Source organism: Stegastes partitus, unplaced genomic scaffold (assembly GCF_000690725.1).
Source record: "Stegastes partitus isolate 25-593 unplaced genomic scaffold, Stegastes_partitus-1.0.2 Scaffold100, whole genome shotgun sequence".
NCBI lineage: Eukaryota > Metazoa > Chordata > Actinopteri > Pomacentridae > Stegastes > Stegastes partitus.
Window position 1 is genome coordinate 349,462 of NW_007577831.1, and position 71,150 is coordinate 420,611.

Below are 71,150 nucleotides of genomic sequence, written 5' to 3' on the forward strand. Positions count from 1 at the left end.
GTAGGAAGAATAGCCGCCTGGAGCAGAGCGGATGAAACTTTGGAGGTACTGCCAAGACCAGAGACAAAAAGAGATGAGTGGAACCCGGCAACATGTGGTACGATGTTTATGAGACAGAAACAGACAGTTGATGTGTACCTTTTGAAAGCGCTCACTTGGAGGAAAAACACCCAAACAGAGTGACAGCAAGATCCAACCACGGAAGTAGCTGTTGCGATATTTATTATCCTGAAGCTGCTTACAGATTTGACAGTAAATCTCATCCCTGCATAGACAACACTGTATTAGCAAAGGCTCAGAAAGAGATATCTATATCAGAGCTACGTGATTAGAAAACCAAGCTTCATTAACCTGAGGTCACGTCTGACAATGGCATATCCCACAATGATGTGGAGTTTTTCAAGAGATGTCAGGGGCCTGTCCAGGGTGGGTCCCTCTCCAACCATAACATCAGCATTTTCCTGCACAGTCTGCAGGGTGGGAGGCTTGGAAACTTCAGACAGATCATCAGACTGTAAGGAAAAACAACACAATTTTCCCATCAGTGTGTTATAAAGGAAACAGCAACACAAGACTGACGTGTTGTTTAGGATTCAACCTCACCTCCTCCATGATGATCGAGGGCTTCCTCTGGTTTGAAATGGATCTTGGAATTCCATTTTCTGGAACAGAGGATGTTTTTCTATTTCTGGTCAGAAGGTCGGTGAATGTGGATCCCTTCCTTGCTCGAGGGTTATCTTCTGGCACAGTGTATGCTTTAGGGTTTTGAACTGTCTCACTGGGCATGACAGAAGTTTTCCTGTTTCTTGCCAGAATGTCTGTGAAAATGGAGGTCTTTCGGCCTTGTGCTGGCTCCTCAGGTACGATAGAAGGCGCCCTGTCTTTTTTACTCCTGAGCATCCTCTAAAACAATCAACAGGACATTTGAGGATATATGATGAGTTCATGTCAATCTGCAAAAGGAGAAAATATTCCAAACCTTCCTCCTGTGGGGATATTTACCTGATCCAGGCCCACCATGTTGCTGAAACGCCTGTCCTTTCTGGAGATCAGTTCCTGCGGCATAAATCGTTCCTGTCTGGAAGGTGCCTGAACATTGACGTGTCTCTTTGGCTCAGGGAGGTCTCCCATGAACCTCAGAATGATCCACCACACTGTCAATGACGCCTGGTGAAAACACAACAGAGTTGAATTGTAATTGAATTTAATAAACAGGACTAAAACAACTCACGTTAAGAAGTGAGGTGGTCTAAAAGAAGCACCAGAACATCTCCTTCATCCTCGTGGTAGAGCAGGGGCGATAGAAGCCTCTGACGGATATAGGTGGAGCTGGCTGCACCCTGGAAGTACATGGAGGCAAACTTGGAGAAGGAGTACTCATCCAGGTCATCGTAGTCTTCGTCGGGAAGATCTTCCTCCATGGGCAGATCATCGATGTCTATCTCCTCAAAAATTCTCTTTTTCCCCTCAAGATTCTAAAAACATATGCAGACATGTGATTTATCTAGTCTACTGATATCTGTTAAACCTGCAACATGTGCAAAATGTTTGGTTGCTGAACCTCAAATCCCACAGGTGCTTGCCCCTCCTGCCCTCCAACAATTTGGGGCAGGAAGCCAAACATATCGTCGACCATCTCCTCGGCTGTGATGGACTCAGACTGTGCTTGGGCTTCCTGTTCTCTCTTCTGCCTCAACACTTCCTCCAAGTGTTTCTGTCTCTGTAAAAGGAGCCGCTGTTCTTCTTCCTTCTCTTTAGCAGAGAGGTACATCTGCAAGAACACAGCACAAAGGAAGATCAATAATCAGAGAAAAAAAAAAACTTGTCCTGAAACCATTTTTAATATTTTATCACCACACAACCCAAAAATAACAAATGCGTGGGGCAATGACAGGTAAAATATGAAGTTCATTATGTCTTCTCCTGCTGAATCCAGATTGTTCTTGGAGGTCTTGCTCACAGACGCTACGGCAGCGGTTACATACTGTCCTCTACCACAGCAATAACCAATCAGTGGTAGGTTCTTAGATTTAACTTCAAAAATATATGTATTATTTCATTTTAAGTATAGATTGATATAGATAGATATAGATATAGACATATAAAATAGTATTCTAAAATATAAAATATCCATCTTTAATGTTAAAAATTAGTGTGGCACTTATTCTTTAGTGAATTTACTGTTGGGCAACTGTTAGGCAGACCACACTGTACAGTACACATCTTCTGATAGTTAGCTAAGAGAGATGGGTAAACAGTTAAAATAATGAGCTGAAATGAAGGGATAAACACATCAAACAGCTAACAAAATGTAATAAACAACTGACTGAAACAGCTGACTCAATGTTGCTGATAAACAATAGATATAAAAACAATAATTAAATTAGTTAGCTTAAAGTTATGGATTTAAAAAAATAATGTCTGTACAGTCAGAAAAGCTAGCTAAAAGCTAAAAGTAATTGATAAATACCAACTATTTTATGTATCATATAAAATATAATAATATATAATTATAATATAATAATCAAAAAGCTAAAAGTTAGCAATAACAGATGAAATATTTATTGGACAAATATATCAATAGTCATGGATAAAGAGTTCATATATCTACAGGAACCTTACTGGGAGCCACATTTAAAAGACTTTAACTTCCCCTTACAACTTGTCAATCTTCAAGCTGAACTTACATCTCTTTTCATCTTTTTGAGAGCCTTCCTTGCCAACACCCCCCTGGTTTGGGCCTGCAGCAGGATCACGGCGTCTCTCTTGCGCTTCCAGTCCTTCCTGGCCAGGTATCCTCTGACTTGGGTCTGCAGCACGAGAGCTGCCTCCCTCTTCTTTTTGTACTGGAAGTGGAGCTGACGAGAGCGAACTTGTGCCTGCAGCCTTGCAAAGCCCAGCTGGACCTACAATTACAACATGACTGAAGGTTTAATGCTGGTCAGGCCTGTGTTCTCACTTGAGTAAATACGGATTTATGAAAAAGCAACCCACCACTTTGTACAACTTCCTGCCTTTGTGCCCTCTCCAGCATTTCTGAATCATGAGCGCGGCGGCCTTTTTCCTCAGGAATTCTCTCCTTTAGAGATCATGAATCATAATGACATTAAGAAGACATTCACATGAAGGAATAGAGGTTGCTTTTGGAGAAGTGTGCAGGATCATACCTGTATTTGTAGCCTCTCATGACTTTCTGGATCATGAGTGCCTTCTGGTTTAGTTCTTTTATTCGCTCCAGCTCAAGCATCGTGTCGTGGAAGTCCTGATTGAAAACAGTAGCAAATAGAATTTTATTATTTTGGCCGACAAAAACAATCCAAGCTTTTACAGTGTGTTCAGCATATTAACCAGCATTTAAAATCACACACATTCAGACACGTGTGTTTATTGTCATTAATAGCATCTTTCACATATATCTATCAAAAACAACAGACTGTGCACACAAATGTGATGCAGCACCTTGAGGAATATCTTTGTCTTGCCAGTCTTCCAGTCGTCTTCTTTTCCAGAAAGCACTCTTTCACAAATGCTTTCACAGCATTTCTCTTTGCTTTCCTGTTGAGATAAAACAGTCACCATAAAAGCAAGGCAAGACATGTTGAGAAATGGTGAAAATTGTCTTTTTTTTTTATCACTCACAATGCTGGGATCACAAACGGAACTCTTCAGGAGGGCTCGGTAGCGACTTAGAAACTCATCAAAAGTGTAGCGAACAGGATATCCGGCTTTCCTGATACGGATGGTCTCCATCATACCGGAGTAGCGGAGCTGGCGCAAGCAAAGCTCCCTGTCAAACAGCTGAGAGAAAGCGGCATCCGTTATGATTTACTCACAGCAGATAGTTTTGATACAGAATCAGTTTTTTCTAGTCGAGTGAATGTGCTCACCATGGGCTTCTTGAAGTCGTTGGGTTTAATGCAGCGTATGAAATAAGGCTGGCACGCAGTCAGTGTTTTCATCAGGGAATCCAGAGACTGACGGAACTGGCCGACCAGAGTTGGTGAATGCTTTTTAGTGTCGGACGCTTGCTGTCAGATACAAACAAAGGTCACACGGTGTAAGTGAGTACATGCAATAATGGTGTTTACATTCAACTGACAGTGTGCGAACTACACCATCACTTTTAGGGGACCTCACTTCTTTCCTTTTGTTGTGAGTAGAAATGAAAGTTACAATCTTACATACGCACCTGATTTAGCTTGTACTTATCGTTTTTAATATTACTAAGAACATGAATAAAACAAAGAAAAAATACATGAAATGTTGCCACTGCTGCCTACTTTCAGCACCAGAGAGGGTTTTCTCTTTCGTTTTGGCATAAAGAAAGCTTTTTTTTCTTTTAATGTTTGAATGCAAGGAAGTGAAGCTTATGATATTATGCTGCTACTCTTCAACGGTGATGGCAAGAACAGCATGCACATCTGCATTTTTATTAAAATGAATAGGCAGCATCCCACTCCAGAAAGTTGGAGCGGGCATAAGGTGATGCAAATGTGATGCGACCATTTTAGCATTTATGTTTTAATAGCAGTTTTGACCACAACATTAAGTTATCATGTTTTCAGGGTAGCTCATGTCTTTTTGAGAGGGGCTGAGGAGGCTCTGGCTCCCCTGCAGCCTGTTGAAGCTGCAGGTCTTGAGAAGCTGCACTGACCCGGAGGCTGTTCTTGGGCGTGGTGGTAATGATCATCTTGGGGTTGACAGTGCTCTTGATCGTATTAGAGCTGGTGGACAGCTCATTTTGAAACGCCTGCTTGAGGAGTTTGTTGGTGGAGGTCTCCACCAGCTGGATCAGGTCCAAGCTGAGGGTGTCGCGGTTTTTCTCAAGGAAACCTAAAACAAAAATAAAAGCAATGATAACATGACATATAAATCAGAAGAGTGATGTGGTGTTTTTAAAAGATTTAAAGCTCCAGTCAGTAATTAAACCTCTAAAAACTAACCTCTGCGGATTAAAGATTTTAGATTTTGAAGTTTTTTTTACATTAATTCTTAGGCATCAAATTAAAAAAGTTGCACAGAGGTCCTTAAAGTCAGAAATGTCCTCGTGGACATATGAGAATTCAAATATGAAATTCCAGCCTACTCTCCAGCCATGCTCTCTAGCACACCAGTTCATCTTTGACTCTGCTCAAACTCTGTAAAAAATACGCTACACAAAGTTCTGTTATTGGATTACTTTAACCACACGTTTGAACTGGAAGCAGATTCTGAAGAGGAATGATAGAGAAAGCCCCACCCTGCCAGCTGACAGGTTTGGTTCTTTAGGTTCGTTATGTTTGAAACTCAAGAAGTTTCAAGGTGGGAATACTCAGCTGTTGTGTCAGCCCATTTCATTCATTATGTGTCTTCTAGCATATAAAACACAATATGAACGAGCTAATGAGGTAAAAAAATGTGATTTTCACTGGAGGGCGTCTTTAACGGTACCTTGCGAGTCATAGTAGACCACACCAGCAAAATGCTGGATTCCAAATTGTGTCTCATAGTTGTTCTTCGGGGGAATGTAGATGTCTCCTTTCCCATGAAGCTGATTCATCTTTTGGAGCATGGTGGTATCTGTGCCCTTAAAATGAGTCATATACCACAATTACAACCTGCCTTGTTTTGTTACAACTGAAAATTACGAGGTACTAGGAGGACGGACACCTTGGGGAAGTTGCTCTCCTCATCAATGAGTGACAGCATGTTCAGAGGTTTGATGGCCAACACATCCAGGGTGCGCTGGTTGTCTTGGTAGTCAATGTGCTTCCAAACGATGCCTTCACGGGCGTACTCATCCTGCTCAAGCTTGAAAACGTGCTTGACGAAGAACTGTTGCAGCTGCTCGTTGGCAAAGTTGATGCACAGCTGCTCAAAGCTGCAGAAGGAGAAAGAGAATTGGATGATGGATGGATTTTAGTCTGAAAACAGTGGCAACAGAGCTCTAACGTCATTTGAACTGATGGAAATATCCACCTGTTTTTGGTGAAGTTCTCAAAGCCAAAGATGTCAAGAAGGCCTATTGACTGTCGAACCACATTCTCCTCTTCAGGTGGCTTGTAAATGGCAGCGTTAATTTTGCCCACCACCCAAATGAAAAGTTTTCCATATATAGCCTGGATGAATAACACAGAGAAGAGAATAGCAATAAAACCACTTAGTATTTAACATATCAACAAGCTACAGGCTGCTAAACTAACATTCTAATGTGGGCATTGAATCCTGCTGCTGCAACATGAAGCTCAAAGCTGATCTGAAGAACTGATGGATGTCGTGTTAAAGTTGACAATGTAGAGTTTAGACTGATGTTTCAAGACATTTCAACATGTCACAGCAGGAAAAGCAATGGCGTTAGATCAAAAACAGCTCTGTCCTGTTCAGTACTCTTACTGATGTATTGTACTTGAGTATTTCCTCTTTACTTCCTACTCCACTACATTTATCTGGCAGCTTTATGAAGCTTTCAAATAATGAAGACTATAACAAGTTTTTGAAATACAACATATTGTTACGAATTAAACCACAAGTTTAGAACCTTCATGGCTTCTTATAAAAATGCAATGTGTAGTTGATAACAGCTCCACCGGATAGTGACTTTTGCCTGTTTCTTTAGTTTAATTTCAATAAATGTTCCAATTGTTCAGTTGAAAAAAGGTGAAAAACTAAAAACTAATTTGTGTATTGGATCGTCCTTTTTTCTCTTCTTCTTTCCTCTGCCATTAATGGTGATTTATCTGCTAGCTCCACCTACAGCAGCTTCATCAGTAACATGCTGCTGACACTCTGATGCTTCACTCCTGATAATGTAATGATGTTGTATACAATGATGTATCAGTCAGAGGGACTAAACCAGGACTTTTACTTTAATACTTCAAATACATTTTGCTGCTAATATTTATTTTTACTTTCATTTAGGACTTTTACTTGTAATGGAGTATTTTTACACTTCTGGTACACATTGCAACATCCTCTACTTAACAAAAGGGTCAGACTACATTTTCCAGCACTGCAGTATACACAGCACCAGGACCCTGAAAATAAATTAGCAATATTGAAAGAATCTATTATTTAGGTTAAATCAAAATGCCTTTTCTCTTATTCTTTTGTCATTCATTTGTTTTCCTGCCTCACAGGACATCTTAGTGCAGTGTTTATTATCTGTTAATATGAACTGCGTTATGTGTCTTTGTTAAATTTGCATGCCACGTGTGACTTGTTTTACTTTGACAAAGGCATCCCTGCCATCCACAGCCTGATCAGAGTTCAGGCCTTTGATCACACTTTCCCTGGCGGTCATGAAGGAGCGCTGAGTCAGACTCTTGTCCAGCGCTTTGGGATCCACCTGAGGTAACAAGACAAGACAGTCAGACAAGGTCATTCGACTCTCTGTTTGAATTTGCAGAGCAGAAACTACACGTGCCTCCAAAAGCTGGCAAGCCATGTCTAAATGGGAGGATTTGCTGATCTCACAGCCCTCCAGGTTGTTTACGATGGTGCCTGAAATGTACAAAATGAAGATCAGTACTTCAGAATCACAACAATATTAGAATAAAAATATAATGCTTTATATTACTGCTCTGCACCCTCAAATTCCACATTGCCCAGGTGAAGAATGGCTGCAAGCAGTTTGCAGATTTCCCAGGAGTCATTCTCTGTGAACATGAGGATCTTCAGAGCTGATCGGAAGTGAGCAAACTCGTTCACATCATCACGCCCTTCACAGCTGGTGCAGTTACCCTGGTGACATGGTTACATGGTTTAAAGCTACATATGAAGCCTTATCCTCTCATCTGTGATTCACACTTCATGTATTTATATGCATGTGTGCATCAGTAAAGACAGTTTTTAATTCAGATTTCACAGTACCATGGTCAGATACTTGTACTCAGCAGCGCTTCCAAGGGAGAGAATCTTTTTCTGCTCTGCTGGCATCCCCATCAGCATGTAGTAAAAGATGTGGTAGTTTCTCTCCTGAGGCGCCTGCACATGAACGCACATGTTCTTTAACACGGGGAAGTTTGACTCGTAGCACATTAATACAATCAGAAGTTTTCAGATTTCCCCACCTGACGGCAAACTCTGGACTTCTCCAGCAGGTACTGCTCCACACGGGCCGCTTCAATGGCCCCGCCTTTGGTGAAGTAGATGTCTATGTACTTTCCGAATCGACTGGAGTTGTCATTGCGAACGGTTTTGGCATTACCAAAGGCTGGGAGGAAAATGTCATCAAAGCAGATCAGTTGAAAAAGCGGGTAGAGAGTTAACTATTAAAACTGCCTTATGGCTTTATCTGGCTGTTCACCTTCTAAGATGGGGTTTGCCTCAAGAGTCTGCTGCTCTATCGAGGAGTGCTGACCGCTCACCGCAGCCAGGAACTGCAGCATCAGTTTGGTGCTCTCGGTTTTTCCTGCTCCTGATTCACCACTGATGAAGAAAACAGAGACATTAGCATGTGTGGCTGAGATGTACTCAATAATGTCCTTTGTTTGGCATTAAAAAACACATTCCTTTAATGTTTTCTTTACTTAAAATCTTGCAACAATAACAATAGAATTTGACAAGAATCAATTTTAAGTCTGGTTCTCTTCACAATCAACATGAATATCCTCAGTTATTTATTTATTTAAGTTAATAATTGCCAATTTTTAAATGCTTCAGTAGAAGGCAACTGGGTTACTTGAAAACATTTTACCTCTCATCCAAGAGGCTTTCTCAGTTCAAACTGACTGGTGGTCAGTTAGGTCATTTATTTATTCTCATCCCAAATAGTCATTAAAGCTGTCTGGGGATGGACTTTAAGACTGCATCATTAGCACCTGATAAGTGGTGTTGTAGAAACCTTCCTCTGTTTAGAGATGGCTGTTCCAGTTTAACACCATGGCTTCCTACCTCCTATAAAGCCATCTGTCTTCTCTGGTAAGAATGTGGACATCGTATCTGTGTTAAACAGTCATCTCTAAAGTGTGTGTGTGTGTGGGTGGGGTGATTCAGGTGATCTGTGGTGAGAGTAAACACCAGTCAATTAAACCTGAGGAAGTCTCTTAGAAAAGAGATTAAATGTCTTCAAGATGTCTCGCTGCCTTCTCCTGAAGCACTTCAGACTACCATGAACTGAACTATGAAGTTTGGGCAGTGGTACGGTTTTTCTGTGTTTCTATTCACTAAACTGAACCAACTGGCCGCCTGTTGTTGCCTTTATTTGCTGTACAGACATGAGTACAAGCCTTTCATCCAACTCCCTGACAGAAAACAAATAACTGTGTCCTTTCACTTTTAGCAATTTTAATCATGTCACTACTACATGCCACACTTGTTGCTTGTAACATAATAAGGACACTTCTGTTAAAGATTTTGGTTTTTCATTTGTATATAAAAAAAGCTTAAATCAATCAGTCAATCATTGGAACTTGTGTAAATGAAATGAAAGAATCTGGAACCAGTCTCCTGTGAGTCGCCTAAAGCAGACCTGATGACACAGCACTGGTTCTTTTTGTTGCGCCGCATGTTGAAGAAGCAGCTGTCTGCGATGGCGAAGACGTGCGGCGGCATTTCTCCCAGCCGTCGGTCTGTGTACATGTGCACATGCTCGATGGTGTAGATTGGCAGCAGCTGGTAAGGGTTCACTGCAACCAGAATGGAGCCTGTGTAGGTCTGAAAACAGAGAAGGACGTTAATCAGCGCACAGTGGGACGCTTCATGTGTGTGTGCATGAGCATAAACACGTTATTATGGTGGAAGCACGGCAGCGAGCCAGTGACCCAAATGACCCCATGTTTAGTCAAGGCAGCAGCACACAAGATGCACAATTCACTGGATTTAAACATTTAACGGATTAGCTGTGAAAAGCTGTTCTAAATACTGAAGCTGATAATATGATTGCCAAGCGCAAGACAAGAGAAAATCAGTGTGTAAATGTTGCCCCCGGCACTTAACAGTAGCATTTTTATACAACAAAAATGGCCTGATTCATAACTGAACACACACTGTTCAGCTTTGATGCAGTGACGCAGAAACAGTGGGACATTTTCTGTCAACAGAGGCTCATTCGTCTCTATGGAGACAAACAGCACCGTGATAAACGACGGGGCAAAGTCTGAGACAGAGCTGGTCACGGCAAGAGAAGACGTGTAAGCATTTTCACAGCAGGTTATGGACATCGTAAAACTGGGTGGTTCTGCAGTGAATCCAGGAAACGAAAACCTACATAGATGAGGCCCTCTTTGTGCCGCACCAGGAGGTTCCTGAGGAGTCCAGCCTCGTTCAGATCGCCGAGTCTTATCATGTCATCCACACCCTTCACAGAGGTGGGGTGCATGGGTCGGATGCTGCCCTCGCTCTTCTTGTTGATCTTGTGCTCCTGTGTGGACATTATGAAATAATTAGGTATAAATATCAAAGACTGACACAGATTTTCCAGATCTGATAGAGGTAAAGTGTTGCATGCATCCTCTTTTGTACCTTTCCTTCATCATCGATCAGCTGAAGCTGCCCGGTGTCGGTTACTTTCACCTCGGCCCCGAGCGGGACCCCGGCACCAGAGTCCACCCATACAAAGTCACCCTAATGGGGGAAACCAGAAGTTGTAGTAAGACAAAAAGCTGTGTCTGGCTTGTCAAAATGTGTGTAAATATTATGCAGATACTCTGTCATACCTTACTTAAATGCAGCATGGTGGAAATGTGTATTTAGACTGCAAAGAAATTTTAGAAACTGATTATTTACCTCAAATTCAGCACAGTAAAAAGAATCATACTTCATACTACCATAATAGTTCCAATTTGTCTGGAGACCTTGATATTTTTTATAGTTTTGACATAATTTAGGTAAGTTATACATATTTACCCTATATGTATAGGTACACAAGCTTGAAAGGCAGTTGAAATTGAAATTTGCTACATGACAAAGCAAATTTTTACTAAGTCACTACTTTAAACACGTTTTTCATTTCGACAGCTCTGCTTACACTCATCATCTCAGAGTTTTTCCTATATATGTGGATCTTCTGTCACTTTCCAAAGTGGTTTTAGCCAGCACCAAAGTAAAATCATCAGCGGCAAAATGATAGAAACAGGGAAAAAAGCAGCAAAAAAGATTTTTAACCAGTTTAGGTATTTGGAGTTTCATTTACACAAGTGAAACAAGTTTTTGTTTATCAAATGGTCAGAAATCACAGGGAAATGTTTAGATTTCAGTGAAACAAAGTAAGATTCTTTGTCTTTATTTTACTCCTGTAATGCATGGGCACCTCTCAAAGGCCCAATCTGAGCCAGGAAGAAACCTGTATCTCACCATATAAGCACGACGTCCACCTTCAAGAAAATTCCACTGATCAGCTTATACAGAATGTCACGAATGTCGCAATTACAACAAAATGTTGGAAGCATGTTTAAAAGTTTCCTTTTCTGCCAAACGCTTTAGTACAATTACCACAATTAGGATGTTGTTTTGTGTGTGTTGCATCAGCTCTTACCTGAGAACAGCCGTTTGTGGAGTGGAAGCTCCTGCTACTGCTGAAGGAGCATTTCCCTGACTGACCTGTGAAGCAGGAAGGTTTCCCAGCATAGCTCATTTTATGGCCCTTTGACTTTGCTCCTGCAGAGGTAGAGCCACCCACAGTCACTAACCACCAGACTTGAGTCATTTACTTACCGATGACACCACAGCGCATCAGTTTCAGTTGTGTTTAAATACATTAACTACTACACATGTGCTCTTCTATATAATGCAAATCTTAAAACGGTGTCTGAAAATTCAGCTTTACAGTACTTGACTGGCATCCCTTGTAAAAGAGACTTCTAATCTCAATGTGACTTCCTGGTTAAATAAAGGTTAAAATAAATAAATAAATACAATAAAACTATAACCACAACTACTGTAAATAACAATAGAATAATAATACCAAGACAACATTTCCATCTATTAAACATTTAACAATATTACCAGCTAAATTTTCAGTCATCATATTTAATCTTTTAGTCCTTCTCAACCTAAAAGGTTGGAAACTAACAGTTCCTTTCTCTTTGAAATACCAAACAAAGCTGAATGGTAGACAAAACTGGTTTCAGTTGGCAAAACAACCGTCAGCAGGATGGTGTCAGACACTGTGCTAAAAGTAGAAGTCACTTCGTTAAATACCTGTAAGTCATATTTCCTGATCCATAAACCAGTTGTCATGGGTCGAGTACTGCCAACGTGTTGTGATGTACTTAGAGGCAATTATGTTGTAAAAAGGAGATAGTACAGAGGAACGGCTGAACTCACTCTGGAGATGTGGATTAAAACAGTTCATACCACCTATAAGACGCACATATAGGACAAAGCTAATACAGATCAGACTGAGCCACATAAATAGAACGACCTCCAGAAGCAAAACCTTCATCAGGGGAGAAATGTAAGAGTGCAGATCGGTTTGAAATACTGTCAAATTAATCTACACCTGAGGGTGATATCAGGGTTTAACAATGAGTATCATGTTATACTGTAGCTTCCTCATATTTAATAACAAGGAAATATGTTTACGATGTGAAGGTGCTGCAAAACACGCTCCATGATAAAACTGGTCAGACTGAAGCAATGACATTGTAATCTCGCTATCTGCCCACGAGTGTGGTTTGTGTTTCCATTGAGCTTGGCACCAGAATCAAAAAATAAGGAATAACAACATTAAAAACAGGCAAGTTATTTAGCAGAGCTGCAATCATGAAGCAATCAGTTGTCAGTTATGAAATTTATCATCAACTATTTTGATGATTAGATTATTGGCTTGAGCAAGTTGGAAAAAATAGTAAACATTTCCTGATTCTATCTTTTCATATTTCAATATTTTTTTTCTCTTTCCTCTTCTGGGACAGTAAACTGAATATCTTTGGGTTGTGGACAAAACAAGACATTTGATGACATCACCTTGAGCTTTGGAAAACACTGATTCACATTTTTCACCATTTTCCAACATTTTGTAGACCAAACATCTAATCAGTTATTAAGGAATATAAATGACAGATAAATCAACATTGGAAACAACTGGTTGTTGCAGCTCTACACCTCCGGCTGGACTGTTTGCTGCATGCATTTCCTGTCTCTCTCGCTATAAATGGCACAAAATGCCCCAAAACAAATGTTACACAAAAGACAACTAGCAGAATGAAAAATAAAAGCAAACATAACAGCATACCTCGTATTGTTTAAGTATCTTTACTATAATTACACAGACAAAAACAATGTACAATGGCTGGATGCTTCAGGCTCACTTCATCGTAATCGTTACACTCTGCAGCGTGAAGCGGCACGTCACACAGCACAACATGTTTCATAGAGTACAAAACTTGAAAAGAACCAGGTCAATGGAAAACCAAAAGCACATTTACAGTGATTTACATAAATTCAATCCGCCATTGTGATCACATGAGGATAGTTGCTGTCTTCTTTTCGAGCACTGTACCTTCTGCCGAAACCAAATCAAAGTATTACCACCGTCATGACATCCAGTTGTTCTGTAAGCAGATACTGATGACAGCATGAAATAATAAGTTGACTTGGCGTTCTCATTTTCAATTAGAAGGACAATATTTATCCTTTAAGAGCATTTTTTTCCTATATTAAATGAAAAGATTTTGAAACATTTAGGCTTGCTTGTTTACTCCAACCCACAGACGTATTTTATTCTTTAGACTTTTAAACTTGTGGTTCATAATAGGTAACCGTTTACCCATAGTTGATGAAAAAAAAAAAAAAAACTAAAAAAACACAGGTGCAGGATGTCAAAAAGGAGAAGCAGCTAAACTGATCTGACACTTTCCTTGAAGTGATATTTTTAAGTATTTCGACAGCATGTGGAACAGCTTGTCCCTGTCGGTTTCATGTACACTGACAAAATGAAGGCACAGACTGATGAAAAGAGCACGACTGAGATTCGTCTGTATACACACAGTTTGCTAAAGGACTTGATTTACTTTCTGGTTCTTCACCTGAACTGAAATTCTTCTCTTTTATAGGACACACTGGGTGTCAGATTCACTGCACCTGCATTTAGTGCCGAACATCACAGATACACAATGTACCAGCTTCCAAATGTCTTAAACAAAAAAGGCAGAAACTAAAAGTTAGTAAAAATGGTTTCAGGGGGTTTTCAAATATTAAAAAAAGGGGGGTAAATAGCGGCCGTCCAGTCGGCCACTCTAATGCAACCTACAATGCTCCACGCTCAATATGTGCGCTGTGTCTTGAATGAGAACCTGCTCCTGATGGGCTTTTCTGCTTCGTGAAATCCTCCTGACGTTTCTCTCCGTCCGCTCTCAGGCAGATGGGGAGGGTGCCTGCGATTGTATGCAGCAAATCATAGCACCAAAAATCTGAGCAGCTCCTTCAGCCCTCGTTCAGAGAGTTAGGGGGGCAGTGGTGGTTGTCGACGGATGAGAAGGTCGTGCTCACGCCCGTTCTTTACGCTTCAGTTTGGAGGATTTCTTGACAGCGCCGTTCTTGTTGAGCAGCTTCAGCACTTTCTCCTTGTGTTCGAGCACTTTCATCATGGTGTCTCTGGCCTCGGTCACCTGGTCCATCACCAGCTTACAGCGCTGCATGTTACCCTGAGGACAGAAGCATACATTACGTCAGCTGTGGAGGAAAAACTTATTGGTAAAGTGAAATTAAGGTGGGAACAGAAATCCACATTACAATGTACTAAGCCTGCTGAGCATCAAAGCCACAAAAAATAATTTAGAAAGGCAAAGTTTGCGTAAACTGACAGCCAACAAATGCAAAACAGTGCACCAAAACTTGGCAAATATGCCTTAGAGGTTGTTTACAGTGGCTTTGTACCATCCTCTCAAAAACGTTTGCTTTATTTATGATTATTTAGTATTGTTTACTTCCTACGGTGAAGAGGCCCATTGTTTTTTAACATATTTTAGTATACAACAAAAACCAACATAACTATTATAATTTTAAAAAGTCCCAACGAAGAGGAACCAGTGACTATCTTTGATAGTTACAGGGTTGAGAAACAGGAAATGTGGGAAAACACTGTGGGGAAAATACATGCGGGTCTTGGGAGTGGGAATTGAACCACAGACTCGTTGCTTAAAGGTGTTTGTTATGCAGTCAAACCACTCCGCTACAAGATTGCCCCTGCATGCTTTTTTTTCCTCCTAAAGATATTTTGCTTGAGAGTTTAGGTCTTGAATGCTCTGTGAATCCTTCCTGTTTGTGCATTCATGAGTTGCAGTGAAGGTTCCACAACAGAGCTTCACCTTCATGGGAAGCAAAAACATAGTTCGGTCTCCATATGAAAAAATCTGTGCATGACTGACTGCTTTTTATTACTTAAAACAATCTTAAAGACTATTTTCTATTACTTGACAAACCGCTGGTTGAACATATGTTGTTTTTTTTGTTAACTAACTATTGTCTATGTGAAATTTGGTATGTGTCTTGTATGAATCATGATACAGCCTAAATATTTGCATGACGAAGCATTATGACATTATCGTGTGATCATAAACCTCAACGATAAATGCAAACAGCTATTATATATGGCTGTCATAAAGTGATTGTTGCACTGAATGGCCAATAAAAATGTGATGGCTTCAGAATACAAGAGAACTCCTCATAAATGTTGAATTCCTCTGAGTTGAATGTAGATGTGTACTATCAATGTCTAATCAGGGCTGTAAAACCTGGGTCAAAATGATTTATTATCCTACACAGAAGTGAAATAAGTACCCCAAAAGGCTATGAATTTGTGTCTTTTACCAGGTGAAACATTGTATTTTAAGTTGGAGTAGCGCCTGAACATTTCATATTGAAATTCCTATGCTGTGGGAAATTACTGACACGAACTGAAAGTCTGAACAGAGAGTAGTTATTGGGCTTAAACCTGCAAAACTACTGGTGTGGTTCTTTGCCATTTGTAAATAAAGCCCAGACAGTGTTCCTCCAGTAGGAATCCACAATTGCTTTTAAATATACCAAGGAAGGCAGCAAGTACAACAAGAGATCAAATGAACGCCATTCTTGCAAACAAACACAGCTGTTTGCTGCTGCCAGCTGAGTGGACAGTAGCGCAACTTTTCCAGGCACCACTTACTCTATGACAACATTCACAGAGTGGATGTGATATAGAATATATCGGTTTACCGGCTACACCAGAAGTACAGGTAGAAGAAGACATAAACGTTTTCATGTTGTGTCAGTTTTTGCACCCGGCACAGCACCATGAACAATATGGGCACCACTGCTGGCTGATACCGGCAAAAATAAAAGCTGACAAAGCAGTCATTTCCAGTATACTGGTAGTGTATTTTTAAAAAAATGAAACACTTTATGACCCAGTTCTGGGTAGAAGGGCTATGCTGACCTCGTGTAAAAAATACAAATAGAAGACTGACCTATTTTTATGTTCGCAGAGAGGATATCTGTGGCTCACAAGCACCACTTACACGCTGCTCTGACGCCTGCTGCAGACAGCTTCATTGATTAAAGTGGAAGCACAGTGTTGCAGCAGCCGCTCTGAACTGTCTACATACGTTACATGGTCAATGTAGCCATGACTTTAGTCTGCAAGTAACCATGGTAACCTGCAGGAACCACATTCTAACTAAATAAGCTAAATTTACTAGACTCTAGAGCACCTTGAATTATCTGACTCATTTTAATTTTAAACAAAAAGGTTTGATAAATATTACTAGCTAATGTCAAAGTAAAATCAACTACAAGCTGTTAGGCTATCATTTATTATCTGTTTTCTATTTTATGTAAATGAATCTGTGTTGTTCTGAAATTATTCAGTGTTAGTGGAGTAACTTTGTTATAGTGTAATTAAAGAAGAGCTACCTAGGGGTCAAAAAGTTTAAGGTTTGAGGTCAACTAGAGTAGATATGTCTATCTCTAAAAGGGTTTTGTCTTTGAAAAGATGACCTCAGGTTTCTTACATGGTATGGACATGATGCCATAAGGTTTAAACTTACAATCTATTTACAACGAGCCAATAGGAAAAGAGTTTGTTGACTATAAATGCTGTTGCCTTGTATGACTTCCTTTGGGGAGAAAGGATTGAGGTCCCTCCCCCCATGTCGAGTAGGTTTTTCTCCATTATAATGATGTAATTTAATTCTCATTATTGTTGACAGTAATAAACAAACCAACAGTGTGTGTGTTATCTTATTCAAGGGTAGAATCCTGGGAGTAAAATATCCATTCATGTTAGGCCACTAACTATTCTGATATTAATTCTTTTTACTCTGCAAAGTTATTCAACTATTACTTCATTAGAGGGCAGTCCATCAATAGCAGCAACCTGCAGTAAAAAAAAAGTATAGCCCATGTCATACCTTGCTTTCTAAACGTAATGTATTTGGTAAATGTATGTTTCCATGTCATGTTTGGACTTGCAGTGATGATATCTGTTCATTTCCACATCTGAGCAGGTACACTTATATTTCCATGTCCCAGCCTGCAGTGACAGCCTCACCTGTATAAGCTCGTTGATTCGGTGAAGGTCATCATCAGCACCTGCCCTCTTCTTTGGAATCAGGCCCTCTTGGAGGGTAGAGAGGCGGCTGTACACATCATGCTCCAAACTCGACTACAGAACAAGTAACAGAGAAAAAAAACATGTTTATAAAAGATCAGTCAAGGTGTGAAACAGAAAAAAAAACATTGCAGAAAAATGATCTTATCTCAGCAGGGCATAACTGTGTGACTACAGTGAATATGAAGGAGTATGTTGTTGAATCCACATTATTAAATGGTGCTTTTTTTGACCAAATTAAGTTTATATGATTGTAAATGTCAATGGACTGTCATGGTAAATGTCACATCGCAGTTTTTTTTTTAACGCATTTTCATGAATTTCAGTTCATTATGTCCTCCACACATATAATTTTTTATTAAAATTTTTTCCTACTGCTCAGCTGGAAGCTAATATAATGACTATATTGTACTGATATTGCAGCATAATGCTTAACACTTCAGAAGGAAAAACAGAATTGATCAGCCCAGTATAAATGAAAATTCTGAGTAAACTTCTGAATAAACATATTTATCTGTGTGCCGGTCTGGGTTCATCACTCACCAACTGCCTGAGCTGTGCAGCACACAGGTGAATTTTCCAGCCTTGTGCTCTGCATGCCACTCCTCTCTGATTGGCCATATCCTGTAATGTGCCCTTCTTCTCCTCTGAGAGAGAAACACAACTGTTAGGAAAAAAAAAACAAGTGCTATAAAATCTGAGTGCCTGTGTGAAATGAAACGATACTCACCTTTGACCCGGATGTCGCTGTACCTCTGGAAGTGGTGGTAAGCAGCCTTCCAGGGGTTACGGTAGTGCCGCAAAAGGGTAACAGGTGGCCGAGGCCTGACCGGCACATAACGTACTCCTTCTTCATCTTCAAGACAAAAACAAGCATTAAATAAGGGATAGTGCTGTTGACACGCATTAGCTGTATTCCAGCTTTCAAACTTTTTCTTCAGTAGGCATACAATTAGGACACACTATTCTGTCATAATAATGCACCTTAAACTTTGACTGTACCAGCAATGTAATGCGATTGAGTCATTATCTGTCTGTGCACTCTGGGCTACTCAGGCTTGTTTATAATTGCTCGAGACACTGTGACAAATGTGACGTTGTGGGTCAGAATGGCCAGAAAAGCATGCTGACTTGAATACTACAAAATCTGATAGGATGTACTCTGACATCCACATATTTCTGGCATACTACATTCAACATATAATATAATGGGGCACACAAAATCTTTCTCTCGCATACTATGTAGCATGGTAGTATGGATGTTGAAACACAGCCATTATTCCCATTGCAACAGTGGTTGACATTACACACCAACATATTCCCGGGGTGGAGATTCACGCCTCTCTGCCCTGCCGGTGATTGGCCTGCCCGGAGCTTTCTCTTCATCTGTGCTGTTTGTCTCGACCATCTCACTCTCCTCAGTAGAAATAACATGCTGCTGCTTGCGGGGCTTCTTTCTTGGGGAGGCGCCAGGGATCAGATCTCCTGTAGCAGAAGTGTTGAGGGTGGAGGCCTGGGTGGTGAGGGCAGGCGCTGCTGACATGTTCGCATTGGGATCTAACGGGGGTGCACAGCAGATGTTTATATTTTCATACATTCGTGAATTTATCAGATCACTGATAACACATGGAGGACAAACATGCTCCTCACCTGGTTGGGAAGTTTCCATTGCCTCCACTTCCTGCTTGATTTTCACATCTGGGCAGGTGGAGCTGGCAGCACAAGCTGCAGTGCTGCTGGCTGCAGGCTGGGTGGGGGAGGCCACGGTGTTGGCCATCGAAGCAGGAACAGGGGGAGTCACTGCCATGGCTGCAGGCAGGGATGAGAGAACGGTGGACGGCTGGGAGGGAGGCACCGGCCCCGGCGTGGCAAGCATGGTGGGGATGGCTTGGGCGAGGTGCTGGGTGTTTGAGGATACGGTCTGCTGCTCTCCTCCCTGAGAAGACAGTGCTTCTACTGTCGCCATGACAGGAGGAGCCACTGCCATGTGCACCTCAGCTTTGGGTTTCACACTGAGAGAGAAATAAAGATGTGAACTTGCAGACTCCTATCAGAACAGGTCATAAACATGGATGTGACTGATGTTACAGGAGCTCACCCTGCAGGTCGGGGAGATCCTGCTCCTCTTACAGCACTCTCAATTCTGCCACTGCTGGGTTCACTGGGCTGAGCGGGAATCAGGTTCTTACGAACACACCTGAAACACAAACACAGAGTACGTTTATTAAAAGAAGACATTTCACCATCCTGTTAAAACTTTCAGAACTTTAGATCAGACTTTATTTAGATGATCTAATGTTGACTGCTGCTACAGAGTGACCAGGTGTCACTGGAAAAACTTAGTTTTGAAAGTAAGTGATACGTTGTGGTTCAGCCGTCTCTCTAATTTTAGGACTGGGTCTAGCTTGAAAAATTAGGTCACGATAAGGCTACCACAGTCTGTAGCAATTCAGCAAATAAGCAGGGGAAATGTGACACATTTTTATGTTCAATTGCTAATTTTAAAAGGCACCATAGAAAGACAATTTACATCAAGCGAGGCTGCATGTATGGTGGCACTGGTGGTCGTCATGTCTGTCAAGTCCCTTCAATCTTTTTTTGTCATTTCAATACAGAATAACCAGGTTAAAATGACTCATTGTGCTACTAAAAGTAGCCTTTTATGTATATTTATGATTCAATTAGGCTAACAAGGCTAACAGGTAGGGTGCAGTCAGTGTACTGTAGCCACTAAAGTGAATTTAGAGATAACATACAGACTTTTTCAACCTTCAATCAATCAATAGATTAAAGAGTAGGTGGTACGTCATAGATTTTCTTTGGTTCACTACAGCCATAGATGTTTTTGTATCCGCTAACATGACTAATTTGTTATGTTTTGTTTGCTAAAGGAGGAGCTAAGTGAAATTCTACTTTCTACTAGCTCTTAGAGTTTTGTTGACAACCCTCGCTGCTCTATTTCTGATTCCAGCTGCTGTTCGGCCACAGCATGCGAGTAAGTTTCCCCAGATCAGAATCACTACAGTAATTTATATACTATCCATACTCACCCTTCATTAGCTGGCTTCTTGCGGAGGATGCTGGGTCTCGGGGAGGAGACCAGTGTGGGAGCTCCTCCGACTCCTCCCGGGGTATGTGCCTGCACCATGGTGGCTACTGGCTGTGTTGTGCTGAATGTGCTGCTGATGGGGCTTGCTACAAAGCCGTCAGCCAAAACAACCCCTGCATTGAATAAAACATGCGTTACAAACAGCCTACATCTATGTAAAGCTCTCATCATCATCATGTTTTTAATGAGGATATGCAAGTTTGGTAACTACCGGGTTTTGCTTCAGACTGTGGTTGTTGCTGCTGCTGCTGCTGCTGAGTGACATTCGGTGCCTGCTGTATCCCTTGTGTGGTGATCGACGCAGACGTGTGCAGGCCCTGAACTCCTATCGGGGCCGGCTGAATGCCCTGCGCAGCGATTGGTGCTGGCTGGATCCCTTGGGTGCTGATCTGTGCAGAGGGCAGACCGATCCGATCCACCGCCATTAGCTGCATGTGGTTTAGATGGACAGTGGTAGCCACGCCCACTCCGGCCTGAGTGGGCAGTGCTGAACTGGGAGCTTGAGGAGTAACTTAAAGAGGAAATAAAAGTAGACTTGTCACAATCCAAGCTTGGCAAGTCAGCATTACACTAAAGTGGCTGCCAGCAAAACAAAACTGATTGATGCTTACCAGGATACTGGCGGATGGTGGACACAGAGCTGCTGATGGGGGTGTAGGTGTGTGTCAGGGGGTACGACGAGGAGTAGGCCGGCAGGAAATACTGGAACTGCACTGGCACAGAAGGCCTAAAAAGGAAAACACAAGCTGAATCCTCGTTTAAGAAAGTATCTGTACTACTGAGGCAAAAAAAAAAAAAAAAACCTTCAGTAATGGAAGTTGTTTTGGATCATTTCTGCATAATTACAAGATATCGATCATCATTATTCACCAGATCAACCTATTTGGAAATTACCCTCTGCATTTTTTCCCACAGCAAATGAAATTTACTTGCAAAAACATGATCAATATTGTCTAATAAAATGACTTATTATTCATTTATTATTAAAGGCACACTAGCAAGATAACACAGCAGATGTCGATGTCGGTCCAAGTGTTACTCAGTCTACAACTGCAAATGACTCTTAAACTACCGTAAGGATTGCCTTAAGGAAGAGTCATAATAAAATTGGTGACTCCCGGACTTTTCATCTTCTTGTATCACCAGGTCACTGATTTAAGCACTAAATTAAGGAAGGGAACCCCCACAAATATGCAAAAGAGCTGCAGGAGTTTAACCAACATATGAGTGGTGGCGGTGAACTTTTAGCTGGCCTTAAAAACTATTTTGTAAGCCACAGTATCTTTCAAATGTAGGGTGCTGACAGAAGCCCTGTTCACACCTCTCAATAACATGTCCTGGGTGATCTGCTCACAAGCAAGAAGCTCTAAATACGTCAGATCTGACCTGGCATTAGAATGTGTCTCCACATGCATCTCAAGTGACTACTTGTTATCTGATCTCACTTCTCTGCTCGACATACCTATAAACATGTACAGCACATAAAAGAACCTGCCAGGGGTAGGCGACAAACAGAACACCAGTAGGTCATCTCATGTTTGTGCAAACCAGGAATCACATTTATTGAGACCATACTATTATTATAAGATTCGGTAATTAATCTTACACATCTTAGTCACAGTAACAGCTGTATTTTGACAGACACTTCAATATGGTATGTAACAGATATGATATGTGAGCAAGGCAAAAATGGAAAAATAGCCTACATAAAATGATTAATTTTTGACGGTGCAATACTCAGTGTGTGTGCACCTCTGCTGACACACAAACTGAGGCTTTGAAACTGCGCAGTTTTCATTATGGACCAATGTGTGTGCAATAATGAAGAAAGCCTGAAACAATAAAAACCACTCCCCTCAAAGTTAAAACTAACTTTAAAGCCTGTAATAGGCTGTATGCATCTTGTAATGTACAACAACACATTCCTCACCTCATCTGATGCTCCACATCCATTATCTAGCTATACACCTCTTAATCCTCACTAGGGTCATGGGGGGCTGGAGCCTATCCCAGCTGACTTAGGGCGAAGGCAGGGGACACCCTGGACAGGTCACCAGTCTATCACAGGGCTACACTTAGAGACAGACAACCAAGCACACTCACATTCACACCTACGGACAATTTACAATCACCAATTAACCTCAACATGTTTTTGGACTGTGTGGGAGGAAGCCGGAGAACCCGGAGAGAACCCACGCTGCACGGGGAGAACATGCAAACTCCACACAGAAGATCCCGGTGCCCCACCGGGACGCGAACTGGTGACCTTCTTGCTGCAAGACAACAGTGCTAACCAACTGCACCACCTTGCAGCCCTCCTGATGCTCCACATTAGATTAAAATAACAGTTTTGCCTAAAAATGGACCCAGGATGAACCCAAACTTTGCCACAGCTATTGTTTTCACTGTCGCTGCTGACATGAACACAAATGAGGTTTCAGGAGGTTTTTCTGTAAATAAAACATCCAGTGTGTTGGTTTAACACACAGAATGAATTCTTTCCAGACACCGAACCGGAAATACAAAAAATCCTAGCTCAGACTTTGCCACAGAGGTTGTCAGTTGAGCAGGTAGTCCTTCAGCTAAAAGAATGTGCCCGGATGAAGACTGGATCTCTGAATGTGGTCCAAGTGACCAAATTTGAGTGTGTGCTGGAAGCATTCACATCTGTACTTAAAGCTGTGCACTTTTTGTCTAAGTGTCTAAGCTCCCAAGAAGAATGCTAATGAGATGTGAACGGGGACTGAGCACAAGTACTGACGGATTTTTTTCCCCATTCAGAAGTTTTTTAAACAAAAAGTTAAAAAGTAAATAAGCATTTGAAGAAAGGCTCAATTTCATAGCCGTTTGCTGCAGGTGCTACATTTAATTCTTCTTACTTTAAAAATTAGAAAAATATGTAACTTTCCCAAACATTTCCATACAACTGTATCAATAAGTCACATGAAATTCCCCATCTCTGTGTGCTCACCTGTTGTCACTTCTAGCTTCCATGGTGACGGGGTTGGGAGACGACCGGTGGCCTGGGATGGGGATGAGGTTGGCTCGCTCTCCTGGGTAGTCAGGCTGCACACGGGATGAAGAGTGTGCGATGGGCTGAGGGACCACTTTAGCTGTGAACAACACCACGGGACGGTTAAGAGAAATGAGCATCAAATGACCAAGGTTAAGAAAACACATGCAGCACAAACCAGTTTTGAAACAAGAGAGACAAAAGCATCGACTCACCAACAGGGATAGCAGAGGTGGTCACTGCTGTAGCATGAGAGGAATGTGAGGCCATCGTCATAGTGACAATGGTGCTACTGGTCATTTGGGTGTGTGGCGCAGCGCCTGGCCATAAAAGAACGACGATTAGCAATGTTTGCGTGAACTGCTAATAATGCCTTTTTTTTTTTTTTTTTTGCTGCGATCATTATAAAGCTTTGTGAAGAGCTAATACAGTATAAATACAACCAATAATCCGTACCTATTGTCGTTGTTGATGGCACAGTGTTAGTGGCAACAATTGGTGCCACAGTTGCAGCAGCTACTGGTGTCACAGTACTGAAGATGGGCTTCTGTAAGGTGCAATAAAACAAGCATTTAAGTCATTGCACAAAATTGCCGTACAACCTTTTTGCAGGGCGACATCATGAAGCAGTAACCTGTGCCATAGTGTGTGGAGGTTGAGGCTTTTGAACCCCAATCGCAGGGTGTGACGGCAGTGTGATCCGTGTGGTGGTGTCACGTGATGTTTGAGGCCTCTGAATACTAACGGTGGCTGGAGGAGGGTGAATGGTTAGCCCTGGACGTCTGAAACAGTCAAAAATTCTCATTAATGACCGCATTAATGCTTCATAAAATTCACAAGATCAATTAAAACTAAGCGTTCATCTTTGTCTTGAAAGTGTACATGAGTAAGGCTGCAACGTATGATTAATTCCATTTGTTTAATATTTTTTTGATTAACTGATTCGCTGTTAAGTCTAAGACATGTCAGAAATTGAAGAAAAACATTGATTTCTGTTTCTCAAAGGCCAAGATGCCATTCTAAAGTGTCTTGTTTTATCCACAACCTAAACTTATTCAGTTTACTATCACAGAGGAGGAAAGAAACCAGAAAACATTCAAATTTAAGAAGATGGAATCAGAGGATTTAAGCATTTCTTTCTTGAGAAATGACTCAAACTAATGAACTGATTCTCAGAATAGTTGGTGAACCATTTATTAGTTGACAGAGAACCGATTAATTTATGCAGCTCAACACACATGATTTTCAAGCCTTTCTAAATCATTCAAAAGAAACAATATGAGTGAATACAAATATCTACATTGCTACTTACCCATGTGCCACTTCTGCAGAGTGTGTGGCTGTTGGACTGATAACTGGGGACTGAGTTCTAGTTGCTGAGATGGGGGCCACCACGGTCGGAAGCACAGCTGTAGAGGTTGTCACAGCAGGGCGGGACTGCAGACGGAAGGACACAACACTGTTACACAACCACCTCTAAATGTCCAACACAGTGTTCGACTTCTTCACATAAAGTACATCAGAGCACCTGAATAGTCTGGTGGATGATGTGCTGCACTGTGGGCTGACCGGGGCCTGCACTTGCTCCAGTGGCTGGTCGCAAGACGGTTTTGGAGCTGGACATAACAGCTGCTGCAGCAGCCCCTACAGGGAAAAGAACACACTGATCAACATGGGCTCCAACAAGTGTGTGGAAAATGGACTGCTGCTCCAAGGAAAATCAAACACTAGTCTGGCATTCTTTTCTTGTTACTTCATGCATACCTCGGGGTAGATGAGAGGTGAAGGTCTGAGGAGGAACTGCAGGGGTCCCGATCTGCAGCGCAGGGGCACTGCCCCTAATGATCTGAATGTTAGCTGGCATCAGGTGATGTAAGTTGCTGGAGTGACCCTGAAATACCATAAAAAGCAGCCCTCTTTAGTAACCAGCAGGAAAAAGAAAAATGACATACACTTAAGGCCAATCATGCTTTCCGCCTCCACAAGGGACCATGTGAGTAAATTTCGTCATCTACCAAAGTCAGCAAGGTTCCGCATGGACCCCTTTGCAGACGTCCGTGGATAGCCATAAATTTGTGACCAAGTCAAAGATATGTACCGCAAGTGTGCCGACTGTGCTTGTGCCAAGAAAACAAATGATGGTTAAAACAAATACTTGTCATGAGGAAAGGCTGTGTGAGGAGATTCTCCACCATAAACACCTTCCTATTTCATCACTGAGAGGAACTTAATTGAAGTAGTCGCTGTTGGACATCAGAGGAGTTTTGATTTTTACATGCTTTCAATCAACTGAGCCCAAACACTGTGTGAAGTTCTAAACTATCCAGAAACCCTCTGCTATGTCTATACACTGTGCTCGGCACAGCTCAGAAATCATCACATTGAGCATATATGGATATGGAAAACATGAATTGGCCTGAACAGCCAATGTACATTGCTCTCACCTGCTGACCACTGATGGTTGCCACAGGGATAGACGGGGTCGTAGCAATACTGCTCTCTATGGTGACAGTAATGTGACTAGGCACCTTGGGGGGTATGGGAATATGAGCCTGGTTGGAAGCTGGTGCAGGAGCAATAAGACGACTTGGCATAGGTGACTTAAGCACAGCCTGGGGGGAAAAAAAAACATTTCTGTTTTTTTGCCCTAGAGTGTGTTAAAATAACACTAGGAAAAAAAAAAAACACTGTACGTACAAACCAACAAACTGCTATATGAAACATGTTGGATTTGTACATACATTACCTAATCTAACAGCACATAGTGAGGTGGTTATTCAGCAAAATAATTAGCTGTCAAACACCATCAAAGTAGAAAACCTCTGAAAAAAAACTGCTATGGATTAAAGTTAAAGATACACTTTATTGATCCCACAGTGGGGAAAGTTCACTGTCACTTTATATTCATTATAGACTGAACAAGAGGGCACATCCTGAAAAACAAAAACTATTCTTCCTGATTATCTAAGTATAGTTGAGTAAAGTTGGAATCTCTCTTCCTTTTCTGGTTTTTAAAAAAAAAAAAAAACAAAACATTAGGCCACCTCATCTTTGGAACACAGTAACAGCTAAATTGACTGCTTCATGCATCAGGCATGAAGAGACTGACTGAGCCAGAGAAGAAGAAAAAGTGCAACTTTCAACCACACCGGCTTGAGCAGCAAGTAACTGTGCCGACACCAAAACAGGCTAAAGATCATCAAGCACTCACCTTTGCAACCAATTTTAACTTACACACTCTAAAAATGGTCGTACATGTGACTATTTTAGATGCAGTCTGACGCCCTGTATTTTGTGAAGCTAGATTTTCAATTTTAAGGTCTATTCTTCCAATTAAAATTAAAGAAGTAAACAAAGCTTTTATTTGATCTCAAACTAATCTGACCCTGGCTGCTGCCAAATTTTCTAAGAATTCAGTGTTGGACCACTTGACACTAAACAAGTCCAAAAAAATTAAGCCTTGTAATATTAAACATGTTGCTAAACAAAACTTTCCAAATTTTAGGATTATCAATGCAGACTTTAGCACTGGCTCCTCCCAACAACAGGTCCAGATGAGCATTCAATATGTTATCCAAAACGTCCCATCCATATTTTAACACCACCTGGTAGAATAAATCTACCTTAGTAGAGAACCAGTTGTTGTTCTATAAACAGAACAAAGCTCTACATGTTTCCAACATGTGTACAAGTAGATTTTGTTCACTTTACTCTGGAGATGTTAAAGAAACTCCATTTGTTTTGAATTATATACACAAAGCTTTTATAGTTACAGATGTTGTCACCTTCATCTGCCCTTCAGTGAGGACTGCAGGCTGGCCCTGTGGGAGGTGGACAGAGGGGGTCGGTACAGTCACAGGTGTACCAGGCGGGATGGGCACAGTCTGGGGAGCAGCTTGTGGCTGGCCATGTGTCTGTACTTGTGGGTAAGGTCTGACCACCATGGTCTCCTGCTTGTCATCTCTGAATGCCAAGGTCCCCCCACCTCCAGCAGGTGGATGATCCTGCTGACCATGATCAGCATCACGATTGCTGTCCCCATCTGGACCCACTAAGGAAAAATAATTTAATTAAACATTATTTTTCAGATGTCTTCTGTGCTATAAATGAAGCGTCCTTCACATGAAACAGTTACCTGGAGCATTAGACGGCTGGTTGACAGGCACCAGGTTCCCAGCAGCAGGGATCTGAGGTGCTCCACCGCTGGAAGCAGGCAGTCCATGTCGGGGGAATTGCTGGGAGCTCATTTTTATCTATTTATGACCTAAAAAAGCATGAAAAATAGCACGTTAATTTCAGACATGCTGAGGATATCACAAAGGGTTTAAGTAAGTTAATAACTATAATCTTTTGATTAATCATGTGAAACAATAAAAACCCACCAGGTAACAGGCAGTGCAGGGACATTAAAAGTAGAGCTGCAATGATTATTGAAGTTATTAATGGATTAATAGACAACTATTTTCACAAATGAGTATTCATTTTGAGCAATCTAAGTAACAAAAAACTACCTAAACTCTTTGAATATAGCTTCCTAAAAGTGAGTATTTTCTGTTTTCTATGACTCCTCTTTGGGTTATGGTCGAAATAAGACATTTAAAAGCGTCCTCTTGGGCTTTAGGAAACACTGATCGCCATTTTTCACAATTTTCTGACATTTCGTCGAGAGAGAATAATATTTCTCGTTAGTTGCAGCTCTGTTTATCAGGCTAAAGGAGAACAGCGGGATACTAACGTTATCAGTTAGCACAGGAGCTGGGAGCATCTCAGCAACGTTAAACAGGTGGTTTTAAGAAAAACGCATATGACCGATTACACGAGTGTGAAACAAGGGGAGAATATTTCATGGACCTTTGTTTGAAGCTATATGCTCAATATCATATGACAAAACTGCTCGACAACAACTGCACCATTGCTTACCGAATATCAAGTGAAGCTGCACGTACAGAAAACATCTCTTTGACAGTCTTCATCAAAAATACGAAACACGATATCAGTACAGTCAGATAACTTTTCATTTAACCAGTGGTTTCCGTTCGGTAACCTTAAAACTAAAAGGCTACCTTGTTAGCCAGCTATCGCAGTTAGCAGCATGCTAACGTTAGATTCGCTAACCCTGATCCCGCCTGCTTTTCATTACAACTGCTCAACTTTATAAAGCGCACAACGGCGCAAATTTAGCACGGCTAAGCAAACAACCCCGTTTCTGTATGTGTGTAAACGTTACCTTATCGCTGAGTTACTATGCAACGGTCGTTTTGTGGATTTTTTCCATTCGTCTTTTCTTTTTTTCCAACATGTAAGCCGGAAGAATGCTCAGGAAGAACCGGACCTCCTCGCTTTGTTCCACCAATCAGAGAAGAGATTGCGAGATCGCTGACCAATCAGAGCTCCGGAAATGTTTTGACCAACCTCTAGCTGCAGTAGGGAGGGACGAGTCTCCGAGGGGTCCGAACGACCCGCAACACCACGGTCACGTGGTCGACGGAGACAGCCGAGTTAGCCTTCGAGCTAACCCGGTCGCATGTGAAGTTTAAACCACACACCATTTTAAAATTTTGTCATATCTTGTATGATCACTATCACGCTGTAGTAGGAGAATCATTTAGATATTTAACTTTTGGGAAGAATAGAGTGAAACTATATAGTAGATATCACCACGAAAATTGCCCAGTTTATTGCCTACAACAATACAAAGCTGTTTTGTTTGACAAGTTTTCTGAAATCCGATGTTTAAATATAAGCATGATATAATTAATTACTTAATGTTGGTGTTGTAAATGTCCTCTCAGACATGCTTTGAGCCTACAATATTACTTTAGATTCAATCAATAGTTTGTCAAATTGTTTATCACTCTTCACAGATTCCCTATGCTCTCCTACAGCCCACTGCTGCCTTTGGGTGTCTCTGCTGGTCATGTGATCATCACCCTGCAGGTCCGAGCTGTCTGAGTTTCCCGCTTTCCATACTGAAATCGGAGCAGCTTCAGCTCCACCTTCGCTGGTGTTATTGCAGTACCTTCATTGAGACACTAGAGAGCAGCAGACAATCATAGAAATGCTGTGGGACTTTGCGCTCAGGCCTACAGGTGAAGTATGTGTGCAAGAAAAGGCTATTTTTAGAAGTGTAGACATAAAAAACACAAAGTGACAGCTCCTACAGGCCACTGCTTTGTAATAGTCAATCAATTCCCTTTACAAAAAGACATCTGAGCAGTTTAAAGATGAGTTTGCGCCCTGAGGGTTTTTCTATTTTAATGTGGGAAGTTTGTGATGAATGCTGGAGAAAAACACAGCAAGTAAACCACAAATGAGAAATATCTTCAGGCTTTTAAAACAAGCGACCTATACAGAAAGGGACATGATTTATGTCAATGCCTCAAGATGACTGATGATTATTGGCTTTCGTTGTTTCAGTGCCATCAGCAGAGGTGCAACAACTAATCAATTGATTAACTGATTGCTGATAAGCTGATTGGCAATTAATGTGTTGGGTTTTTTTGTTGTTGATTTTTTTTAGTAGACAGTAAATGTTCTCTGATTCCAGCTTCCTAAATTTGGAAAATTTCAGTTTTTTTTTCCTCCTCTATGACAGGTTGTAGACAAACAAGACATTTAGGGACATCATCCTTGGTTTAGAGAAACACTGATCGACATTTTTCATAATTTTTAGACATTTTATAGACCAAACAACTAAATGATTAATCGAGAAAACAATCAACAGGTTGATCGACCTTGAAAATATTCTCAAGTTGCAACTGTAGCTTAGTCTCTTTGACTGTATGCCAGTTAATTCATCACTTCAGTTGACTGAAATATCTCAACAACTACTGAATTGATGTTGCCATGTTGTTTAGAAAATGAATCCTTCCTCTCGCTACACCACGAGGTGTGATTTTGAGAGAAATTCCTCTATAAAATCCCTCAGGATGAACTGCAAGCACTTTGGTGATCCTTAGACCTCAATTAGCACTATTATAAGGCCAAAAAATAATTTGTTCAACAGTGTTTGCGTGTCACCAGTGGTAGAAACTAACAAAGTAGATGTACTCAAGTGCTTTACTTAGGTATGATTTTGTGGTATTTGTATTTATTTATTTTTTCATATTTTCATTTTATGCTAATTTACTTACATATAACTACACTTCATAGGGGATGTTGTACTTTCCACTCTCCTACATTCATCTGACAGCTTTTTAAGACGCTGATTTTACACAGTGGGTAATTGGCAAGATTTTAAAATACAATACATTGTGGAAGATAAAACCATTTGTTTCCAGCCTCTTTGGCTTCTTGCAAAAAGCAATGTAACATCAGACTCAAATTTCAAATCTCTTTCCTCAAAGCTTCTCACATGCATTCATTTTAGTAAATGCTCTAATAAACAAAACAGGATTTTACTGTAATACTTTAACTACAGTTTTTTGCTGTGTACTTTTACATAAGTGGGATTTTTCAAGCAGGACCTTTGCTTGTTATCAGGTATTTTTTACTTTGCTGCATTGGTACTCTTACTTAAGGATCTGAACGCTTCTTCTTTTACCACCTCATTCCTCGGCCTATGTGTTTAATGCTATTATGCAAACATGCTATGCTAGGCTGATACATCTAACATAGTAAATATTAAACCTGCTGAACAGCCACATGTTAGCATGCTAAGCTCGACCTAACAGAAACTCTGGCGTGGCTGCAGACTTTGAGTCTTATTTTTAAATTACAGATACTTAAACCATCATTAGAGGATCACATGAATGCTCTTTTATTTTAAGTCTTAAAAGGGAACAAAATTGTCCTTGATTAGCAGCTACTGTGTGTTTTCAGTGGTGGGTTATTAGAAACGTCAGATTCTGCACCACCTGTGAAAATATCAATAAAAATCCCTGAATATCTTAATTTCATTCATCTCTCAGCACCTGAGCTCACACCACTTACTGCACAGTCCTTCAGGATGAGTTTAGGACGTCATCATTGACATGCACCTGGGCTATATAACCTTATATAAACCATTCCTGCGTGCTGAGGCATGCCCACTAAATTCCCCAGCTGTACTCACTCACTCACATACACCTGTTGGTATGTCGCTTCAACTGGGAACTTGTGAAACCCTCATGACAAGCATTCTTTGGATATTATTGCTGACTAGTAAAGAAAAGGATGTGGGTTGTCGTTAAATGCGGACTGTGAGGAATTTATTTTTGTTGTGAAGTAAAGATAAAGGGAAACGCTAACAAGAGGTTTTGCTTATGCTGATTTATCGGTTCTCGTCCCCTCAATCTAAATTCTTTAGCTTGTGTTCTAATGATTTCTGTAGTTTCACACACTGTTTTTGCCTCCTACTTATTTGTCTACACTGTTAATTACTCATAGGTATCCCAGACTTCAAATAACTGACATTTCACAGTTAGGTTGCTGGAAGAGTGTCTGATTTTTGCCACTGACTCAGGTGTCTTTGTCTTCATTAAGCCTGGAGATCGTTGTTCACAAGCACGTCTCAGACAGTAGCTGTTTTGAGTCATCTGCTCGTTGCTCTGCCGCCATGAATCAGTCTTTGTGGACTGTGCAGCCCAGTTGATTCATTAGAAACCACTGGCAGATCTGCATCAGAAACAGCCAAACAGCCACACCGAGGTCCTGCCCTCATTTACCCCCCATATATGGTTGTTTCAGTTTCTCCCCCCAGAAACCCCAGCAGTGCAAGGATTTAATAGTTGATGGATAGAAAATTCACATTTTTGATTTAAAAAAAGGCTCAAGCACCACATTTCAAAATTTGTACATTTCTCAGTTTTCTATGCTGGACAAACAAAACATGATATTTGATGTTAACTGCCAATTTTTATTTATTTATTTATTTTTTCACACTAGTTTATTAACTAGTCTTAAAGAAAATCACTTCAAGTTTCACTAATGCAACATTTATTTCCCACCGTTTAAAGGGTTTTATGAACTTAAACGCTCATGTTCAGAATGACGGATATGAGATGGCTCAATCATTATTTTATGAGCCTCTCCGAGCACAGAAACACCCTCAAAACCACATCAAGACGCTGTTGCTGCCTTTATGGGTCATATCGAGTCTTTAGAGAGTCGTCTCAAGACTTAGATTGAATTACTTGCAAAAAGTATACAGCTATAGAGCCTGAAGGTGATTGGCTTTGAGAAACATAGTTTAGTTTCAGTCATTGTGCTGTGCTAAGCTAACTGACTCTATGACAGCTACGGTCTACAAATAGAGGATCATGTGAACACAAGGGCCAGCTGACGAAAAGAAAAAAACCTTTTTTAAAGTTTTGTTCATTATCATGGTCACTGTGATTCTACTTTAAAACGCTTGTATTTGAGGCCACAGCTCAAGTCTGATACTGTTAACACCAGACTGTTTCTGATAGTTTGATTAGTTCTGTTTTTGGCAGCCATTGAGTTGTATTTATTTTGTTACTGGATACTGAAAATTGAACAAGTAATTTTGTGTTGAAGATTTAAATAATTAACAGTTGCCAATAAAAAATATAATTCTAATAGACCGCCACATGATGAAGCTCTTACAGGTCCCAGTTGTCTGACAGAATTCCCTATACTTAGGCATACTTTAGTAAACACAAAAAGAATCGGGCCAAGGATGTGGCATACAGTTTGAACATAATGACATTCATATGGCGCAAAAAATGAGCCTTCAGTTTCCTTTTCCGGCACATGTGTAATGGATGATTGTACTGCAGATGCACTCTGAAATGTATTGCCACATGTAGACGTCCGCATGTGGATGGCAAATTTTACACCAAGCAGGTCGAAGCAAAAAACCATGAATTCATGCCTTCCACATTCATGTGCCCACAGTGGGACATTTGGTATAAATTTTCTCATCCACCCAAGTCTGTGAGGATCCACAGGAACTCCTCCATGACTGTCTGTGAGCAGCCCAAAATCTGTGATGTGAGACTGTCTACACTGCAATGCGTCAAATGCACCAGGAAAACAACGGATAAGCAGAGGCTGTGCAAACATATTCTCTGTCGTCAGCATCTTTATAATTCATCAGTAGAAATACAGCAATTGAAGTAGTTACTGCAGGACTTTGGAGGTGCTCTGACTTGTAGTTTGTGGTAAGCTCTAAAATCTCCAGAAATCCAGTGCTATGTCCACCCACCATGCTCGATACACCACATGAAAAATCACACTGACATGGTGCTATTTCTTGTAAAAAAGTGCAAAGTCACAGTCTCATGGAAGCATCCACAGGAGCCCCAGGGGGTTTCTATGTTTAATATGAGGAGCAATGTGATCTTCTGTGTCCAGACCAACACGTACCTACTGAAGCATGAACAGAATTGCTGCTATCTGCTATCAAATTCTGCATTGGTCGTGAAAACTACGTGACTGAATTGTCTTTCAGAGAACAAATGCGCATATTGTCCAAAATGTTGAACTACTCCTTTAATTAACAAAGACTAACAAGCCACAAATATGACCTAATGACATTCACTGCACAATGTATTATTTTAAAAGACTTAAGAGAATGTGAGATGGTTAGGAGACACGTGGTACTTAGTTGGCAGGAGAGCAGGGCAGGTGCTGCTTCTTGACCGCAGACACCTCCTTTAGGTTTCCAGCTTCACAATGTCGCAATTGACACGGACCTAAAAATCTGCTGCAAGCGGCCTCCTTATGAGAGATTTGCATGGCTTCAGTAACAGCCCTAAAATTAGAAGACGGTGCCCTGATTTATGTGGAAAAGTTAAGGGGGCGGGGGCGCATTCCACGACTGCTGTAGGCAGGAAGTTTTGGAATCTCCATGGAAATTAAGGCAAAACACAGAGCGGCACAGTTATTTTTCCAAATATTTCACACAGGCTTTTTAGTACAAAATGTGCTTAAGGGGCTGTAAAAGGAGACACATGATTTGTTATCAAATGTCCCCTTTGTCTCTGGCAGACACATCGATTGTATCTCAACGGCACGTTACTTTAAGACTGTATATAAAGCATGAAAAATGTGGGCAAAATACAAAGATTGCACATTATTGCACTCCAGAGCATGTAAAACAAACTTCACTGACATCTGTTCTTGATCCACGATGACGGATGCTGTGGTCAAGTGAGAACCATTCACAGTTGCCGGGAGTCCAAGTGGTGAAATCATGGTGATAAATGTAACAGCCCCGACAACACTCACAGTATTTCATGCATTAGTCCAGATGTGTGTGGAATTCACACACGTACATTGAATTTTTGTTCTTCCTGGCTGGATGACGGTGAGTTTAGGAGTCTCCCAGGAATGGCTCGCCCTCTGTGAAGCTGTTTAAACTTGGCACTAACGGGAGTCATCCTAACCTTTCCCCTATCAGAGCCCCCTCACGTCACTCACTGTCAGGCTGGGGGGCTCGTGTCTTAAACATGTACACTGACATAAGAGGCTTGGATGAAGTATCTGACATGCGATCTGTGTGAGCACACATAGGACCAAAATAATGGGAAATCACAGACCCTGTGGTGCCACATGTGTCCCCAGCTGAAAACGGTCTTCGACAGATGGAGATTTATTATTGCAGCTTTTTTGAGCTGAGAAAAGTGGCACTGGGCTACAACAAGTAAAGGCAGCGGGAAGAAAATGTGTGGCATCTGTGGAATGACATTCCAAGCTGACTGTGGGGAGCGAGGCAGGCAAAAATATTTACATTAAAAGTCAAAGTTTACAGAGGAATTTCTGTGTATAAAGACACCTTGGAAATGTACTTGAAAGAAAAATAAATAAACAACTTTAAAGGAAATACAGCTACAGAAACATGGCATTTGATTTGATTTAATTTGAACTTCAGATGTAGTTTTCTTTCAGTTTAAATTTGTATTTGCATTCTTGGCTCATAGTCTAGAATCTCTGCTATCAGTCAGACAGGTCTAGTACTCATTCTCCAGGATAGAAACTTAATTTCCTGAATTTTTCTGTATCAATTTGTGGCTTCTCTGCATTGATTTATCATAAAAATGTCTTTATTTATGTAACAGAAAATAGAAAATTCAGGCAGCAGGTGACTGTTCAGATTGTAATGGAATATATCTCTGCGTCTAATGACATTTATCACAGTATATTCAATGGTTGTATAAGCTCTTATTTCATATTTTAGGAGTAAAAAAAAAAAAGACCCAGCATGTGTCAAGGCATTGTTGCATCTGTTAGTTATGTTATAGGGGAGATGAACGCATGTGTTTGAAATATGGAGAAAATCTACTAAAATCTGTGCCTGGGAGCTGAACATGCTGTATTGTGAATCTGAGCTGGTTTGGAATTTTGCATCATGTGAGACGAGATCTTTGGGTGATTACAAAACAGACCAAAATGATCCAGAATGTCTTCATTTTCTTAGGATTCAATGTACAGAGCACAAAGTACAGCTTGCATCATGTGATCGTATCGTGAAAGATTTTTTTTTGCCCGATAGCTAATGGAAAACAGAATATAAGGGCCATACTGTGTCAGTGGAGTCCCTATGGGCTGAGGGTAAATGTCATGAAGACATTGCGATCATGAGAACCACACGAAGAGTTACTCAGGATGTTCAGCTCCCTTTGAAGTAAAATTATAGATGGAATTTATTACACTCTCCTCAAACGTTGTCACGAATGGTGCTGAACTTCTAATGTATGTTCTCCACTGCCAATAATTTTGAAAGAAATTTAATAGGCTAACTCATAAACTCCAACTTCATACAGCCATGTTGCTTTCAGTTATCATGCAAAGAATGTTAATGTAGAGTATCTTTCGAGGTTAAATTTAATTTATAGTTAAACACTTCTTGAGCCTGTGTTGCCTATTTATACCTTCCACAGACACAAAGCATTATTATCATTGACTCAGACGTGTTTCTGATCATCTGATGAATGTAAATCCAATATTTGCTTTTATAGCTGTGGTTATTGAACATTGTGCAACATTAACATACATTATTTAAAGGCCACAAAGCCTGCCACGACTGGAATGTCCTTTAACACACATATTATAAGAGATGGTTTACATCATCAGCTGTAAATAATATAAAAGACTGTGCCAGATCAGGACTGAATATATCATTTGGAACTGAAAGGCTGCAGATCTGACCTGGCGCCCAAATACACAACGGCCCAATAAAAACAAACAGAATGTGAATCTGTATCAGGTGTGGCTCACAACTCAAAGGTGGTTTTTATAGTGATGCAGCTTAAAAATTCTTGCTGTCAGGAAACTGATTTATCAGTACCATTCACACGTGCAGTGAACACCTCCAAAGATATGATTTCCTTGAAGACTCCATGGAGTCTTGGATAGACATCATGGATATCTTACTCTTTTCACTGCAGATGGTGAGAGTGAGGAGGCCTCTGAGGAGTGGAAAACATCTTCTTAGCAACAGTTCCACTGGCTTTCGATATGCCTAGCGTAGATAACTCATTTTAAAAGGTAATAGGCTGTAAGAACTTGGATAGTGCAGGAGCTACTTCTTTCCAGAAATATTCCCGTAGTGGGGAATCCCACATCATACGAGACCTGCACCGCCTGCTGTTAGCTAACATTTGGTGCCGGAAAGCTAATGCAACTTGGGTTTTTTTCACCACAAACAGCTGCTTTTTACAGCTGGAAATGAGGTTGATAAGAGAAGTGGTTGCTGCCGGACAGAATGTGAAACCAAAATAAAAAGCAAAGTATTCTGAAGACACGCTCTGCTGTTTGTTAAGTATAATCCAAACAGTCACGTCTTTCGCTAAACTACTGCTGAAGACACAGTCAGTTTCTGGAGCAACAGTTTGGAAGATACTGGTCATGCAGATATAAACCAGTGAAGTGGGTTTTACTTTGAAAAGGGTTTATGGAGCTTCTCTGGAAATGTTGACACATTTTCTCCAAATAAAAATGGGCTACCATCGGAATTTACCGCGTCCACCATGAATGAAAGATGAGCACAACCTCCATTCTCAGTGAAGGACAGAAATACAGAATTTCAAACAACCTCATAAGTCAGCAGTAATATTAATAGATTACAGATGGACTATGAATTTTAAAAATTACAAATAACACATTGTACCTTTGAAAAATGATTGTTAGCACATGTTCTCTTGCTACAGCTTTGATAAGTACCTTGTAACGGCTAACATGAGCAAACTTTGGCCAACTGTATAGCTAACATTTCTGAGTTAAATCATTTATTTTGTGACTCTTCATGACTTTTTTTTCCTGTTACACCATGTTATCCTGTAGTTTATCCCAAACATAGCCTTGCTTTAAACATAAAAAGCATCACAAGTTAACTTTGACGGAAACTATGTCAATTACAATGAATGATATATTGGAGTTAACAGGGTCAATGAGTAGTGTGCCGTCGTAGTAATGAGTAGTATTGACGTGGACTATAAGCTTTGAAATAATGGGCTCCTGAGAACAGATGTGGAAAAGGCCTCCCACTCATTCCACAGAGAAACAAGACTGTCAGCTGAAAGTCACACAGACGTGATTTGTGGATGTTTTGTGTCTCTGTAAATGTTGTAGATGTTTTGCATCAACTTTTATGGGTAGTTTTGTTTTGTTTTATGTCGTTGGGTTATTTTGCATCTCATTTTGGTCCTTTGGCTTCAGTCTTTGGCCATTCTATGTGTCTTAGTTGTCACTTTCCAACCTAATGGTTGTTTTTTTTATTCCATTCTGTTCCTTATTTTTGATTGATTTGTATTTCTTTGTGTTTGTCTTATTTTATTTTGGTCATTTTGTGTCATGTTATGTCATTCTGCCCTGTAGCTATTTGGCGTGTCTTTGAAGCCACTTTATGTCATAATTGGGTTACATCATGTATTTTTCTGGAATATATTTGGAGAGTTCATTTGCAAAAACAGATAACTCAATTGTTGTAGATTTTCAGAAAACTTATTTTGTTGTCGTTTGCTTGAGATAATATCAATCAAACTGAAGTTGAGTGGATTTGACTCAGTAGAAATGACATGACAAAAATAGGGATTACTTAAGTTTGATTGATTTTGTCACAGGTAAACGATGGAAAAGTGGGTTTTCTGAAGGTTTGTGAAGATGGAGCTATCTGTTCTTGTAAATGAACTCTTCATATAATATTTCTGGGATACGACCAGGGGCCCTGGGCTTGTACCTGGTAGGCTGTAGTAATCTGTCAATGGATACTGAATGAATGGAGGATGTCTTTTTTTGTAATCCATTTCCAATGCGTAGCAATACAGTTTTACTTCAATGAAAGAGTTTGGCAAATGAAAACAGAAAGCCTCTCATCAGACATATATTAAGAATTTATTCTATTATTGTGAAATGTTAAGGCATACATACAAATGTTTCCTTATAAAAGTTCACAGCAACATCAAATTGGGTCAACCAGCTGAAGCAAGGTGCCTTAACAGGACCTTTTGTATTTGTCATCAGTTATAACTTAAAAGTAGAGTATATCTTTGGCACCAAGAAAACAATACAATTACACATATATAAATGAAAAAAATACAAAATATATTAACTTCTCTCACTTCAAATTGCCATTCTTGTAAACACATTCCAAAATAAATGAAGGGCAGTAACGCCAATGAACACACTGCATTCACCAGCAAATGCACTGTGACAGGGAAATATGATGAACAAGCTTGAGGGGGAATACCAGTTAAATGTGGTTTCACACATTGTTTATACACTTTAGACAATTATCCTGTTCATAATGTTGTCAACAAGGAAACCCAATAAATCCGACATTTGAAAACTGGATGGGAGCTTCTTCAGAAATCCCCTGATGGTGAATTTTTGCGGCCTTTCCCTCTAAAGAGCAGAACAAATCTGAACTGTGGCACATTCCAGTTAAATACAAAGCACTTTTTTTGAAAACAGGAGTATACATTCAGCAGTGTTCAGTGATCCTACATTATGCAGGGAGAAATAAATAGAAAATTCCATGTTAAGTGTATAGCCTGCTCGGAAATGTGAGATACTTGAGCGATGGAGAAAACACAGCTGAATATAACACAGTGATGAGGACAACAAGTAGCAAATGCAGGCCAATTATAGTTGACCATTTCTGCGCTCATGGTAGAACCAGCTACCACGGCTCAGAAGAAATAACCAGCCCCAGAAAAGGAATCATGTGGAGAATGCCTGCCATTTTAACAAGGGCGAGGGGTCAGACTTTAGATAGCCTTTTTCTTTAACGGGAGCATTCCCTCAGCAAGGAATGTGAGAAGATTAGCTCCGGTGTGTCATCGGAGGGGAGCGAAATGTTGCGCAGTCGCCATGTGAGGCCCCGAACATTAACCCGGGATCTGGAAAATTAGACCCCGGTGAAACGCTGTCAATCCTCGCAGGCTTTTTTAAGAGGCGTTCTGCGGGCTCCACATTCAAAGGAAGTTTCCAAATCCTTTGCTGAGCTGTGAGCAGGGCCCCCAAATATATTTTAAAAGAGAGAAGCAACTGTTAATTTAGGTTCGAGGCATCCTGTTAAACAGAATAATCCCCAAACATGGTATGAAAACATGGAGGACGTTTATTTTGAGTAATTTATAAATAGTTTTAGAGGGCATGGTCATAGGGATGCTACTGGAAATTTAGGATGAACCAAACAAACACAGTCACGTAATCCAGAGAAGTGAGTCATTTGTATATAATTTAAAAAGTGGAGCACACCAAGATGAGTGATCCTCACCTCCCAAACAGACATCACAATATGAGCAGCATTTACAAATATAAATACAATACAGAACTACAAAAATAACATGCACAACATATGCACAATCAGCAGCCCAGTTCCTATCATGATGCAGAATACTGTCCAGGTACCTTAGAGAATTCCCACTGTCTGTTTGTGAACTGTGCAGAAACAGCAGAAGGAAAGCTCAGCTCTCCTTAACAAACTGTGCCACACTCTGGACTCAGACTTGGAGGAAGGCCTTTAACACCTCGGCCAACAGCTTCTGTCATCCGTCAGTCTATGAGCTGCATTCAAATGAGGATTTCGACCACCTCTGTGTCCGAGCTGTTGATGCTCTTGAGCGTCTTAAGCTGCGCCCTTGACTCCTCCGAGGTGTCTACAGTCAAGATAAAATTAGAGAAAAACAAGGTTGGTATGTTGAAGCAAATACAATCGCAACTGTTTTCAAAACCTGAGTATGACTTTGTTGAAATTTAACCAACAAAGTTTTAACTCATTAGTCTGTCCTAGCTCTGTTTAGACTTCAACCCTCTGAACCCCAAAATCCAAAAGTGGGTATGCAAGGCCTGTTATCTTTTTTTTTTTTTTCTTAGAGAGGCAGACACTGTAAAAACATAAAAAATAATCAGATTTCCAACTTTATAACAGTCCCTCAAAGAATCACATGCCTTAACTTGTGATATTTCATCAAAATCCCATCTTGGCAATCTTGTTTCATTCAAAAAAATGTGCTAAAAATTAACCACTTGCAGCAAATTCTGTAAAAAACAGAAAAGTCTGTGCTTCTTGGCAAACCACGAAGGCAACAATGACTCAGCTATGACCAACAGTGACATGACAAAAGTTCAGGGACTTTTTGGCTGAACTGCAGACTTTATTTTCACAGAGCAAAGAGGAGATGGCGAGAGAGAGGAAAAAAAAAATACTTGATCAATAAAATAGCTGTGACACGGCTCAAAAATGGCATGCAGAGGAGCAAACTGTCAGCAGGTTGTTGGAAGATACAGTCAGCACAGTGAAATATCTTTCTAGAGTTAATGTGGTTGCAAAAATGTAAATAGTGAAATATCTATAGTATGAAGAGCAACAATTTTTCCAGTGTGTGGAAAAATGTTACGCAAGTTGATTCTAGGCTTTTAAAATAAATAATCAAATCTTTTTTGATGATTTATGGCATAATAACAGATGACATATCTACCTTCTCTCTACTTCTAGCCATGATTCTGCTGTTTTCATTGAGGAGCAGGACTTTATATTGCAGTGAAAGATGAACCCACAGTAAGTAAAAATGTTGTTTGGGGGTCAGAGAGTTAAATAGAGTCTGAACATAAGCAGCAGTCAGTTGTGTTGTGGTGATTGGGTGCCAAATGCTTCACAAAACAATAAACCCACCAGTGGAAGCTGCTGAGGTCAGCTCAGACGTCTTTTCTATGTCAGCCTCTGCTTCGGGCTCCTGCGGGACCTCGTCACTCTGAGTGCTGGAGTCTCTGCTCGGCCTCTTGGCTGAGACGAAGGGCCGAGGCTGCAGCGCAGCAGCACCTGTCTGGTCATCTGAGAGGCTCTTTGCTACAGACGCAGACAAAGAGAGGAGGCTGCTTAATTACCCACTTACATCCATATTTACACGCTCCTGAACATCTGCCCTGTCGAGTTCTTCCCATGACTATTCTGGATCGGGCTATTCTGGAGTGAGAGATGATATGCATTCCAGTTTAAAAACATGTTGTCTATTTGAGTGAGGTCGTCTCCTACTCCCTATTTTATTTAGGATGCATACATTCTGTCTGGCGACACTGACCAGTCTGCCAGTTGTCGCTTCATAGCATGTGATTCAAGATTCCTCGGCCTGGCATGAGGGGGAAAAAAAAAACTCACCTTTACTGTCGGTGCTGCTGGTCACGGTGTTGATGGAGGGGACGGATCGGGCTGGACGAAGGCTCTGCTTCTCCAGTTTGCCCTGCTCCCATCTAGAGCGCTGCTGAAGGACTTTGATCACAGCGTCCTTCTCCAGGAGCTGAGCGTGAAGCGCCCGAATCCTAAATACAGAAGACACATTATGAATTCACAGAACTTCCAACCGACAGACATTGAAACAGTAACAAGGACACAGAAAGACAAGCACCTGTTCTCCATCTCCTGGTGTCTATGATTGGACAAAGGCAGATCTTCATTGAAACTGCTGTTGGGTGAATGTCTTGGTGAATGATTGATGATGGTTGTATCCCTGAAAGTAAAACAGGCGGTTGTTAAAATCCTTGAACTTCACTGCATTTGTATCCATCTGATGCTTTTATCTGTGCTTCCATCATACCTCTGTGCTGCAGCAGTGGCGGCTGCATCCATTGCAAACTGCCTCATGGTGCTCTCCTCCAGGTACTTCTGCTCCCACCTGGTGATGTCGGCCTCCAGGGCCAGAATACGCTCCTCTTTCTCCCTCAGCTGCGTGGACGAGCTCAGTTCTGAGGCTGTGCTGTCAGATGTCTGGTTCTAGGAGAATATGAGACACAATAGAGTGATTAAAAACCAAGGAAACAAACAAATGATTTTACTCTGTTCTATAGACTCAATGATGTGGGTTAAACCTGTGTCTGTCTGAATGGATCAACTTGTATTTATGACTCTCCTCTGGACTAGGCTGGACTAATAGAGGTTAGTTTTTGCAAGAATAGGATCTTTGATGAGGGTTTTCATTCAGGAATCTGTGTTGTGAGTCATAAGAGGTTGACAAATAAACTAAACTGTACTGCTGAATTACAGCACCAGGTCTGCTCGGGGTTCTTCATTTACAGATGATGTCACACAGTATTATTGGTAAGACTGTAGACTAACATTTAAATTACCAAATTTTGATGGTGTGATTGTGTAGTGTAGTAGTTTGTGTAGTGAAATATAAATCAAATAAAATGTAAATATCAAACTTCACATGTAATTTCATATCTGTTTATGCAGAGTGTAAATTTACAACTTATAGATATATCTGTCATATTTAATGCTTAATGTAGACAGTTTTTTTTTTTTAAATTTCAATAGAAACAGTATAGAAACAGAATCTTTCTTATTTACATGTTGTTAGTGCTCTGACATAAATGACTCGCTTGATTTATCATGTTTCCACTGGGTTGTCACCTCTGACAGATGTTTGTTCTGATACTTTCATACTTTTATGTTGTAATTTTAAGATAATTCATGTTCCTGTATTTCTGACATGGTATTGGACGTGTGGCACTTGGATATCTCCCACTCTTGGATCCATCATCCAAGAGATTTAAAATCCTGTTCAAACAATTATTCAAAGACAATTGCATGCCTGGATTAATTTGAATACATCTGTTTGCCTCATTTTTTTGTCCACTTTCATTCTGACACAGTTAGTTGTTAGTCTGTTTGCACAATAAGAGGCTGTGAGTTAAGCACATTCCCTCTTTGTATTCTGAATGTTTTAAATTATGCATTTACGTCATCAGTAAATGCAGGGCCCCAGGCAGATCTGGGGTACCTTTACCAGCTGTGTTCATTCCTTAAGATTATCTTTTATTTTTGTCAGCTTGCAACTCCAGACAACTTCCAGCAGTACCATACAAATGGGTCCACTAGGTTTTAATGGATTTCACTGGATCAACAACATACGTGGAAACTGGTATTGGATTTGTTCGTGAGGATCAGATAACAAGGTTGATATCATTCCTCAGCCAGCTGCCAACTCATTTAGCATAAAGAGTTTTACCTTCAGCCAGAACCAAACTATCTGTTCCCCCCCGTCTTTACGCTAAGCTAAACTAACATCTGTTAAATGTAAGTTCACGTGTAGGATAGATTCATGAGTCCTGTCAATCTTTTCACGTCACTTTCTGCAAGAACACAAACATGCACATTCGCTAAGCCATCCCTTTCAGGCGCAGTTACAAAAAGAAACTCTAAATGATTTCTTCTCCTCACCTGTTGCGCTCTGAGGCTTTTCAGTTCCTGCTCCAGCCGAGTACGCAGTCGCAGCTCCAGCGCTTCCCTCTTCTCGCAGGCTGCCTGCAGCTGAGCCAGCGCGCTCTGCAGCCGCTCCACCTTCTTTACATAGGCCCTCTTCCTCTGCAGCTCTTCCTCCAGCTGCCGGTTGCGGGTTTGAGCCGAGGCCAGAGCCTGTTCCAGCAGCTCGCGTCTCCGCTGGCCCTCCTCGCCGGACACTCGCAGATGTTGAATCTGCCTCTCCAGACGTTCACGCTCCCGCTGCTGCTCCTCATCTGAGACACAGAAAGGAATAAAGAAACTAGGTAAGAGAGACATACGAGGCTGAGAAGGTGTTATTTTCTTTTCAGAATAATAGCCTTCTTGGCGAGGTCAAAGAAATGTTCAACAGTGGCCACTGCTGGGGTCAGTCAAGTGACTACACAAGCAATCAGCCATGGAGCTGCACTTTGAATGGAATGTGACCCAACAAGAGACATTTATACACGCAGCTATCAAGGCATGTGGTTCAACAACAGACCATCTGACACCTCGTCTTCTACACTGAAAATAAATCAGAGCTACAACCAGTTTGATTTACCTCTAAACTCACAATCCGCATGAAAATGAAATATTTCTCATTTAGCAAATAATGGCTGGTCCATGTTTTAAAGAGCACTTTTAGAAAGCTGGTGTGCCACTTCAGAAAGGGGGCTGATTACACAACACGAGTGCATGCCTGCTGAGGGAATGCAGACTTCCTCTTATCCACTTATGCACACAAGCATAGCTTTGTACTGGCAAAAGCTCTGGAATGCTTCTAAGGACGTGAAGTAAACAAACAGCTCAAAATATATTTCAAGTGGTTCCTGCAAGAAAAAATATATAAACTACATCCCACTATTGTATTTTCACTTGTGGCCTTGCCAAGATAAGTGTTTCAGAAAGACAGTATGTCGAATCTGCAGGCTCAAGGCAATCACATGCCCGTATTAGCTACTCAGACACTGCAACTGTCATTCCAGCTGATCCTTACTGTCAGATGACATGAAAATCGATTTTCTCTGTAGCTCATCCCTGCACAGAACTGCAAAGGAGGAAAGAAATATTCTCAACTGGCCGATCGCCGTGAAGCCAACGGGGTAAAGAAATGCCCAAACAAGGAGAGGGAGCTTGCCAGAGGTCATGCTGAGTTAGGCCGGGACGCCCTGGAGTCCCAGACTTATTAGTTCCCCTCGAGGAGGGAAGTCAGCAGTGATGCAAAACTGAGCAGAGGATGAGGGGGTGGAGCAGGGGGGAGCATTCCTAATGGTGGAACAGCCTGAAATACCTAAAAAAAAATTCCTGGAATCCAGGCCACATTTACTGCAGCTATGAAATATGGCTGGCGTCGAGGTGCCGAGAGTGACTCTTAACATTAGAGATCAAGCCATTTGTGTCCCGACATGCAGCTTGTGTAACGCACCACATCTCTGAAGGAGGAAACCAATCCCTGCTCAGCTATGTTCCTGCTATTGTTAACACGGGGAAGTGTGATTTGACGAATCAGATCAGCTTTCTTCTGTCATGAGCCGCAAACCCAGAGGAGTTTCTGGAACTGATGCAGATACTTACTTTGTTCAAGAAGTTTCGCAAAGACGTGCTCCTTCTGGTTTGTACACTCAGCCTCCTTGGCTGCTCGGTGTTTGTTCGCTGTGTCAAGTTGATCTACACAGAAGACAACACAACGGTTACACACACTTGGAGGTTTTATTTGAGTACCTGACGGGACACAATAAGCATCAAATTGAGCATAAACACTTTCTCACATTCTGGTGAATTTATGGTCATTTTTTGCATCAAATTGTAGTATAAATGTCTTTACTTATGCAAATGAAAATCCACAATTCGTCAACCAGGTGACAATTCAAAGTAGAATGGTGTATAGTATATAATGATCTAATTCTATTTTTCTATATTTGACTCAGTGGCTATATGACCTCAGAATTTACATTTTGAGAGTAAAAAAAATCCCAGAGCTGAAGAAAAGAAGACCTGTGCCTGTCTTGGGCAGTTTTGCATCTATGAGTACTGTTAAAGCAGTTTTTCTCAATAAAAATCTTCTGCTTCTGTCATGTTTTTATTCGGGAGGACAAATGCATTTGCTCTAAATTCTGAACAGGTGCACACACTTGCAAAGTTACATTAAAAAGCAGGCAGTTCTGCTTCAACAGGCAAACTGACACATACCTCTCAGGTCTCTGTTGAAGTCATGCATCCTCTTAATCTCAGCCTCCAGCTTATTTCTCATTGTTTTCTCCAGAGTTTCCCGCTTGGCAGAGCCTTTCATCAGGGTCTCATAAGCCTCAGATATCCTCTGAATCTCTAACTCCAGCTGTGAAGAAAATGTGAGAAGATCAGTCTCTGGCAGAAGCATCTCCATTCATTGTCTGGTCTGTGGTTTATGTTACAATCAATGAGGCTAATTAGTCACCACCTAGAGGCAAATAACTTCTGAACACTATGTGTAACTGAATGAGTGAATCGACATTCCTGAGTGAACACTTGTGGGTCCCAGGTGTCAAAGCATTCATCTCTTTTTCTTTTTTTTTTTTCTTTAAATCAGCAGTACGCCAGCATGTTTTGGAAGGCAAAGGGGATGGGAAATGGTGAGAAAACTCTTCTTTCGTGAAGCGAACCAATCACAGCAATCTCGCCACAGTGCACATGAGAAATTAATTGCCAGACAGATTATCACCCTGACATGTACTGGCAGGAAACTGTTGTTTTCCACACCCTCTATGAGCCAACAGCTCCATTCACTGCGCTGCATCCACCTCTCGCTCTTCTCACCTTCTGCAGCCTGGCGGCCTTCTCGGTGTAAACCTCCAGCTCCCTCCTGAGCCGCTCGTTCTCCCGCATCAACACATCGTTATGAGCAGAGTTATTGCCAGAGGCTGCGATGATGCTGCTGTGAGCCACCTGGGTCTGAGCAGACACATACCTACTGAGGGGAGACATGAGTGATTCATTACAACGCTGCTGAAAACCACAGGAAACACTTAAAGAAAGCCCTGTCAGGAGCTGTTCGCTTGGTCACATTTTATTATTTGTTATTCAGAGTAAATCGTTGTTGTGGGGGTTACCTGTGATGCTGGGAGTAGAAGGGGGGAGGAGGGTCTCGGTGGTACTGTACGTGCTCCTGTGAGTGACTCAGCATGTATCCGGGAATCCTGGCGCAGAGAGGATAGTCTGGAGGGGGTCCACGCTGGTCAGGCCACTGTTGGGCCCCATGTCTGTCAGGAGCCACAGCGTTTGTAACATTACTGTTATTGTACAGCTGTGGATAGCTGTGTGAGGAGCTCATGGCCAGACCGTCTCTGGGTGCTTTTCTCTCCAGAGAGAGCTGCATGAGCCTCTCACTCAGAGAGCGAGCATGCTCTCTCTTCAGATCCCACTGACCCTCACCTCGACCTCCCATTATGTCCATGCCGGGCCCGTCCTGCTCCGCCTGCTCCTGCTGGGAGATCAGGTGGGCTTTGGCCTCCTCATAAGTGGGCAGCTCCTCCCCGTGTAGCTGGTACAGGTGGCACACGGAGCTCTCAGAGTGCAGGCAGTCCCCCTGGTGCTCCTGGCCTTGAGGCTCCTGCCGCGTTGACATCTGGATGTACTGGGTCTCCTCCTGAGTCAGGCTCTCCAGAGAGGAGCGGGGGCTGCCGGTGCCGCCGCCGCTGCCTCCGCGCAGGGCCTGCTGCTGGATCGCCAGGAGAGTGCGAGTGTCTGTCAGGTTTCCGTAGCGGAGCTGCTCTTGGATGAGACGGTGCAGGACCGTTCCAGAGGAGTCCTCAGCGGTTCTCATCTCAGTCAGACAGAAATAAGTTAAAAACAAAAACAAGTCTCGATGTGGTGATATGGGAACTTCACAAATCACAGATCTGTGGGAAAACAGAAATCTTGATTAGACGCGACGCAGCACAACATTTTTGGTACATTTTATCTGATCAACTCAGATTTTTTTGGTTGCACTTCATCATGATCCTGTATTGCACAATGTCTTGCTGCTGGAAATACCCCGATAGGTATGTCACTAGAGCCCTAGCTATTATTGTGGACTTTATTTTATGCTTTTATCATTGCCTTCTCCAGTCAGAGAAGTGTAATACTCAACATTTGCACACACTCACCCCAAAATTCATATGAATAAAGATGACATATTATCCAAAAAATGTTGCAAACATACTAAAATCATTATCTCAAAGCTCTCTGTGGATTGTTAGTAAATTAATCTAATGATTAACCTAATGATTAATCTAACACTCAACACGTGCACACACTCTGCGACAAACTGATTTATTTCCCCAATTTGAAATGAATCACTACAGGCGTCGATTTATGGGGGGATGCAGGGCACAGGTCCCCCTCAATGTTTATGTTTTTGTCTCTCCTAAAAATGTCAGACTTTTATTATCTATCTAGAACGTCACACATGGATACTTGCAGAGAAGGCACACATTGATGCATAAAATTCACCATATCACAGGAATTTAAGGGACTGAAAAAAAATTGACAAGGACGACCCCCAGAACCCACAGTGTTCAACAAAATCTACACTCATGGGAATCATAGTAACATATTACGCCAAAATATGTTGGAAAAGTGGTCTATAAAATGTCCATCAATGCTTCCCAAAGCTCGAAATAATTGTTTTGTCCACAAACCAAAGATATCCAGCTTGAAGTCATAGCGTAGGAAAGGAAAAAGCAAATATTCACATTTGAGACAGTTTTTCTTTTAAAGAAATGCTCAAATTGATTAATGGATTATCAAGATAGTTGGTGATTGATTTAGTATTTGACAATTAATTGATTCATCTACTCAGTAACTGCACAGACTCCAGCACAACAAACATTAATTCTTCAAATTTGACAATAATCACAATGACATATTACCAGAAAATGTTAAAAACATACAAAAATAATCATCTTAAAGCTCCCTGTGGCTTTTTAGTGAATGAATCTGATCAAATGCAAATGATGGGTACTTTACAATCTATGATAAACTGTGATTTTAATCAATTCATCTGTTGAAATTAGAGCCCAGTAAAGTAGAACCAACGTTTTTCCACACAAAAAAACTATCTGAATAAATATGATTCTAGAGAGGTTAGCCTTAAATAAAGATGGCAAACTCCCACATAGACAGGCTACACAATGAAAGTTAGGACTGCGCCATGCGTTAAGTCAGTGGGACTTGAAGTCATGCACACGGAAAGCAGCCAAAAGCGACAATAATATATAAAACTCACCGGATTATAGTGTCATCACACAGCGAACAGTGTCGTAGTATCTCGGTTCAGTGCTCGGAGTTTATTGTAAATCCGTCCACAGGCTTCCAGAGCTCCTTTCCTCCATGTGTGTGCGCACCGGCGGCAGCAGCAGACTGAGCCGAGCGGAGCTGCGAGGCGCACTAATAAATAACTGAGAGCCGATTGTTCGCTGCGGCTGGAATGACTGGAATGTAAAAGCTCCGAGTCCCTGTGGGATCAAAAGCGGAGCAGAGGGGAGGAGGAGGATGAGGAGGAGAGGGGGAGGAGCAGGGGCAGAGCGCCGGGGGGAGGCGGGGAGGAGCGCAAACTGGATTGTGAGCAGCAGCAGCACCTCAGCTGGCCGCTTGTGTCATGTATAAGAGCTCCTTGTTTTTGTTGAGCTGCAGTTTTAAGAATTTTAGTCCCTGCAGCTCCTACAGTTGAAGAAGATTTAAGTCCTTACAGTCTTATGTCAGAGGCAGCACAGGGGGATGTTATTGTGAGACTGCAGGAGATTTTAAAAAAAGATCATAAAGTGCAGTAAAACATTACAACCTCACAGTCATAAAGTCTCTGGAATGTAATGACAGGAAATATGACATGTAAGGATGTCTGTGTTTAAAGGAAATACAAGAAAGTGACACAGAAAAGAGAATAAATTCATATTTAGGCCATTTGGCAAAAAACATTGACATTTGGCAAAATAAACAATACATGCACAATGTCAGCTTATCGCAACAAAATGTGGAAAGTAGTTTAAATGTATTCTTGTTTTGATCCTTGTTGTTTAGTTGTCTAATCTCAGTGAAACACAAAAACATGTTCATCAGTTTCCCAGCAGTTCAACCAACAGTACAAAACTCAACTCTCCTGATGTTAAACTGAGAAAAGCAGCAAATCTTAGTTTCTTTTTAGTCAGTAAAACTTAAAAAAGATGTAGTTGTTTGCTTGACAAATGTTTTAAAGTAACAGAAATGACAAAAATCAACATTTAGAATTGTTACAGTTAGAAATATACATCAATAGTTATTGATTTCTTATCAAAAAAGTATTGTTTAGTCTTAGAAATAAAAAAATGCTCATCAGAGTTCACAGCTGATGCACTCAAACAGTTTGCGTTTGATAGCCCCAAACTCATGAATATTCAGTTTAAAAACAGAGAGAAGCAGCAAATCTTCACATTTGAGTACATTTAAGCAGAAATACGTCGAACGTTTTTGCTCAATAAATGTCTAAAAAGAAATATAGAAATTAGAAAAATTGCTATTTCTTATTATAAAATGTGATAAATATCTTATATTTATTATGTTTTTTACTCTGACTACTCAGTTATTTAATTTATTTTTTAGTAAAGGATGAAAAATGCTCATCAGAGTTCTATATGTTCTACAACAGTTAAAAACAGTTAAAACCAACAAATTTTCACATTCAAGAAGTTTTGAACAAAAACTTGTCTGACATATTTGCTTGACAAATGCTTTAAAGCAACACAGAAATAAGGAAAATCAAGATGTAGGCCTGGGCATTTGTTAAAAATGAAAAAATAATCAGAAAAATGGACAATTTTTCATCCCAAAATGTGTGTTTATTATTATTTCCTTAATTGCTCAGTTTTTTTGTATAAAAATGTCTGTAAAGCATGAAACATGCTCATCAATGATTCCCTGGTGATGGACTCAGACACTTTGCTTTGTCCAACAAACACCTCTACATGAAATAAAACAAAGAACAGCAACAAAAGCTTTAAATGGAAATATGTCTGCTATTTTTGCTTGGTAATAGTCTGCAATGATTAACTGATTTGTGACTATCTTACAAGGATCAATAAAGCACTGAAGTTAATGTCAAATCTTATCACAGTAGTTGAAGTTAACGCTGAACTGTGCTGCAAGATATTTTCTGCATACTTTATGACACAAACTTCCACTACAACTACCCCGCCACTGATGATGTGCTGTCATAAAACTGAGACATGGATTAATCATTATTTCTTGAGCAGCCTTTTGTTTGCATGTGCCTGGTAAATATTTAAGCCGTGGCCCGTGCCAGTTAATTGCAGAGTGTGTGTCTGTCTGTGTGTGGACGTGGAGGTAGGGGGGCGGGTGTGAGGCACGCTGCCTGCCAGCTGTCCGTGGACTGAAATCCCCTTCCCCTCCTTTAATAAGCGCTCTGAGAGATGCATTGTTCTCCCCAAAAAGCAGACATGATGGGGGCAGCCCTGCCATCTGCTGTTCTCCCCTCCACCACTAGCACCACCTTCATTCACATACATGCATGTGGATGGAGACTCCTGGATCAGCTGGCGGTGGGGGCTGGGCCGGGCACATGGTATTGAGTGCAGCCTTTTTTGTCTTCTTTTTTTTTTTTTGCATAAAAAGCATAATGTGGAGGTTTGGGGGGTAAACAAGTCTGCAGGTTGCTTTATCTCAAACGCTCACAGGCAAATGTGCTGATTTGCATGGCAGTTGAAGTCCAACAGTTGCTAAAGAATGCTAAACAAGTGATAACAATCAACGGCTTTTACCATTTCATGACTCACCTGGGTCGTATAGATAAGCGCAGGTTTATAACGCTTCGCAATGTGTGGCTGCTTTGTGAAGAATTTATATTTTATTAGATGGATAAGGTGGCTTTCCACTGCTGGAATTTGGGACAGGTGTAAATTGGTCTAAATGTTTACAGGAATGGCCCTGAAATTGGCAGAGTGGGATCAAGCAGCTTTGACCAAAACAACAACTAAGAAGAGTTATTGGACATAACTCTGGTTCTGTGGAGGTTTGTAGTGTTAGCTTATATGGCAAAGAAAAGACCCAAGGACATCGAAAGGACAGTAAAATGAAGCTTATTAAGAAAAAAAAGAAAAGAAGTAGAACTTATCCTTGTGTAAGTAATTTTTTCCTCCCATAAAAGGCGGCCTGCAGTCAGAACATACACAATGTCTGTTATCAGTACTTTCAAATTTAGGTTACATCCAGGAGGTGCTTAGCCTCGCACAGCACAAAGACTGGAAACAGGGGAAAAACTAGCCTGGCTCTCTACTAATGTAAAAACACAAATAAACAAAAAACAAATAAAAGATCTACTTACTGTTTTCTTTAATGTCCACTTTTTACACAGTTTACTGTAGTTTGTTTAATCTGTGCAAAAAAAATGGTTATAGAGAGGGTTATAATATTTATTAGCCGGGAGCAGTCACCGTCAGGAGTAGTGTTTCTGCTGGTGGGGTGAGGATTATACTTCTACATCCATGAATGCGTGAGAGTTCAAGTGCCAAAAAATGTTGTCCGTGAAAGTCCGAGCACATCCTCTCTACACATGCACCTACAGCATAACATTTGTGTCTGCATATGAAGTGCATACACAGAATATAGATATGGAAAAGTGGACTAGAAAGTAGTATAATAACAATTATAATCAAGTATAATCAAGGCTTAAAGCAGTCGACATCGCTGCTCCCAGCAAAGACGAAGTGCAGCACCACAGACTCTATATAATAAGTGGATGTAGCCTCCTGGTCTGAAAAGTGAAATTCACACCTAAGTGTGGAAACTTGCATTTTTCTGAGGGGGTGTCTCCTGTGGTTGCAAAAATAAGTCTTTCAGAAAATGACTTAAAGACCTCATACTTGATCTGTTGCCTTAGTAAACATTTTAATTTATAGTCTCAATCGTTAGTTTAAATTCAATTCAGTACCACTCAGTTTTATTTATATAGCGCCAATTCACAACACATGTCATCTCATAGCACTTTGCATATTTAAATGAAGACCTTACACATTTTAATCAAAGAACAGGGAACCCAACAATCCACAGTTGCCTTTGGATTCCCTGTGAGCAAGCAGTCAGGGACAGTAGAAAGGAACCAAAAAACCTCTTTAACGAGGAGGGGGGAAGAAAACCTCCAACAGAACCATGCTGGGTTGGGGTGAGAGTTAAAGTCTCCTTATATACAGCACGGTGTTCATTTAGTAAATTACGATCAACGTTACATGATGAAGAATGTTGTGCTTTAGGGTAGGGCAACTTTGTGTTTGACAGGTTGCTACCTTATTAGTGTGCAATTAGTCCTCACAGTCAGATCCAACCCTTGTTCATCACATGAAGTTTTATCAAACCAAGATGCTGACAGTAAAATTCCAAACTCTACGCTTTTCAAATGGCTGTCAATCATTTATATGCAGTCTCTGTCCACCCTCCTAAAACCATAAGCTTTTATTTTTACTGTTTGGTACAAAGCAAACTCGACAAAACATGAGAATTAGCTTAGCGTTTGAGCTAAGCCAGACAAGATGTTTCTAGTCTTTATGCTAAATTAAGCTAATCAGGAATTCAAATTTCATATTTAACATGGGAGCAGTAAGCTGTCAATCTTTTCATCTAATGCTCTGCACAAATGAAAATAAGAGTATGTCCCACTTGTTCACAGGTTTGACATAATGACAATAACTAGAATGAAATAAAAGCAAAGATAAATGGGTTGTATTCATCACACATCAGCCGAGCATTTAATAAGTTTAATGAACCTTGTGCAGCATTTCTCAGGAACTAATAATTTCCAGCCAAACAGGGAAGTTGCACAGACTCAAACACACATTTCTTTTTCTATTTTATAAATGATAAGGTCTGGTTAGTCAGGATAATCTGCGTCACTAAATTGGTCAGCGAATGTGAAACAGCTAATGTGAATCAGTGCTAAACCTTGCTGGGACAAGTTACCATCCAACGTCAGCATCATCAGATTCAAATACCTTCTTAAATGACTGTGTGATTCTATTCCATGGAAATTGAAATGTCTCACACACAAACATACATAATTTCCTTCAGGTCTGTCAAAACACTTTGCTCACTTTACCTGAGAAGTGAATTACAAGCAGTGTACTAAGACTTGGAAAGGGTGAATCAGACCACAACATCAGACAACATTATATTCGTCAGATGCTAATAGTCTATACCAAAACAAGCAAACTGAAATGAGCAGAAAGACACACGTTTTCTCTTAAAGTAAGAGTTGAATTACAAGACTATCTATGTGACTTATTAGCTTACTGCGGCATAAAGCTGTTTTCCCTCAGTTTCCAATCTTTTTCTTTTAAATGTAGCTCTTTTTTTTAAGCCATTTTATCTCCTTTAAAGATAAAAAAAAACAAAAACATAATAGATCTCAATATCTCATTCTTAAAATAGTATATACTGTACAAACAATTTGAATTGTTGCTGGGTAGACACAATATATTCATTTTGTCTATGGCTAGAGCCAAGCTAGCTGTTTCTCTCGATGTCCAGTCTATGCTAAGCTTAGCTAATCAGCAGGTGGTTGTAGCCTCATAGTTACCAACTTATCACTTTTAAAGATTAACAACAAAGATGTTACATCCCATTTTTCACCCCTACAAAAGTATAAAGTTTGAAGGAGTTGCAACATAGATTTTTTAAATGTATTTATTTTGTCTGTGGACAGAGTCCGGCTAGCTATTTTGCGGCTTCCAGACTTTATCTAAGCTAATTAGCTGGTAGAAGTAGTTTTATGTTTGCCAATTTATCAATTTTAGACATCAGCAGTATATCATTATATCTCTTTATTTTATCCATACAAAATTAGAAAGTGTCAAAAAAAACTGCAATTGTGCCTAAGCAGACTTTATTTTATGTATTTATTGGATATATAGCCAGAGCCAAGCTAGCTGTTTCTCTCTGTGTCCAGTTTTTAAGCTAAGCTAATCATCAGCTTGCTGTCGCTTCACATGTACCATTTTAATACCTTTCAAGATCAACAATGAACATATTTTATGTTGACAGAGCCAGACGGCCTTCAACATAGGCTCTTTTCAGAAGTGTATTGGGTGGATCATTGCAAGGTCTAACTACATAATAAAGGGGGGAGCACAGCAGTGCATCAAAAAGACATAGAAGAGTCAACAACACAAAAATACTCAGCATAAACTGCAAAATCACTGCGTCACTGCACATGTAACTCACATCCATATTACATCACATCACATTCACAGCTGCAGCATCATGTCAGTCAAACAATATCACTTCAAGCACTGGTCCATTGTTGTCACTGTTAACAGTGTTCAATATCACTGCCCTGAATATAAGAAAACTAAAAACAAGTGGAGGAATAATGTTAGTAATGCTAAGCTAATGCTAAAGATGATGAAGCAGTTCACAAGAGCTCATGAGTTAAGTTCAACCAGTCATGACTCGTTTTAAGCATAAGGTTTCAGTATCAATATGTGAGGACGTTACCATTTCCAGCTTTCTGACTCTACCTGTATTTGAATACGTACTCATGTCTTTGACCTACAAAAGCAACAGAGGAAACATGCTGGTCCAGCTGACCTCTATGTTCAATCCTTCGTTCAGGAGCACTACTGTGTGGACAAAGCACTGTTGTTTCTTCTATATTTACATTGCATTGCATGTGTTCTCATTGCGCAAATAAACCTCACCTACTCAAAGTATTCTCATTTGGTAATTTACATTTTTTTGGTAGCTGGATGTTTCTGTCTCCATTGTTTAAACCTAAAACTGTCGTCTGCAGCTCTGTACTCAGTTTATGAGGATCAATCTTTTCATGTAACTCTCAGCAAGTATGTAATACATAAATGAAGCTTGATTTTTAAGATCAGTTCAAAAACAGAATGTTTCGTTAGCATTAGCATCTTTGTGTTTTCCTCAAAGCGAGATCAAATGTCAGGAATATGTTCTCTCATCTTGTGCCACCTCTCTGCACACAGGTAACTCTCAGGAGGTACAGGTATGATCACAGGTCTCAAACAATACATTTCACACTACGTTTTCATCGTAGTAGCACATTTGAGCTTCATCACACATCCTGGAAGACTTTCTGCTTATGCCTCCGAGTTTCAACCCAGTCACCATCAGCAGTGACATTTAAGATCAGTCATTCGAACCTGTTAATGGCGTGGCCTGGGCTGACTGGACTAACACAATACAGACTGTGATCTGGGAGCGCCAGCCTTGTTATGTGAGGTGGGACAAGCCAGGCGCTTCGGCAGCTCCTTTTGTTTTCCTGCAAAGGAGGAAATGGCCGCATTCCTCACATTACCATGTGCATGGGGTCTGACTGAGCCTCCAGTCTGCTGTTTTACTGGGGACGACAGGAGGGCAACCGGCAGCCACTGACATTCTCTTTTAATGGGGGGTTCCTCCAATGAATAACACTGCTGCATGGCTGTCCTAATTCATAACCTCAAACCTTTTCTTTGGAGACAACAGCTATGAATGACTTATAGATTTGGAACTAAAGCGAGCTGTGTATATAGACGCAGGCCAACTTGAGGCTGATGAGGGTTTCTTTGTGATAATTAAACTGAGTACGCGCATAAAAGTAACTATACTTCTAACAGTAGATCATTTCTCGGTCTGAGTGGACAAGTGCTCAACAAACGCTAGCAGCTGTATTTGGAAACTGTGAAAAAACTGGAGGTGGAAAACATTTAACCTGACTTGTCTTGCAAAAACGGTCCCTCGCACCTGGTGACACAAGAAATTCCTTACTCCACCATAAAAGTAAACAAGTGACACTAAACCAGTGGCGAACTCTAAACAGGACTACGCCTGTGGGTGATTCTGTTAACAGATAAGACAAGGACACATTTTTTCATGGTTGCGTCCCTGGACTCTTTGCTGCAGCAGCTTTCACTGTATTTAACCTCAGAAACAGAAGGTGAGGTGAGAGAAAGCTTCTTTAAAAAAAACAAAAAAAGTGCAGCAACGTAGTGTGAACTCTGTATATTCGACCCAGCAATGAACACAAACACGATCCAGTCTGCTTCCATGCCACTGAAGCCAGAGCAACATTTTTAACTGAGGTCTAAAGTCATAAGTAAAGTTGATTAACTTCAGAGCTTTACATTTGCATGTTTTTGTAAAACCTGTTTTTTCTCAGGTAAATGTGAGTGTTAGACATGTATTTGCTGCTTTCTGGAGAACTTTTAATGTATGTGAATCACAATGTAACCCACAAATTGACTTTCAGGAGGAATTTTCAGAAGAAAAGGCTCAGAACTTTTATTCCTTAAAAAAAATAAACAAAATTCATTCATTCATTATTTCTATCAAACATGAGCCTTAAATTCTGTAAATGTTCGGCTACTTTATACACTAGGTAGTTACATAAGAAAGAGACCATTTTTTTTAATGCTGTCACATTGTAGTATAGATATACTACGATTTAAATAATGTTATATTTTTATCAAAATTGTTTGCAAGTCCATAACAGAGTTCTTATATTTTATGTAATAAAGTTATTGTTCTGTCGTTGTTGACACAAATTGTTTCCCTTTATGTATTTTATGCTCATTTTTAAGTATCATATCAGAAAAAGTTGATCAAAACGGCAAAATTTGCAAAAAAAATTTCACACAAAAAAAAATGTGTATGCTCACTTGAGGTGATTTTTGACTTTCGTGAAATAAAGTGATGAGATGGAAACAAGTTGTCTGATTAAGTTCTGACTGAGCAAACATTGAGCTCTCATGACTGATCAGCTGATTTTACTTCTTTAGTTGTCTTTACTTCCGGACAGCATGAAACATCACAAATACCAGCAGTTTGTAGAGACTTCTGTCCACTTCTTTCTCCTATAGATGAATAAAGTTTTGATTGTTTCTTCTTCAAACTGCTATTTTTTTTATTTTTTTTTTAAATTTTGTATTCGTCCACTTTGTTCATTGCAGCCATTTGTAATGTTGACTATACCTTCTAATGACATTACGCAATCAAGTTTTTCTGCTCGATAGTGAAACTATACGACTATTTGAAAACACAGCTTCTAAGAATGCTGCACTGATATGTCTTAAAAATCAATAATGTTAGAACAAATTATTTATTTATGTACTAAAATGCAGGCAAAACAAACTCTTCTTTCTCACCACCAGCTCACTTTGAAGTTCCATTCCTGTAAAATCAGCCCCTTCATGTGAACAAGGGCATTTGTGTTATGGACAGGGAGGGGTTAAAAGTGGCCCGAGGTGACCTGCGACTCTCCACTTGAAGCAGACATTGAAATCACATGCTTCATGTACGTCATCATTCATTTTCATAGTCTGTTTGCACAGCACTTTGTCATCTTTGAGTCTTTCACCTCAGCCGAGCGTGAAAACTTGCAACGTGCAAGAAAAACACACCTGAAGATCTGAACAGGTGCCTCAAAAGTTTCATGCTTCATAACATGCAAAGGATGTATGCATTTATAATGTAAAAATGTCCTTTTCTTGCTTGAAACTACATTATACCTTGTTTTAAACCATTGATAAGGCGTTTATACGTGCTTGTAGACAAACAGTTTAGGTTGAAATGAAGAGTAACGGTCTGCTGAACTTGTGGTGTCAACCAGAGGCTGTCGACCATCTGCTTCAACCAAAGGTCAGAGAGCAGCTCCTGTGATGATAGTCATCTCTGCAGCTACATCAACATCCTGCTGCCTCATTTGCCTAAACAAATCATTTCCAGTCACTTTGGTATTGATTACTGATGCTCTGCTGATGGCCACGCTGACATGCGTGTAGCCACATGTTGGATCCAAACAGTGGAGCAGCTGCTTCCTTCACTTTCCAAGAGGTTTCTTATCAAGCTGGACTAATGAAACAAGATGCAGAATGATTCAGTTTTTATGAATAATTCCTGACACCAGGTGCTTAAAGAACAAGACAACAGCGGCTGTTTTCATTCATGCTTCCCCATCTGTGAGCTCTTTGTATTTATACTGTAGCCAAAGTGTCTCAACAGCCACCTTCAAAGGCAGGTTAGGACGGCCTCTTTTTCTGCTGCATCAAACACAATGGAAGCTTTCAAGTGGACTTCTGCGTCACGTCTACACAATGAACAAGGTGTGAACCAAATCAATGACTCTCTGTTATTATGGCATTTTGTTTGTATTTTTTGGAGCAATATCAAACACTCAATGAAGGATAGTATTGATAAAGCAATGAATAATGGCAAAAACAGAATGATAAGCCTTATGATAAATTACATCAATGTGTTTTAATGAAACAAAAGCTACCAACAGGACATTTGAGCTGTGTAAACACACACAACAGCTGATGCCCAAACATTCCCTGTCGTCACTGTTGCAGAAACCTTTGGAAGATGTTGAGCTCAATTTAGCCAATTCGGGGAAACAAGCAGCGAGTGTTTGGCTCACAACACAGACCTTGTGTCAACGGACAACATGAGCATTCTTCTGAATGCCTGAGTTGTCTTTTTGAATGCTGCCTAATGTTTACTGAAAAAGTAACACATCTGAAAAGAGGATTGGGGAACAAAAAGTAGCACGAACACGTTAGGACACGAACAATTCTGTTGGGCTTTTGTATTTCATGTAACTCTGCCTGCTTCAAAATAAAGGAGTTTTATAGAAACTTTAGTGATGCATTGACTTTAGAAATCAAAGGGTGGACTTCAGTGGGGGATCACCGGGCGTCAGGCTAAGAGGCAGATGTTTTGGGGAAACAAAGCACAGCACAGACCATCTCCTGCCCTCCAGCTCAGAGGCAGATGCACCTGTCAGCCACCCACCATATGGACTCCAGCAACAAGAATGCAGTGTATACAAAACAGAAAGAACACTGAGCGTACAGTCAACAACTCAACGATACAAGAGAAAGACGTCAAATATGTGGTTAGCATTCTGTACAAAATAATTCAACCACCTGTTTTCCTCATAGAGAGGACCTATTCAAGTGTAATCTTCCCTTTCTCTGCTGCACATTCTCAAAGCCATTATGCCGAGAGCAGGTGGAAGAGCCATTTAATGTCAATCAGCTGCAGTTCACTTACAGCTGACTGTTTTACGGACCAGCCGCTGCTGCCCATCTCAAAACCCTGCAATTTTAATCCACACCATGTACCCGCAATGACAGCCACAACAAGCCTGAACAATGAATCTCATGTTACACACTTGCTTGTATCCGTCCATAAGCTCGCTGCCCCCTCCATCCAGCACCCCCCTTTGGAGGCAGATGGCTGCTAAAGCCGAGGCTTCCAGGCCAGATAAAGATGTGTCCTCGGGCAACATTCAGTGAAGAGCCCTCAATCTGTCCGTCCGCCAGCGAGCCGAGATGGACGCCTCAGCGCTTGAAGCTGAGAAACAGGCCTGTGTCAGAGAGAGAGCAGGTGGTGGAGCCCTGTGAGGCCAAACACCCTGGTACTGGGAGCCAAGGGTTAAACACTGGGATTTCCATTTTACTACTGGGAGAGAAGGCTGAATGGTCACAGCTATGGCAAAACAAACAAGCAATTATTGAATGTTTCCTTACAGGTGCACTATAAATTTTTGCCTATTATTCTGTCACCCGCTGTAGATGTAGCTTGCAGATACATGACCACCCGAAAAAAAATGTTTTCAGTCAGTTTAGGGACAGAATGAGTTTAAGTTGCAAATGTTAAAACAAATGATGAGACTTAATGGTGTCGTCATCATTGTTTTAAATAAACTTCAAGACTTTTTACACATAAAAGGAGGATTTAAACGATGCCATTTTGTATTTAATCACAATGTGAGCTTGTTTTTACAAATATTACAGATATAAATAAAGATGAAATTAATGTTTATTTGTGGAATCTACTATATCCTACGATTTATTTTCTGTGTACCACACCGGCAATATTTAATTGATTAGCTGCCGGTTATTAAATTAATTGCAAACTATTTTCATAATCGATTCGTCTGAGTCATGCTTTTTCATCAATTTGATCAACATTTTTTGTCAATTAATTGAGTAAATAATCAACAATAAAGATCATTGTGAATTGTATCTTACTACATATGTGTCCAAACTTGTTTTTATCCATAACTGTGCACATTTTTTGACTACATTATATCTGAGCACATTTTGTCTGATAGAAATATTAATTCTAGGAATTATTTAACACTTAAAGTCGAGGTTCATATTTTTTTTAGATTTAAGGTTCACTTCTTTTATTAAAAGTCCTTAATTATTTGTTTATTTTTGGATCACACATTTAAAAAAAGATGAGAAATTCGGCATTTCAACTAACAGCTGTAAAGCTGCTGAGGTTATTGTGGATCAGACTCTGTCCCCAAAAGCATTTGATTTGGGTTGTACTGGGATATATTTATTATTGAACCTAAGTGTGGTAGCAAAGGTTATTGTATGAGAGTTGACACAGTTTCCTCTGTCTGCCCCCACCTCTGTCCCAAATGTCTGACTTTGTGTTTCTGGCAATTTGCTCCCATTGTGCAGCACTTCCTGATAGGAGGCACTCTGGAAGACTGGGCCCAGTCAACTGCAAAGGAATGTGACATTCCTTTCTAAAATTACGGATGTTTCTTTGGATTTCTGGGGCCAATTTCTGCCTTTTTCCCCATGATGTCTGGAGAAAGTGTTTCCAGAGTGACGCGCAAACGAGTGTATATTCTAAACTTTATCCAGGATTCACATCAACAGACTGTTGGACACCAGCAAAGTATTTATGTTCACTGGTAACACACCCATGCATGTTGTTATTGTTCTTTTGTGCACGTTTCACAACATTACTTATCTGGGAGGAAAACTCATGTAGCAGAAATGAATAAAATAATCTAAAAAAAAAAAAAGAAAGAAATGTGTTGCATTTCATATGACTGATATGTTTGACGACAAGTCAGTAAAACGCGACTAAAGACGTCAATAACATTTCATAATGGTGATAACTATCACATAATGTATTGTAGTTTAAATATTTAAATATGTATTAGAAAGTTTTTATTACTTCTTATTTTACTGAATCACTGGTTTGTTATCAAATGTAACTACAGTCAGTACATCCATCCGTCTATCAGTGACATTTACAGCTTGCTTCATTCTGACCAGCTGTGTTTATTCACCTCAAACAAATAATGTTTAAGCTGTTATTTAAGCTACATTCAGTGAGTTAACAACAGAAACAGGACTTTTTCTTGAGGAGTGCCTCAAACTCAATTGCTTTAATTTATATCCATCCAGGTTCTCCACTTATTCCTTTTGTTTTTGTACATTTTTCTAACAGTTTCATATTAGCAACCTTATGGTCAGAGACCTTTTTGAAGCCATAACTTGCAGGTTATCATTTCTTCTTATCCACTGTGGAGCCTCTAGAGGTCATGTGATGAAAAAAAATAAATATTGATGGGAAAATTCCAGTTGGCAGATAAATCTCGGGCCCGTCTAAAGGTCGGCATATGTGCAACTTCTCCTCAAAACTTTCAAAATAAAAAATGACCAGCATGCACAATAAGTTAGTTGCTGACAGATGACGTCCTCCTCATAGTTTGCATCTGGTAGGGCTACAGTCAGCTGAACCTGCAAGATGCCAATCTGTTTGCGTCACCTTCTGTCCAGCCACACAGTAAAACATCTGCACTACATATCCATAATTACAACAATACATTTCTCAGCTAGACTCTTGCAAAAAAAATAATTAAAAAAATAAAACAATAGGAAATACACTATCATTCAACAAACAAACAAAGTTTGGGAGCAGATCAGGTCTTGGGTTGAATTAATGAAAACTGATTCCATCATGTGAGCAGTTCCTTGCTGAGGACACTTGAGTCTTTTTGTATACTTTTAACAGAAAAAAACAGAAACACTAAATTGGTAAATATATTAAATAAAACCACAGCACTCAGATTAAGGCTCTGTCAGATTAAGGTTATTTCTTATTGAAATGCTTCTATTTTGTAGTACAATACCCCTTAAATCCTATTGAGGGCTTCTTCATGTACATTTCTGAATAAAACTAGAACCTGTTGATATTTTTGAAAGAGCCCTGTGTCAGCAGAAAGCGCTGGTAAATACAGGTCTAACTAAACAAACACAAAGAGGCCACAGGCTTGCTGTGATAACCTCTATCTCCAGATGGTAGACTGGAGTTAAAGGGGAGAGGGAGTCAGAGGAGTAGAGGGGTCAGGCGTCAGGAATGAGGAAATCCCACCCTGGCCCCAGCAGATAGAGGACAGGAAGCAAACCATTTGCATACAAATTCACCCTCAGCAGAGCAACATGTGCAGTTCGGGGTGAGCGTGTTAAAAGCTTGGAAGGAGACCTGCAGACCTCTGATAGTGCATTGTCAGGTGGCTATTACGTGCCTGATGACATCCACAGACCGAGACCGCAGAGACAAGGAGGCAAAGATAAAGAGGAACCATTCATTTTAGCTCCAGAGATTTCATACATCATGACCGGTTGACTGAAATGTACATTTTCATGAGCTCTTTTTTTAGAAGAAGTAAAAGCACATGAGAGGAAAAAATCTGTCAAAATCTATTGATGGCTTTGAAAGGCATGTTTAAAAAAATACCAACAATAGAGCCAGACACTTTATTGAATGCAGTTCTGTTCAGAAAATGACCTAAACTTGAGGTTAAAATTGTGACATTTCATCAAAATCACAAAAAAGGAAACTAAAAATACTTAGCTACTTAAAACAACTGAGAAGCCGTGAGTGACTCAGCTATGGCTGAGATTCACGTGACAAAAATATAGAGAATATTCAGTTGAACTGCAGGCTGTGTTTACACAGAACAGAGAGGCGACAAGTAAGGAAGCAAATTAGAGAGACTGAGAGCAAATTAAATCATACCTGAGTAATAAATAAATGCAGCATATGCTACAAACGGTAAACAGGGGAGCAAGTTGTCAGCAAGTTGTTGGAAGTTACATTCAGCATGATGAACTATCTGTCTTGAACGAATGTGCAGAGTAGTGTACAAAAAGACCTGGTTTATAGATGTTATACAAATTTAAATAGTGAAATATCTTTTTTTTTTTAAAGAAAAAAACAGGTCTAGTAACACCTGTAAAGATCCAACTTCCATTAGTTGTGTGTGTGTGTGCATATATATATATGGTGTAGCTGTGTTGTAATGCACAAAAGATCATTTAGAGTTCTCTCTACTTCTAGCCATGGTTGTGCTGTTTCCGTAGAGGTGCAGGACTTTATATTTCAGTGAAAAATGAGCTCACAGTGAGCAAAAATGTGAAAGGAGCAAAACACATTTGCCTGGAGACTTCTGAAGTTCATCCGAAAAAAACTCTGCTACATAAATAAATTCACAATCCATCAAAACAATCTGCATATTATAGTGACAGTGCTGTATACAGCAGCATCAGATAAATCATGTAAACAAGCGTCCAACGGTACATGACTTAAAACACGTCCAACAATCACACATCTTAACTCAGATCATGTTTATATAAGAATCAGATGACGCACATTCTTGGCCTCTCCTCGCATATTTTAAAGCTTTCTCACTTGTCCTAAATCAGTCAAACAAACTTCAGCGTTTATGTAATACTGTAAATGAGTATTTAAAATCCACTCTGATTAAAAGTGCTGCTCAGATGTGCTGAATCGACGGAGGAGAAGCAGCCGTGAGAACCTGTTGATTTATGACTCAGTCGTCCTGCCGAGTGATCACCACAGGTGACGACAATTTTCTCTGTGATGTCCGACAACAGTGACAATTTTATGGCTTGTGTAATTAAAGACTTAAACACACGTTAGCACCAAAGTTGACTCAAGCATGAAAGGAAGGGAAGCTGTTAAATCGTCAATAATGTGTTCAGCCAGACTGAGAAGGTATTTAAATTGGTTTTTAAGATTCCAGATAAGGCAGAAAAATGCAAGCTTCTGCACACTGATGCAGAACTGGTGCTTTGTTCAATGCCATTTAATGTGGAGTTTCCAATAGCGAAAGGTGAAGTAAAGGGCATTAACATAAGAGGAGTGAGTGGTGGAGTAGGTTTGGGTACAGTGCGGCAGTTTCTGCTTCCTGCATACTTCAGGGAGGGAAAAGGGAGGAGGTGGGTGTTCTTGGAAAAGGCAGATAAAGAGATCCATTTCTGAGTGAGAATAATCTTGATAACGCTGTTGTTATCTGACCCCCACCTGCTTGTCAAGTGACAACAGCTGCCTGAAAGTAATGGAGTGTGAAAAGTCTTCCCTCTTGAGAACCAAGAGTGTACACATTCTTACACAGTCCACTGCTTTCCTCTCAGTATGTTTGCTTAATATGAAAACATACATATCCTTGATGGTATGTGAGACTAGCAAGACTAACAGACAGAGATAATACACTTTTCTCAGTCATCAGATATCCCTTGAAATCAAATGAAATACGTTATTTTTATCACAGAAAATTTGGCACCAAATCTGATTGAGTGGGACATAACAGCAAAGAAATGTGGACATTATTCTTTGGTAGAATGTCTTAACATTTTAATCTAACAGGCCAATCTAAAGTAACCTGAGGAAAAAACACTGATCTACACTACTGGTTTCTCACATTATTCCTTATGATGCCTTCTCCTTCATTATGTGTTGCATAAGAAGTTGATATCGTTAAACAGTGAAAGTGTATTTTCACCTGGCCGAAGATTTAGTGCCACCAGTCGTTAATCTTGATGAACAAACTCATAACCATAACTAGAAAAACATTCACTTGCATTTCCTTTTGACGATTTTCTGGGAATTCGGTGTAAAATTGCCCCACGTTCCCATGCTAGGAGTAGAATGACTCAACGGAGTTGAGCTTCACACAGTTCACACAATTTCACACAGTGTTCTCCTTCCCCTCCACTATCTGCATGTGACAATTAAAAAAACTAAACAAAACAAAAAAAAAACAACAGTAACTTCCCACCAGCAACCTACACACTCAAAAAGGCACATCTTAACAAATATTTGGTTGTGCAATAAGGAATGCTTGCTTAATTCCATCAGCGAATAGTTATAAAGATGTGCTAAGAATGTTTCTACAACGTTGATTGTCTAACAGAGACAACATTGTTGCTGCATCCTAGGTTTAGTGAAGGCCAAGGTGATCTTGATTAGTTTAAAGAAATACAAACAGAGTGTTTCTCCTCCTTATAGCAGATCTAAAACGGGTCAACAGACCATTCTCCGCTGTGGAGAAAGCTCTGGCTCTGCCACACTATGGTGGCAGCTCGGTGAGACATGGCAGTGCTTTGAGCTAAATGCTAAAGTCAGTATGCTAACACTATGGTAATGTTTAGTTGGCAATGTTTCCTATATTTAGCATCTTAACTTAGAATGCTGGCATGCTAACATTTGCTATTTACTACCATGAAAGGTACAGCTGAGGCAAAAGTCAAAGTGACTGAAAGTTTGACCTGATGGTTCTGTTATATGAAATGTTAAAGTCACCAAACGTGTTTATCCTAAAGACGTTAATGTCTAAACCAAAGTTAACAATATTCCATGCAGCAGTTTTTTAAATTAAAAATGTAAAATACATCAACTTCAAGGGGAAAACCCAAGAAGCAAGCAGCCTCAAACCCCGGGGATCATGAATGTCTGTACAAAATCTAACTCCACTGAGATATTCCACTCTGGCTAGCATTCTGTCAATTCAGCACTCTATTGTACCTACACTGGACAACTGCCTTGACTAATGGAAAGCAAACATTTCAGTTAAGTCTGAAAAACTGCACATAATTCCATCATATCTTCTTAATCATCCCATTAACCCTGAAACTTATCTCACAATCCCTTTAAAGGGACTCCACCTCTGCATTTGTTTGACACTAAGAGAGGAAGCATCAGCCAAAAATGAGCTGCAAATCTCTGCAAAAGCAAAGTTTAAAAGACAGCTGAGAGCAAAAAAGTTTGACACAAAACAGGTAAGGATCATAGATTTAGATATGTTTTACTCTTTTCATTTCCACAATGTCATGGAAAGGAAGTTTTTTAAACTAGAATTGAGGAAGGGCGTCACTTTGTCAGGAATTTCTCCTGAAAAGACGTACAAATCAAAACATGTTCAGCTGTTTATGTCACTATGACTAAAAGAATGTAAACTGACTCTTTCCCTCGCCAATTCATCGGCGTATCCCAGGATTCTTGTGGGGCGTAGATTATAATCAGTTGCTCTACATTGTTTTTTTTCTCCCTATTTTTCCCCTCTACTTTCTCGTTCAGGCACAGCCATATTGAGCATATCGCAGCTATGTCAGACTGACTGGCACCCGAAGTCCAATCTCTAACAATCTTTTGGAAACTGACAGCTGTGTTAAAACCTGGCGAGTCCGTTTTAACTGTTTTATGTAAATATGGAGTTCCAGTTGCAAAAACATGCAAATGAAAGGCTATGCCGTTAAAAATAATTTATCATGACAGTGCTGCAGGTGCTTTCATGCCATATATCTTAAAGAACAGAATACTGCATAAAGGTCACAGTCAGTAAAGCCAATGCATGTCATTGCATAAGACAGAGAGAGAGAGAAACGAGGCTAGGTAGGGATGTTGGTGGTTGCAGAGGGGAAATCTGCAAACCAATTACACAAGACGATCCAAACGGATGCCCTCATTAGCAGTGAATGAACAAGGAATGTTCTAAATAGTTTTTACATAACACAACCCAACATCAAAGCGTAAGAGCGAAAATGGCTTCAAAGAATTTGTTTTTCAGACTGGGATGAATACCATCAAAAAGGTGCTTCATTTTCCAAGAATATATATTTCTATGGCTTTTGGGGTTGAATGAGATTGCAGATGGAAGTTAAAGTTACTGTGACAACAGTGAAGGTTTGGTTAGGTGAAGGGAAACATTATAGTTTGGGGTGTTAAGTTTCGAGGATGCCTGCAGTCTGTCGCTATGATTGTACCGTATTCAACACAGGCCAACAAGCACAAGTGTACAAAAGTCAATGCAGAGATCTGATTGAGTGGCTTCCTGTGCTTTGCACACATTGTAGCCACTGCTGTCTGTAAAGCCATTATGTTATTATATACATTGAACAGTCACAACATTTAAACAGATTATCTTGTTACTTGGCACTTGTCAAGGTTTAGGACACATGAGTAAGTTGATGTGTCTGAAGCAAGAAAAATGGACAGCATAAGGATATGAGCGACTTTGACACTGTGCAGCCAGACTGCTGGTACGCAGTGGGTAGCACCTACAGTACATAAAGGGAACTAAGGAAGGACAAATAGTGAAGTGGACACTGGATCACGGACACCCAAGGCTGATGCATGTAGGGGAGCAAAGGCTGGCCCATGTTGTCCAACCCTACAGAAGAGCTAATGTAGCACACACTGCAGAATACCTTAATGCTGCTGTGACAGAAAGGTGTCAGAACACACAGAGCATCTGGTCAGAGTGTTCAAGGTATTTCCCGTTTACCGCTGAAAGCACCTATAATCGGTACGTGAGTGTCGGAACTGAACCGCAGAGCAATGGAAGAAGTTGGCCCGGTCTGATAAATCACAGTTTCTTTTCCATCATGTGGAGGCCGAAGACGTCTATCTACAGAAGAGATGGCAGCAGGATGCACTATGGGAAGAACATGAGCCGGTGCACAGTGGGATGCTCTGGACAATGTTCTGCTGGGAAACCTTGGATCCAACACTCTAATACATACCACTGACCTAAACGCTGTTGCAGATGATCATTTAATAGGAGCAGTATTCCCTGTTGGCCTCTCTAACAATCTATAGTTCAAGTTGAGATTATGTGATAGCAGCTACATCATCACCATGACAACTCCAAAAAATGAGGAAGGCCATGACATGTAAGTGAAAGCGGTGGAAACACAAAGTAAACAGGGCTTGTGTTTGACTATATTTATTTGACAATGCTCCTACTTTTATGCATCTTCCTGCACTGTTTACACGCCGCAGTGCAGAAACAAACACGTCCTGTAACTGGGACACGAGCGCCATAAGCAGACACACTCATTGTGTGTTAGAGGAATGAGTGTTTTCCTCTCGGCCTCTCTGGCACTCGTCCCTTGGCACACAACAGGCCGATAAGAACGCACCCCTCTGTCTCTGCAGCATTCCAAGCATCCTGCAGCGAGCGTCCGGAGTCCCATTGCACGAGACGAGTCCGGCCTGCAACCTGCACCCACCGCCTCTGACCCCGCCCTCCATCAGACTCAAGAACAATGAGACGCTCCCGTCGTCTAAAGGGGACGTGGCTGGAACCAGAAGTGGGACACGGACACACGCGAGGCACGACAGGCATGTTCTCTAAGACTCTGTCGTGGAATGTGCAACAAAGAGCGCATGCAATCTGCAACAATTCTGGGAAAAGTCCACTTATCTTGTGAAGGAAGTTTAGCAAGTCATAAAAATTCATGTTATGTATGACGTCCATGAGGGTACAACAACGTGTAGAAGGGGTACTTAATCAGATGAATGAGAATGAATAAAGTTTTTCACACTGTTTTAACATTTTTAAATCCTGAAACAATCTGTATGCCCCGATTAGTTCGCACAGCAAAAACAATAAAACAAAAAATACCGATACAGGTTTTAATCAATTAGCACTCAATGGAAGCACATATTCTTCTCAGGAATCTCTCTGCTTTAAGAAATCCCCGCCAGTCCGCTCTGCCTTTGAGCGTTCTACACAGATAAGTCAGCCCTCTAGACAAACAATCTAACCTCATTCTTTATTCCCATGACAAGTTATGATCCTACAGATAAGGGGAAATTCCTCAAACAAATTCCTCAGATACCTCAATCCATCAAGATGGCTTGATAATGTGAACCAATTTCCCCACTGACTGTTCACTAATTTACTTGTGTTTGTTTATTTGAGGTCAGAGCCTAATTTCATCTAAGATGTCTGGTTTGTGACGAGGTATCCCTGTTTCATGCCAGCAGCAGATCTAAAACCCAGACACAAGCGCTTGAATTACTGCGTATTACAGGGTAACGGAGGAGTTTCTGACTTGGCGGCTTCATTCCTGTGGACTTTGGTGTGAGAGCGGAGCATTTAATTGCTCCCTCTGCTGTGTATTTGTGGTAGAACATGGACAGCAATAAGAGACTTGATCATTTCTGACCATTATTTCACCTGATCTTAAGTGTGTTCGCAGGAATCATGTTTGTGCTTTAGTGACAAACTTGAGGGTTATAATAGATGATAGCATTATTAAAACTTGAACACCAAAGCTTGGTTTTATGCCATCGAAGGTGACCTTGAGTGTCATAAAAGGTGGCATGAATAAAGAGTATTACTAATTTATAATGAAAAGTATTTTTATACAATTAGACCTTCAAGAATTTTGAGTGAGGTTTAAAAAAAAGTACAATAATATTTAAGATCTTTCAACAGGACAATTGAAATTTTTTTTTTTGCATAAAACTCTCATCAGACACAAGTTATAAAAGCAGTATTTTCAGACTATTTTATATGCCTTAAAATAGTATTTCGTACTAACTGAGTAAACTTGTTCTAATAAGGAAGGCCATATGGTGCAGCTTTGGAAACTTTAGACTGTTACAGTATACTTTCTAAAGACGCATTTCATCAGTTTTGCACATCAAGTACAGTTTTCTTATCATAGAGAATATTTTCAAACCTATCCTCTGTGAAGAAAATCTCATGGGAAATGAAGGATGTAGAGTTTTAGGGGCTTGAAATACACTTAGGCTATATTTTGGCATGTGTTGCATCTTTTTCCTTTTCAAGAGTCCCTATTCAGCACATGTACAGGTTTTATTTTTATTCTTGGATTCTGCTGCAACATATTTCTATGCTGTAATGTTCCAAAAACACACAATTTTTCTCCTCCTGTACATTGCTGCATTTCTTGTCACCCTCTGTCTGAAATGCTCCATTTTGGCTCCTGTCTCTTTAGGGCAGAAC

At 40.5% G+C, this 71,150-nt stretch overlaps 3 protein-coding genes across 4 annotated transcripts in view; all 3 read right to left on the bottom strand.

Annotated features, from left to right (window-relative positions):
- Positions 1 to 10,652, bottom strand: part of myo7ba (myosin VIIBa) — a 25,860-nt gene extending 15,208 nt beyond the window's left edge. Inside the window, exons 1-27 of the mRNA XM_008277539.1 lie at positions 10,635 to 10,652; positions 10,441 to 10,542; positions 10,187 to 10,339; positions 9,449 to 9,633; positions 8,285 to 8,406; positions 8,049 to 8,191; positions 7,849 to 7,962; positions 7,566 to 7,719; positions 7,403 to 7,479; positions 7,205 to 7,324; positions 5,959 to 6,098; positions 5,650 to 5,860; positions 5,431 to 5,566; positions 4,655 to 4,833; positions 3,888 to 4,028; positions 3,640 to 3,798; positions 3,460 to 3,555; positions 3,168 to 3,262; positions 2,995 to 3,079; positions 2,688 to 2,906; positions 1,562 to 1,771; positions 1,263 to 1,475; positions 1,003 to 1,167; positions 604 to 903; positions 352 to 512; positions 139 to 265; positions 1 to 48 (exon numbers count right to left, since the gene is read on the bottom strand). The exon at positions 1 to 48 is cut by the window's left edge and continues 72 nt beyond it. Coding sequence (XP_008275761.1) covers positions 1 to 48; positions 139 to 265; positions 352 to 512; positions 604 to 903; positions 1,003 to 1,167; positions 1,263 to 1,475; positions 1,562 to 1,771; positions 2,688 to 2,906; positions 2,995 to 3,079; positions 3,168 to 3,262; positions 3,460 to 3,555; positions 3,640 to 3,798; positions 3,888 to 4,028; positions 4,655 to 4,833; positions 5,431 to 5,566; positions 5,650 to 5,860; positions 5,959 to 6,098; positions 7,205 to 7,324; positions 7,403 to 7,479; positions 7,566 to 7,719; positions 7,849 to 7,962; positions 8,049 to 8,191; positions 8,285 to 8,406; positions 9,449 to 9,633; positions 10,187 to 10,339; positions 10,441 to 10,542; positions 10,635 to 10,652 — 3,873 coding nt within the window. The remainder of the gene's footprint in view (positions 49 to 138; positions 266 to 351; positions 513 to 603; positions 904 to 1,002; positions 1,168 to 1,262; positions 1,476 to 1,561; positions 1,772 to 2,687; positions 2,907 to 2,994; positions 3,080 to 3,167; positions 3,263 to 3,459; positions 3,556 to 3,639; positions 3,799 to 3,887; positions 4,029 to 4,654; positions 4,834 to 5,430; positions 5,567 to 5,649; positions 5,861 to 5,958; positions 6,099 to 7,204; positions 7,325 to 7,402; positions 7,480 to 7,565; positions 7,720 to 7,848; positions 7,963 to 8,048; positions 8,192 to 8,284; positions 8,407 to 9,448; positions 9,634 to 10,186; positions 10,340 to 10,440; positions 10,543 to 10,634) is intronic.
- A 2,505-nt stretch (positions 10,653 to 13,157) lies between these two features.
- Positions 13,158 to 28,942, bottom strand: sap130a (Sin3A-associated protein a). 2 transcript variants are annotated; one of them, XM_008277540.1, is made up of 21 exons: positions 28,856 to 28,942; positions 27,764 to 27,892; positions 27,414 to 27,679; positions 26,073 to 26,240; positions 25,393 to 25,519; positions 25,157 to 25,272; positions 24,941 to 25,065; positions 24,263 to 24,410; positions 24,085 to 24,175; positions 23,844 to 23,948; positions 23,587 to 23,728; positions 21,227 to 21,342; positions 20,827 to 21,126; positions 20,557 to 20,728; positions 19,605 to 19,703; positions 19,157 to 19,518; positions 18,818 to 19,063; positions 18,237 to 18,362; positions 18,050 to 18,153; positions 17,447 to 17,560; positions 13,158 to 14,564 (listed from the first exon to the last, which is right to left on the bottom strand). In XM_008277540.1, the coding sequence occupies exons 2-21, from the start codon at positions 27,873 to 27,875 to the stop codon at positions 14,406 to 14,408; spliced, it is 3,198 nt and encodes a 1,065-aa protein (XP_008275762.1). In that variant the 5' UTR covers positions 27,876 to 27,892; positions 28,856 to 28,942; the 3' UTR covers positions 13,158 to 14,405. The 2 variants fall into 2 exon arrangements, with proteins under 2 accessions (XP_008275762.1, XP_008275763.1); XM_008277541.1 differs by lacking the exon at positions 26,073 to 26,240.
- Positions 28,943 to 38,884: 9,942 nt separating this feature from the next.
- On the bottom strand, positions 38,885 to 49,650 carry amotl2a (angiomotin like 2a). The gene is made up of 11 exons (XM_008277542.1): positions 49,518 to 49,650; positions 47,359 to 48,147; positions 47,066 to 47,219; positions 46,463 to 46,607; positions 45,848 to 45,940; positions 44,234 to 44,529; positions 42,609 to 42,784; positions 42,420 to 42,521; positions 42,173 to 42,333; positions 41,690 to 41,863; positions 38,885 to 40,673 (listed from the first exon to the last, which is right to left on the bottom strand). Exons 2-11 carry the CDS (start codon positions 48,069 to 48,071, stop codon positions 40,588 to 40,590), a joined length of 2,100 nt encoding a protein of 699 aa, XP_008275764.1. The 5' UTR covers positions 48,072 to 48,147; positions 49,518 to 49,650; the 3' UTR covers positions 38,885 to 40,587.
- Positions 49,651 to 71,150: the final 21,500 nt, after the last annotated feature.

Excerpts from the sequence above, each read along its gene's own strand:
- amotl2a (XM_008277542.1), bottom strand. The coding sequence starts at position 48,071 with ATGAGAACCGCTGAGGACTCCTCTGGAACGGTCCTGCACCGTCTCATC. Across the intron at positions 45,941-46,462 it reads CTTCAACAGAGACCTGAGAG|ATCAACTTGACACAGCGAAC; the intron begins GTATGTGTCAGT and ends TCTTCTGTGTAG. Across the intron at positions 42,522-42,608 it reads GCCACTGCTGCAGCACAGAG|GGATACAACCATCATCAATC; the intron begins GTATGATGGAAG and ends TTTTACTTTCAG.
- sap130a (XM_008277540.1), bottom strand. The coding sequence starts at position 27,875 with ATGAGCTCCCAGCAATTCCCCCGACATGGACTGCCTGCTTCCAGCGGT. Across the intron at positions 27,680-27,763 it reads CCAGCCGTCTAATGCTCCAG|TGGGTCCAGATGGGGACAGC; the intron begins GTAACTGTTTCA and ends ATTTTTCCTTAG. Across the intron at positions 24,411-24,940 it reads TCTGCAGAAGTGGCACATGG|ACGTCCAGGGCTAACCATTC; the intron begins GTAAGTAGCAAT and ends TGACTGTTTCAG.